At 31.5% G+C, this 72089-nt stretch overlaps 1 protein-coding gene across 1 annotated transcript; it reads right to left on the bottom strand.

The window, feature by feature from the left end:
- Positions 1 to 19820: 19820 nt before the first annotated feature.
- LOC110993276 (octopamine receptor) lies at positions 19821 to 49798 on the bottom strand. Its single transcript, XM_022259471.2, has 2 exons — positions 49583 to 49798; positions 19821 to 22045 (listed from the first exon to the last, which is right to left on the bottom strand). Exon 2 carries the CDS (start codon positions 21795 to 21797, stop codon positions 20361 to 20363), a length of 1437 nt encoding a protein of 478 aa, XP_022115163.1. The 5' UTR covers positions 21798 to 22045; positions 49583 to 49798; the 3' UTR covers positions 19821 to 20360.
- Between the last annotated feature and the right edge of the window lie 22291 nt (positions 49799 to 72089).

The following is a 72089-nucleotide window of genomic DNA, read 5'->3' as shown; positions in this document are numbered from 1 at the left end:
TCTTCTGTTTTTTGGGTGATTACTTATATAACAAATTTTATTTGTTATATAAGTAATCACCAAACAGTAAAGTGTAAATAATTAAATAAAATAAATAAATAACAAGGTCAACACTTCTCTCTCCATATATCCCCTAACAAAAAATGAGTGCAAGAAGACGGTTACACTGTGGCTATTGGACTTAAACTATGAGGTTACCGAGAAAATGCTTATCATAACTAAATAGTTGAGCATAAAGTTTGACACAAATTTTATGAAAATTTTAGTTAATAATTATTTGGAGTATGATTGTGCAATATTTTTACGTCAATTATTCAGAACACACACATACACAGACACACATACACAAACACACACATACACAAACACACACATACACAAACACACACGCATACACCATGTGGTTTCCTTATAATTATAATTAATATAATTGTCTATTCTTTACATATTACATATTACATATTTTGTCGATCCGAAGTGGTGGAGGCCTGATGACCTGTAACACAGGTGCAAAACCTTTAACAGGCATCAGTCTCACTTAAGCAATAGCAGTGGTCCAAAGAAGAATGACAATTATTGTATATGTTTTTGTGAGAAATAAAATAAATATATTATTATATAATTATTTACTTTCAAATTCAAACGAATTCGTAACCAGAATGTAGAATATAGAAACATTTGTAATGTTTTCAAGTAAGGACGGTCCAACGTTTAGTAGCTATAAATCCCAATAAACCAGTGTTGCTACAACCCTTGTTCATTGCCTCAGATTTCTTTCTTATCTTATCTATATTTTCTGTTTCGTTTTTGAAGGCAAGTGACCAAACTAGGTGTGACACAAACCGAAGATTTATTGGTACAAGACGTAGCATTGCGTTTCGATGTTCCTTGAAGGTAAGAGCGTATGTAGTAATAGCAATGGATGCTAAAGGATGATTTTGAAACATTACTTTCCGATAAGAATGTTTCATTATGCTTGAGTAACAAATATCATATATCTTTTCGAAATATTATAAAACCCAAGCCTGGACACTTCAATCCTTTGTTAATATATCCAGTATTAATGAAATTGCCATTCATATTACCTTTCTTCTTTATAAGCACTTCTTTCCATAATATGGTATTGTCTTTATGCTATGTATCTGAGATCTTTTATCTTATTACAGTGGGAGAAATAGTAATACTGTAGTGTGGACTCAGTTTCCGCATTTGGTCTGTCGTGCGTCCTGGCTAAAGCCAGCCTAGATTCCTTACAGAAGTTTCCTGGTCCCTTCGCAGGCTTCACTAGCAACAGCTCCGACACAGGATAGTTCGTTGGGAAGCCACAGGCATGCATTCTAGGACTACGTGGTGAGAGATACAAAGTAACCCGCAACGTGTCTTACCCCCAAAGCTTTTATTAATATATTTATTTATTCGTCATTTTATTAATATTTTATATAATTTTTTTTTTCCAAATTATATATATTACAATATGTTACATTAGAAAACCGCTTTGGTTAGAATATATAATACCTCCATGTATTGTGCTGTACATAGAGGCATACCTACAAGTCGTAATATTGGGATAATCCGACGTTAAAGAAAGTTACGATGGCAATTACGCAACAAACTAACGACTCGAATTTTTCTCTTGGCGCAGAAAATAAAGATTAGCCAGTGGAAATAACGATAACGATGCAACCAACTTAATTTATATGAGATTTTTATATAATCACACCATAAATAGGTTTGGATAGGATTTGGAATAAAAATGGTTATAAAATGTTACACATCATGCCATGATAATATAACTATAACCACAAGTATACTATGTAGGATGAATTTAAGGAACGAGACTATCAGCCAAGTTAGTCAAACTAGCACGTAAATTCCGGACTATAATCTAAATAAATTTAACTATTGTCAATAATTACGACTTATATATATACTTAAGTATATTCTGTATGTAAATATACATATGCAAAATATACTTAAGTACCTAGTACATACAAGTACAAATACATACAAGTATAATACTTAATATACTTTACTTTTTTTTATTATCAGATATTACGCACAGCGGAGATTATGATTGAATTTAAAGTTCTTTATTTATAAAACCAATGTAGTTTCATATCATACTAAATTAATAAACATTCAATTTACAATATACGAGCGATAATTTATATATTTTGTCACCGCTTATTATTTATGTATTTGAGTACTGGTAAAGCCAGTGCTCGGTCAGAATTAATAAATAGATCTATCATTCACGATAAATCATGGCCATAACTTACCAACAGTAATTGAATCATTAGTTAGTTGGGCAATGAGTTAAGAATGATGTGATAATGTTTAGCATCACGCCATCTTGCGTGTTGTGCTTTCCATAAGTTTATTTTGTTTTATTAACCGTATAACTAATCGTATAATAATTAATCCTTTTTTTTTCTGTTGACAACAATTTTTTTTATTTTTTTTTATTTACGCGAAAATCATATTAAATATGATTAGACAGAATTTAAGGCATTTAATGTTCCCATAATGTCAGAGGTTTTCAGTTTGACTTATGACTTGGACTTTTGTATGTATGTGATATCGTTCTAATTGGGCGTAATTGAGTATGATGATATATATATGTATATATATAAATTATTTATCATAGTTATAATAAATAAACAGTCAATCAAGCATTAAGATTTTAATTTAGATTGTTACTTAACCATTATAAAATCTATTCAAGTAATTAAAATAGACATATGACTCTTACAAATTTTTCAGAGTGTAGGTCAAGCTAATGAATCTTTTGAAAGAGATTTTTCCTAATGACGCAATTTGTTACATACTCGTAGAAAGATATTTAATTATTAAATCTACATATCACGGCAACCTTAAGGCGTTAGATAGCAAAAGAATATCGCTTTTTAAGCGTTCTAGTGACGAGGGCTGTCCCAAGGGCAAAGGCGAGTTCCCAGTTCCCAAAATTGGTTGATTGTTGAGTGCAACGCGACTACTAAATAGATCAAGAAAGTTTAATCTGAGAAGAAAAATAAATAGGATGTCACGGTCCATGCAAGGCAACCAATTATTGCAAGTAGATCTAAATGTATATATTTATTTATTTATACTTCGTTACATTTATAGAAAAACAAATAACATTATACATTAAATTAATAAGGAATGCAACGGGCGGCCTTATCGCTAACTTGAGATCTCTTCCAGCCAAGCTTAGTGACAAAAAAAAACTAAAAAAAGAAACAAATCCATTATAGAATCACCAACCTTAATCTTAAATAATACATAAACAATTTCATAAAATAATCTAAAAACTAAAAAGCTAATCTCACGGATACATAAACAAATAACACACAAAATAATAAGAAATACAAGAATTACAAAAGTCAAAAGATTAAGCAGGATAAGAGTGTTAAGTAAGTAAAGTTAAGAAATGTTTATCTAGAAGATTTTAAGGAGCCAATCGTTTGGAGTTGGGCAGCCTATTTCACAACTTAATGGCTTTATTTAATTGCACAATTTCATTACTAAGCCAGGCGACTTCTACCACAATTTCCACACATAAGCTTTTTATCGAGTATTATCAGATTTTTTGTTTGATCACAGAGTGCGAATTCAATTTTTCAAAGTAAAACCTTCATTTGCAGGTGTAAATAGTCTCAAACTCGTTACATTAAATTCTTATTTCGAGGCTCAGCACTTTAATTAAGAAATCCCGAATTGTAAGGCCGAATAATGCGACCATTTTCCATTATAAAAGAAGACATTATTACTCAGCGGCATTATTACTATAAATTTTCAGGCAACAATCGTTAGATGCTTACACAAGCGATGCAATTTAAACACCGTCACTATCTTTTTATATTTTTTGTAACCTTTTTTATACCAAGGTGATTGATATAAGAGGAAGACTCTGAACGTTAATTTTTGTTATTGTTGTTATTTTTAACCGTATACAGACTGAAAATATTTGAAGGATCTTTATCCTACATTTATGTTATCATAAATTGCCGAAGATTAAACAACACTCTTCTTCTCCACGTCTTTCCTTCACCTTTCTTTAGATTTACCGTTTTGTATGTTATCTCGCAAACTGATCTGATGCTGGCTTAAGTATTAAATGAAACAAAACCCTCTAAGTATTAGTCGCGTTAGTAGTCTTTAGGTAGGTAGGTAGGTGGGCTCAATTTCCGCAACTAGACTCAAATTTGGTCCGTTTTGCGTATAGCCCTGGCTACTTAAGCCAGCCCAGCTCCTTCCAGAAGCACAGAAGTCTCCTGGCACTTCATAGGCTAGTAGTCTCTATTTCCTCACAATGTAAATACATGTTACGACATTGCACATTGAATGATTCCATTAATTGGTGCTATTTAGGGCTCGAACTCTCAGGGATGTCCAGAGTCGCACGCTGTAGCCACTAGGGCAACATTTCTGTAGTCCCTACATAGAAGTAATTTAATTTCGTAAAATTAAAACGAATTGTACGAGACCTGTAACTTAAAATAAATAATAGATGAATGAATTGAATTAAAACGCCGTAGCTTTTAGAGTAGTTGTAGTATATTTGCTCAAGTCACAAGTAATTGTTCTCAGAAGCAAAGTGCATTAGTACACATTAACAACGCCTTACCAGGTTTCAATTTACTTATCAAGTTAGACATATATTGCTCTTAAAATAATAACGTGAAATATAAGCTACTTTTCAAGGAAAAATCGAATGCATTAATCTTCGCAAAAATCATCATTACAATTGGATAAAGTTATTTGGAATAATACTTTCTAGTAATGATTTGGTCCATAATTTAGTCAATATTTTTACACTGTGTTATAAACCCAGAATTAATAATATCTATTATTGATAGCTTTATAGATGTGCCCCAGGTCTGATCACGTTAAATTGAGGAAAAACTAAAACAACAACTAAACAAATTCACGATCCGACCATGTACACTACGAACATGGTCGGTTCATGAATTTGTGGGGCGATGGGCTATTACGGGGAAGTCCCCAAGTCGATAGACTGCCATCGATCGATTCTTCTTCATGTCCTATAACCCCTAGGTCGGGCAGAGGGCGTCCACAGCGAGTCTCCATTGCGAACCAACCAATAACTATATTTTATTATAGCCCTGGAAGTGGCCTATTGCTTTAGGCAATAGGCCACTTCCAGGGCTTTTCGGTAAATGGCTATCATTACTTTTACTATTTTACTTATATGTTTTTATATAAAATTTGAACCAGTAGTTTCTAATAATAACGCGTTCAACCATTTTCTTAAGGTTTTTAAATGTGGTATTTATTTTCTTTCGAATTTGTATGCTCTTTTATTGAACGACCCTAAATCAAATTGGTTTGGAAATACTTATAGTGGGCAGCTGGTTCCGCGCGGCAAAAACTGCCTTAAAAACCACTCAGTTATGGAACGCCGGACGTCGAGGTGATACGGATGGAATTTTATATTCTGCCTTGGGGTGATGATGAAACTGCAGAGCCACATCTCTCGCTACTAGTTAATTCAAAAGTAATTTAGAAAAAACAGAACCTGCTTCTTTCTGGAACTATGTGACTTTACTGACCTACTTTAAGCCAGTGACGTTACCTTATATGGACCTCAAATTGCATCCATTCATCATCATTTAATGACAAGTAAGTAATTCAAGACGCTGTCTGATTTGTTTGATTGCGAGTCGAACTGTGGACCGCAGCGTTTCGAGTCATGCTTAAGCCACTAAACCAACTACGACTCCACTTAGACTGATGACCGTTTTGTTCTCATTTTGCGATACAAATATATAATGTTACATACATTGTAGCAAAATGCCGTAGGCGTTAATTGGTAGTTACTTTTAATTAAGTGCAGTTTCAAAGTGTTATAACTAACATAAGTTGCGGTAAACTATAGGTCATTCACCCGAATTGCATGTTTGAAAGCATAAAGACTTATCATTTAATATATTTAAATACAGAAAAGCTTATTACTAATACTGCTTTATCTTCAGAAAGCTCATGTTGTTTTACTTCAAAGGAAAAAAAGGCGATGATAATAAACAGGAGGTTAATAAACAACCCCAACAAAATAAGGCAAAATATGTTCATGACGTCTCAAGCACAATAGCGCAGCTCTAATGAACAATTTACACTTTATTAATTTGGGGTTTGAAGCGGTAAATTAGCTTTAGTCATATTATTTTAAGCATTTTTGTTTTTTTTTTATGGTTGTTTGTATAATTTTTCCCCTTTATAGATTGCTTATGTTCTAATGTAATTGATGTTTTTTTATGTAATTAGAGACAAAGGATGCGGAAGGCTCGCAAGTGCGGTTTACCGGCCTTACAGAATTGATACGCTCTTTTATTGAAGGATCTGTGTGTATGTGTGTTAAATTTCATATGACATATTTTATTGTATTTAAGACATACAAATAGTTTAAGAATGTATAAATATAAAAATAATAACATTGTCGTACTGTTTGAATGAACACTCTCGCTGAGAATGGTTACTTATGGTATTTACTTGAAACTATAAACTTGCTGATTCTTACAAATATTATAGATGAAAAAGTTTTTTTGCGTGTTGTATAACAAATAAGTAACAAATTTTATCAAACTAAAATAAACATAAGCTATAGTCGATATAACCATCAATAGCACAAACAAAACAAATAAGAGTTCCAAATAACAGCATTATCGTAACAATCCCTTTCATTACGAAAGTAATGAAGAAAATCTGTTAAGACTGCCTTTTGTGTTATGATGATTGGTTCCGCTATATAATTTTCAGCAGCCTGCTATTTAGTGCGATTCTCAACCATTGCCTTTCGGATATCATCGGATATGTATCGATGTAAATGGGTTCTTACAAGAAAACTGGAGTTTTTGATCTAAGACCTACAAATTTACCTATATATAGACCTATGTAAGGCAGATCATTTACTTTTCGTATATAGAGCATGGGGCAAACTAGGATGTAGTTACGTGATTCCGCGGCTTAATGGCCAGAAGGCTCGCAAGGTTAGCCTTTAAAGAATTGCTACCCTTTTTTATTGAAGGATTCTAATACGAATTGGGTCGGAAATACTTCAGTTGGCAGCTGGTTCTACACAATGCAGGTGTGCGGTAAAAAGTGCCTTTGTTGTCAAGGTGATACGAGTGAATTTTCGTATTCTACCTCGACGATGGCCATCTGCTATTTATCACAATATTTCGAAATATAATTTAAAGGAATAATGATTTCCTGATACTGACCCTGTGATAGGCCACCAGTGCACAACGCATAAAATCCAACGTGATAATGTCCTAAATTTTTTACCGCGACTAACTCATCCTCACAAACAATGCGTCAATCCAAAGGTCGTTGGAAATCCCTAAGCTGTCGAAAAAACATTATTATTAAGGAACCCAAAGTGCCGTCGCGCCTACTGAATAATACCCGCTATTACTTGAAGGACGGACGTAACTCATACATAAATAATAAATTAAGAGGGAGTCACGCGAGTTAGCGGATATTTTTTAAGGTTTTAGAACTTGATATTTTTGTTTAAGCGCACTCTGTAACTTTAAATAGCGAATCCTGACGTTTCTGGAAGTTTTTCGCTGTAGGCCTGAGACTTGAGGGTATTTTTTATTACAGCTCAGAACGCGCATTGTGTAATGTAACCTGTTCCCTGTGCAGCTCTACAGCGTAGAATCTTGGTGACAAAGAATATTATTATGTCAAAAATTAATTGACCCTTTTCAATTTGGTTTATTTTAGTTCCAATTATATTGTAAAGTGAATTCGGTCGATTATATAATAAGTAAGCGAATATAGTTGCAATCTGTGTCAAAATTTGGAGCTACTTCATCTTTGTTGTTTACGCACTACATAAAGACAGCCACCACTCCCGATGGGAATTTATTCGCTAAGTTATATTTATTGATTTTGGCGAGAAATCACAGAAGATTTATCTTTAAAGAAATTCATCTGTCTAAGTAATACGTGATGGAGAGAATAGTCACACAAACGAGGAGTGAGTACGTCAATACGCTATAAAGGAAGATAGAAAGTCAGAGGTAGAAACTGACAATGAACGAAAGGAATAATCTTGCCTAGTAACAAGAAGGACGGAGAGACTGACAGGGATAAAGCAACAAACTAGAACATTGTCTCGAAATAATGACTTGAATTTTAACAAAAGCAGGACCTGGAGATAAATTGTTGAAGAAATTGACGTCAGGGATACTGACATCCTAAATTAATTTGAGAGCGATACCCGTTCAGCCCCAGCTCCCAGCGCGCGAGGAGACAGAGGCTCGACTCGCACCGCACAGCTGATGTCGTTGTTGCCGAGTGTTGTTGAGTGTGAGGGTCGACGGTGACACTCGACACGGCCCTGCCTTGAGGGCCCTCACTAGGTGCCCTAATGTTGTTTTTTTTCATGGCGTTGCGCTTCTTGGTGTAGGAGTACCGTTCTCCAAGTCCATTAAATTATAATGACACTGGCAGCTGATACCAATACAATATTCAACTGCCTAGATGTTGACTGCGATATAATTTGAATAATTTAATTCTTGTCCTTAGTCAGTGCTTAAGTGAGACTAATTTGAGCTAATGCTTGCGATTTTACATAATGTTACACTGGGGTAATATCATGCAATACTGTAGAATATTAAGCAGCTCTAGGGCTTGACATATTCACCTCATATCCATTGATCGTCAGGAGAGAGTCTGGTTGATTACAATTTCTCTTGTCCTATGTTGCAAGATTTTAGAATATACATGCCTTGCGATAGAGAGTGGGGAGGTAGAAAATTTCTGTCAGAATATACCTAATATAAATAAAATTATTATGTTTAAATTAAATATCAAGGCGTAACTTACTTAGGCGTACTTTAAGAGTGAATTGACTCTTGCAGGTGTCAAATGAAACATGACATCTGGAAGAGGGATTTTCAGATAGGAACGAAACTTCTCCTCTGAATATTATTTAATTGAAATAATCTAATTTCGTTTGATGATTTCTAGCTTTTATCGCTAGAGCTACATTTTAAGCCGATCGTAATTAAAAATTGATGAGTCGTAAAAAAGTTTATTTAAATTAACTGTCCTTTGAGTTCCCTTGCTCCGTTTGAAATAAATTAAAGTCTAAGATACTCTCAATTCTCTTGTTACAGTACTGGGTAATATATTTATTTTTTTGATTTTAATTATTTATATTATTACTTTGTAGGTTATGAAAATAGTATATACTGCATAGTTTATAGTAAATAGATTTCTACATAAAATACTTTTTCGAATTCTTGTCATTTAGGACCCAAAAAGCTATCAGTGGACACGTGGGCAGAATATGTTTGAGGTTTATTTACCAGAGATTGTATCAGATTACAAATGTCACGGTCTCTCCCTTGATAGTGGCAATTTTTAGATAGAATCTTAACGCAATTAAATAACTTAAACACATATTTTATTTTTATTGCTTGTTATTTTCGTATTAATATTGCCTTATTTAACTTTCTCATCATTAAATATATTTCAGATTTTATCGAGAAAGTTGCTATAATTTTTGAAACGGGATCATTGAAAGCGGACGCTTAATAGGGTGTTAATAGGTTTAGGTATAAATTATTACAAGGACTCTTAATACACCTATAACCTATAATGTTCGGAGCATTATTTTAAAGGGTCCTAAAACAAAAAATCTTCTGCTGAATCTGAAAGGGCGCGATGTCCTAATCACAATAATTATTTTATTAAATACTTGTAGCGCCACCTACATTCTACGAATACAATCACTGCGATGACGTCATTCCCTGAAACGGGCTATAGAAGTTATCCCGACCGCAAAGAATATATACATTGAGTCGCTGGAAGAGCAGCACCTCTACATACTTATACAAAACCTGCCCGCGGTATACTTTCAATTGGCAGAAACTATACATATAGAGTAATATAGTTTCAATGGTTGAATGAACTCATGACTTATGAATGTGATATTGTTTCGAAACGAATGAGGTCCGGTTTATAAGACCTTGCATTTGACATTTATATTTCCGGCTTAAACATAAATCAGGACCTACAAATCATATTTTGCAATTTTACAACATTTTATTGAAATTAATCACAGTGAATGTATGTCAAGTAATCTAGTCAAGTTAATAATATACTAAACAGAATATAAACTAATGACTGTTTTAATTTTCGCCTATGAATAGATACAAAATAAACTAATTATTTTACTAGTTTGTATAACAATTAATCAAAGGCATAAAAAACTTTAAAGGTATTAAGGTACATGTACACGGAAACTCATTTCGTATGGGGCAGACACATTTCTTCGTTTGTTTATTTTATTCCGTCATCCTGCGTTGTCGCACTCACTCCGTCTCCTGTGCCACCTCTCTCTAATTGCTGGCGAAAGCTACAGCAGATCATCCTCTACTCTGTTGATCCAGCGGTACCTAGTGGTACTGGTCTCAGACTAATAGGCAGGCAAGCTTCGGTTTCTCGGCGCAATCAAGCAATAATTTATTACAACTGATAAGTTGTTCCAAATAATTGGATCGCCAAGGGATGAAGCCCTGAACAAGGTTTATAAAAATTTAATTGAACTAATATATATAAAATAATTGCATCAAAACATAACTTGCAAAAAACAAGTTCCGCATCGAAGTTCTAGTACCGTAAAAGTTGTGAGATAAATGTTACACCACCTCACAACAGGACTATTTGATTATAATTGTCTATATAAGTGCTTTAGAGTTTAGATGATCTGTCAGTCAGTGAGTTAGGAACAAAATTATGAAATTTGACTAGTTATAATTCTTAAACTATTGGTTCAAATTCTATGAATTTTGAAATATAAAATGTGTAAACAATGCTTGCTTAGTAACTCAGGCTTTTAATTTTATCCACAACGAAATGATAGGAGGATCGACCGAGCCTCTTTTTTGCACAGCTTCGCGAGCGCACTAATAAATTTGTTGATGATTTGATTGATTATATCTTTTTGACAACCTGACTATTAAACAATGTAAGGAACTATATAGACCAGGGTAGAAGCCTTTAAAAATAATAAAAAGTGAAAAAAAAAATAGCAGGATGGGAAATTTACGGGCGATCTAAGGAATATATATGTCATTAAATGTTAAACGTCATCATCAATATAATAATGTAAATTACGAGGAAGCTTCTACATTACTGCATAAAATAAACACTTTTCAAGTATAATAAAGTTATTTCAAATAAGTGTTCGCGATACATTCAAATACAGTAACATTAATAAATTATTTTGTAAAGCTCTATTCATTTATAATAAATTTCAATGAAAACTTTATTATTAACGATAATATAAACGTTCATTGCAGATAACAACTACGTACTTTGACCTAAACGTATTACCTAAATGAGAATTGTTCTATTAAACACATAACTAGTTTATAAAGTTAATTATTGTAGAATTAATCTCTATGACATATGGACTAAAAGGGTCAGACGTTTTAGGTTGCTTTATTTAAGCTAATTCCTCAAAAAATTATTAACTATTTACGAGGCTTCTGTTACGGGATTTTATTTGTCTAGCCTCGTAAGTGTTGTATGTAGATTAACCGGTCCAGGGAAATAACCTCACTAGAACCTTATTCTGCAGCAATTATTTTCTTTAATATAGTTGGTAAATAATTATTTAGGATTAACGTAATCCACATTTGTAGTTTAAAAAAATATTGCTGCCTAATATTTTTACTTATATTTAAAGTTTTAGTAATATGTTAGCGGTCTGCTGGAAGTTAATAAATATTACATCCGACTGAAAACCATTGTCATGGCAACCAAAATTCACGATACATTTTATGACACGTTAAACATATTCTTTGAGAATAACCCAGTACTAAAGTGACGCTATAAAAGGCGTGGACAAGTCTTGCGCACATTTCGTCATCACATTCGCACATGATGGAAAGGTTGTCAGCACTCTTAATATTTTATTTATTAGTTGTTGTGAACACGCGTAACATTGCATACTATCCATTTTTCCACGACCCGGATGCTATAGTTTTCGAAGGACCAACTAATTATAATGAGACTCACGAGCGTAATAATCAAGAGGACAGTGATAATGTGAACAACATTTACGATATAGATGTAAGATTCGGCCAACCAGATGACTGTCCGGCGGGATACGAAAAAGTTGGTGATTTGTGTTTTCCCAATGATTGATTTGCCATTTTATAAATGTGCCTTAGTGAATTCGCCCTTAATTTGGACGTATGAAGATGGAAGTATAATCGGTTAGAAGTGAATAATGTGTTTAAGTACTCTCTAAAGGTATTGATACTGTTGTAATTATTAATATTATATGTTATTTAAATCATTGTATTTTTTATCTAAAACACCACTTTGCAATTTTAGTATGTTCGAGCAGCTATATTTATTGAACAAACATAATACAATTTACTATGCAAACTTGGCTCATCTTCGTAAATCAATGCGATGAAGGTCATTTTTTATACGTCATAAAATATTATACTAGTACCATGCTACATACGGTATTGTTTCTCAATTTGGTCGGCGCTAAATTCAAAACCTCAATTTCGGTCTAAGCTGTAACATAAATCATTGCTGCTTGGAAATTTTTAGATTAGTTTTTAGACTAGATTTATAGGAATTGGTTTTGTTGTGGTTCCATTAGTGAAACGAAAGGTTATTGAGAATCAAGTTTTTCGATGTCTACAATTTGTTGTTGCTTGTAATTTTACAAACATTTTTAAAAACATTTGTTCCTTTGATATTTTATCTTTAAGCAAGGTCAATTTCTAGGTCTTGCATTCGATGATTTCTCTTGACCGCACCGAGCCAGTGTTTGTTTGTGCACGTAAAATTGTGTCTACCAAAATTTAAACATATATCTTCAGTATTGAGAATTGTACGTTTAAACAGTCTACTGCAATGTTATAAATTATTTTATAATTTAAAAAAATGTGTGCGTGTACTAGTGTACATACGTAAGAAGTGAAACTTCATTGTTACCTTATTTTTCGGAAAATAATCTACTATATACAACTTTACAGAAATTGGTTAAATCAAGTTTAATTAGAGAGTTATTAAATAAAATAAAAAAAAACTAAATATAAATTCGTAAGTTTGTTAATTTTTTTTAAATTAATTAACTAATTTTTACAGAATTAGATTTTTTTAAATTTTAATACAATGATTACTATCGTTGTTATCGTTATTATATTTGTTATTAATGGCTTTTAATCTCTTCGAATCAATCTTGAATTAAAAAAAAAACAGAAAAAGAAGGCGCGTAACGAAAAAATGTGACGGTAAATTTGTTTCTAACTCTGATAAAGAAGTTTCACTTTAAAAATCACAGGGGTTTATTAAAGAAATATGTATTCACTAGTTTAAAGTAAAAGCAATTTAAAATGCGGCTGATAAGTTCGATTTAACTCCTAAACAGACTCATTGTAAATCCTGAGGCGAACGAATTTTTTTGCTTTCTCTGCAAGAGTGTGGTTAACGAGAAATAACATTAGTTATTGAAACTAGTTTACTCATAGTGAATAATAAAAAGTACCAGTTTGGATTCAGATCGTGATCATACATCAAAAATAGAATAGAAAAATAATGTGTGTACATATTATGTTATGTTTATGAACGAACGACCACACATGTCATCGTTAATATGTAAAAATTATTCTGCGAACTACGTAAAATCAAGTTAGTTTAAATTGCATGTAAGCCAAATGAGAGAATTATTCGGATATATTTCATTCGTGCAGTGTGGCTTAATGGCGTAAGCGTGCGAGTATGGACCTGCAGGTTGTGCCTTCGAGTCACTTTCCAGGTCCATTGTTCAGTAAAACATCGTACCGTAAAGACCATCAGACCGTAAAATCAACGGTGAGTGTCAAAAAAGACAGCCTATTTGCCTATTTAAAAAAATGTTGTGTGGTTTTATGAAACCACGGTAAAAGTAAAACTTTTTTTTCACATTATAGACATTTAACTAAAAATTTGTGGAATAATATTCCATTAAGCGTATAAAATCGCTTTATCAATCTTAATTTTATACTTGGAAAATTAGAATGATAATGGGACTAATCAAAGTAGACTAAGTCTGCAACTAATATTTTTATTGAATTCTGTGTCTTAGAGAGTACGACATACATTATACTTAACAATTATTTAGATTACGCTATTTTAATACACATATTAAAATAGCGTGGAGCACTGGCACAAATGAATAATAGTCTATACACTACACCGTCAGCTGCTGCGAACTATGTGCGCCATCATATTGGCCTTGGCTGCTATGACGAGCGCCTTTCACTTTATCCCTACTCCGCAGCCGACCGTCACGCAACATGCGCCACACAGACCAAAACTTTTGAGACGACGTAATAAAAGTTTCAAATTTTTCAAACTTTACAAATAATCAGCTTGAGATACATTACAGTTAATATGTCTCAAACGACAAATTAAAACAGCTAACTGAATAAAGTAATATAAAAAACAAACCTTACCTTAGAAATAATCTCACTTTATAATCACGAGCTTACAAAAACGCCGTGTTAATAATCTTGTTACCTGTATATTTGAATTAACGTCTCAAGATGTGAGACGTTGAGTGTTAGGCAAACATCATTAGTATTAATGTTCATTTAACTTTTTTTACGACCTTTGTACGTGTAGCTATTTATTTAAGTTAATCAGGATGTTTTATGTGATAGTTTGTGAGTTTATGTGGTATACTTAATAATATTTAAATGAAAAGACTAATATGAGACGTCCTGATAGCTTTCAAGAGATATATATATATACATATCTTGAAGGCTACCGGGTATAGACATTTCAATTCTGTTACGTCTTGTATATTTTGAAAATACCTTGTGTAGATACTAGCTTAAGAAAACAATCAAAATCATAAATACTTTATGTCTACCTACAAGTCAAAATAATGTAGTTTTATATATATATATTTATTTGCTATTAGCCTCCAGCAAGGACTTTGGTAATTGCCAGGGAGTAATTCAGTACCGGTGGGTCTAAAACATGCCAAACATGGGTTACTCATAAAGAAGTTGGTGAATAACTAGAACCCACGATGGTTGAAAGGATACGTTAGACTGACTGCTCTTTTTCTTTGTATAAAATAATTTATAATACTAAGTTAAAGTATATTATATCTACTACATGCAAATTTACTAAGTTTACCTATTCAAACACTTAGAATAAAGTTTTTCGAGCTTAAAGTAAAGGCTTCCATTAAAACAATCCCATCTGAAATTTAAAAGTTGACAAACATTGAGAGCTTTTGCAAATAACATTGAAAAAGGTTTTTAATCTAATCGAAATCCCTCGAAGCCTTTGATAGTGTGATGGTTACGGTGCCCAAAAAAGTTTTCGAATGCAGTCACGTTTTACAGCTCACAATATGCAAAAAGGAAGTGTCAATTTGCCGGAACTCTGAAATACTGAAACTCTCAAATCAAAATCTTCTAACAGCAATCATATGAAGTATGAAAATATTTAGATTTATTTAGAAGTAGAAGGTTACTTAAGGTATTTCTTGGTTCAGTCACCGTTAGTTTTTAATGACATTGGAAATACAGTTTTTGCTTTTCTCGATATTTCGTCAACAGTTATCATTTAATACTCGTATAAACAAACAAACAAACAAAACAAAATTTATTCATATAGGTAACATAATGTACACTTATGAACGTCAAAAAAAATATTTATTATATGATTTAATTTTTATTGATGATTAATAATTTTTATATGATTTGATTTTTCTAATTTTACATTTACTGCCAGTTCTCAAATCAAGGGCATAGAATGGAAGAGAAAAACTGGAAATAAACTCTCCGCCACTCTTTTTAATCGCCAAGGTTTTTTTACAAAATGTCTGTGAGGACCTGCAACCATTACACCATGTTCCATATGACACCTTGAGTAATAAAGAATAATTTTATATCGCTATAAAACGCAAATGCAAGTTTACAAATTGGTTGTAAATTGGTAAGGTTTTAAAAGAAAATTGAAATGTTATCATTACAAAATCATACCATATATATATATATATATATATATATAAATATGATTGGCATGAACCACTCAAACTCCACGAAAACTATACGTAGGGTAAAAGTTAATTAACTCAACGTTCTCCGGATATAGACAGGAACATTACGCCTATTTTACTAATTATTATTCTTGACAGGAAGTAATCATTCACGTGCCCGGAAAGTAGAAACAGTTGTTTTTCCTTTAGTTTGAGCATACATGCTTTAATATTGTCTTAAGTTAAGGCGAGTTCTTTACATTTAAATTAAACATTGACGAATATAAACGCAAATTAATTTACGATTATGATTACGATTGCAACACCGTTTAGCTGTCGCTTGAAATACTTGTTTTTAAATATTCAATATACAAACTTATTTTGCCTTTTATATAACTTCATCACTGGTGGCAGTGACCGAGGTTTGAGGCAACTGAATATTTCTATACGAATAATGACAGTAATGTTTATTCATTTATTTCAAAGTATTAAACCAAATTGGAAATTTTATTTAAAAGTAAAATTATTTGTTGAAATTTCGTGCTTAAAGCAACAATTTCTTCAATTTCAACAATTTTTTATGTTGAATTCCTTTTAAATAATTTGTTTTCAGAATCTCATTGTTTTAAATTTTCCGAACATTTTAGCTCGTTCCACACTATTTTTTAAGTCCGATAAATTATCTAAGTATATTTTACGGGACCGGGACCGGAGCGAGAACCAACCGTGAATAGCATCATACTGAGGATCCTTATTCGAGGGCATTTAGTTCGCTTTTTTATGGAGGTTCACTTCAATAGAATCTCAATTTAGGCTCAATTGTATATAGACTTATCTGTGTGTATTGTAAGAATCTGCTAGAAGGCTCGGGTGCGAGAACTCGTACTTTCTTTATTTGAAAAAATATCGTGAATTAAGATAATTTTAGTACGTGACCAAGAAAGCTAAAACTGTTATACCAAAGGCCTGCAAGTATTTGTTATAGAATCATCTGTTATCAGTGTTGTAAAGCCTCCAATAGTCATTAATCTTCACTTCGGAGACGGACCCGGCGTCACGTTGTGCCCCTATCAATCTCGCTGCCGTAAATTATGGCCACAATCTAACTTACACCGTTTTTTTAAATTTTTGACCATTTTTAAAATAAACAATTTGCAAATATTATAAAAAAATGATTTGCCTAAGTCCTATTATACCTCAAATTGTGCGGGAGACACATTTGTGAAACCATTTGTTGATAGTAGGGTATAGACATTTCAATTCTGTTACGTCTTGTAAATTTTGAAAATACCAAGGTATTTTCAAAATATAACTCTTCTATAACTAGATACTTTGTATCTTAAAAAAACAAACATAATCATAAATACTCTATGTCTACCTATAAGTCACAAATAAAGTACATAGTTATTTTATATCGTACTTATATATTGCGTTTCTAGTGTTATATGTATTTTTTGGCTTAGTGTTGTATATCATTCAAATCGTATATGTCCCTCAAAGGCCGATAAAGCACCCTCTAATATGATGCTGCCTTTTTGTGCGACCGTAGACTCGTTTGGTACCCCTATCGTAAAAGCGAAATAAATACGTAAAACGTGTTAAGTACAACACATTCAAAGTCATCGTCAATAATGTAATAAAACATACAAACCATTAGGGCTTTATTTAGAAATCATTTGTTATGAATACTATATTTAAAACTATACAAAACGGAGGTTCAGCTAATAACATACCTACTCAACCTCGAGAACCCGTCAATTTTTAAAAAAAGAACTTTTGTTTTCCTTTGTATTTAGTAATTGGTCTATGGTTGAACAATGGTTTATTTATTTTTTGAATACAAATTTGACTTTGCCGTTTTTGGCGAGAATTCACGAATAATTGGGATAACAACGGAAATAGACTTTTGTTATTATATATGAAATGAAAAATATTTTATAATTAATGAAAAATAAGCTGAATAAAATATTTTATTGTTTAAATGAAAAAAATTTATACAAGCAACTCATTTTTTAGTTTTGAAGGGATTATCTGATTTATTTATCATTTTTTTATAATATAAAATTATGAGGAAACACCAAATAAACAATGTTTATTAAGATTGCTATATTCAAACTAAACTTAAAATTATTTAACATCATTTTAATTTTATCTGACGTTTCGCGTGCTTTACATCGTGCGTGGTCACGGTGACTGAAGACAAAAGATGTTGAATGTCAAAAGTATCACAGCTGTAGAAAAAGTTGTATTATCTGTATTTATTTCCCCGGAGTTGCTATCGACTAAAAGATGAAGGGTTTCTGCAGAAATTGCTTATACTCAAAGATATTATAAGATCTATTGATCTCAGTCTTAGTAATGTAAATAAATCCCATAGTAAAGATCTTATTTAATTTTCTGGGTCTAAAAAACATTATATAAATGAACTTATATTTAGTAAACCAACTACCCTGAGTAAGGATTAGGATGAAAAGAAATGCATGTCTTGAGGTTCCTTCGCTCGTATAACTGATTAAATCGTGGACTTAAGACAAAGCCGCAGCAGAGCTTCATGGTTAATTCTGTCTTCTAAAGTGAATTACCTTTAGAATATAAATTAACTGCAACTTTATTTACGGGTTAAGTATATTGTTTTGTGTTTTTATATTACGCAATTTAACCCTGGAACTGAATCCCAACGGAGATATAGTATGTTAAGCGTCGGGTTTTTAGTAAATTAGAATAATAATGAAACAAAATTTTACTGTCTAAGCTTACACAATTATGAGCAATGTATGGAGTTGAGAAATTGGATTTTATTATTTCGTGTTAAAAAAAATTACACAAATATTTTTCATTCTATAATTCCCCAAATTCGTTAAGAAACGAATTTGGGGTTTAAGTGGTACACAGACAGATGAATTAATACTAATGTATACCACCGCTAACCATATAAACTAATTCTTAATAAAACTTTCTCACTAATCTTTTGCGAATTTATTCTACGAAAATCTTTTATATATAAAACAGCTCAAAATGAACAAGTTAATATAAAGCCGAATTTCATATTCGTTGCTAAAATGTTTCATGTGAGTTAATACACTGAACCAAAATTCAAAGCATACTTGGGCAAATTTAATTTCAAGTATTCTGCGGACAAACTTAGAGAATATTAGTTTTGTGGATGTCAGAATTCCTAGAAGAAAATAGAATACCTAGTAAGGTAAGTCTTTGTAAGACTTGCCTTATTCACAGAAAATGAGTCGGTCTCTTCTTAACAGCGTAAACACAATTGGACAGAAAGAGAAATAATAGTACTTATGTATATTTTAAATAATCATGGTTACCATGTATTTTGTATGGTTAAAGTGTATTTTTCTTCATATTAATACACACCCATGTAAATGAGTGTAATTACATTCTTTAACTTAGTAGTCAATTCTGATAAATCATGTTAAGATATGAAAGAAAGAGACTAATAATTGAGTTAAAACAGTATCATAATTATATAATTAGTATTTATGACAAAAATTTTAATTTTATATTTTATAACTATCACACGTGAAATTTTTTATGTTGAAAAAAAATGTATGGTTGATTAAAAAACGTCTAGGTAATTTCTTCATATCGTATTTTTCGAAAGCACTTTTGTCGGTCATTTATTTTTTTTGTACTTAGCACTACTATCGATATATTATGTATGGCTGTGTATATAGTGTATAGTATGTACATTTTCGAACCGCTCCTATTAGAAGCGGTTTATGAAACACTACTAGGTTACATTAAAAAAAGGCAAAAAAAATTTATATTTTATTATAACATAAGTCACAATAACAAACATAAACTTTGTAACTTTAATATCCCTTTTAAATAAGGGCTCACATTATTTGAAAGGGATATATATATATACATAAAAAATATACCTTACCATCATGTTCCGAGGAACTTAACGGCTTTACAAACTTTAAAAGTATCTATGTGAAATAATTTTGACTAGATAGACGTATACTACGTAATTAATACATAAGTCAAGATATGTACAGTTAAATACTGATATTTACATTTAATGTTTATCTTATATTTTAATCGTTGATATTCTTATGTAAAAGGAATTAACATTACAATCATCTAAGTTGCATTCTATGCATGACTAATATATACCTAATATAAGCCTATACAATGTATAACATACAGACTTAAATATAGAGGAAATTTAATGTCTACAAATGTATTATATTTGTTAAAATTAACATAGTAATCTTCTAGTAAACATTTAAACCACCTACAGTTGAAAACTCTTATTTTGAGCAAGTTACGAATTATTTACAATTGGCACAGCTTACGACTTTATACAAAGCAATTTTTTAAACGCCCGTCTAAAGTCCATATTAAATATCGTATATATAAGAGGGTTTAACGCTGAATTTACATATCCCAGCCAAGTTACAAAGTTCGTGAACTTGTTTGATAAACAACAGCTCGAACAAAACGGTATCACAAGATATAAGACGAAGAATGGAAGCCAACAGACAACGAAAACGCCCATTATAATACCAAGCGTTCTGGCAGCACGACGCTCTCGCGTTAATGAGATTCGTTGCTTCTCTTCAATGAACTGATATACAGTGTTTTGTTGATTTGGTCGTGTATGTTTCTGGGATTTAGTGGAACCAGCTTGCATGACTTCTAAGTCTTCATCGTGCGTCTCTTTAGAGTTGCTCTCTGAGGACGTATGGCGATTTTCAGGATTATCAATCATGTCGCTCACAGAGTTTTCGTTGGACAGAATCGGTACGATTAATTTATTTTGTGACTTGTCATCTTTACTCCAATACCTCCGTTTCGGTTTCTTTTTAGGTGTTGACTTTTTCGGCTTTTTCTTTTTTTCATTATCGGATACGAGCCGTGTTACACCTTGATGTTCGTTATGGTTAGCCTCTGAACTCACCGAGTCCTGGTCATGAGGGTCACTGTCCTTAGCCGCAAACTTATTTTTACCGGTAGATATGGTGCTTATCTTAGTAGCTTTAGCTCGGTCTCTAAGTCTCTTTTTAGTGGCTAAATAAATTTCAAAATACACAACCGTCATTATTACCAAAGGGATGTAGAAAGACCCGGAAGAAGAAAATATTACAAAACCCGGTTGAGATGTTAAACGACAGGGCGTGTCAGGCTCAAACACTTCGGGCCAATCGTTCCATCCTAATAACGGTGGAGAACTAATGATGAGGGACAAGATCCATACGACTCCGATCATTAGGAGCACTCTTTCCAACGTTCTCTTTTGGGCGTAATTTATAGGGTCAGTAATTGCCCAATATCTGTCCAACGCGATCGCACAAAGGTTCAAAATCGATGACGTGCAGCACATTATGTCGCAGGTCAACCACATTTTGCACACATAAATTCCAAACACCCATTGTCCTAAAATCGAGTAAGCGACATTAAGTGGTAGGACTAAAATTGCTACCGTTAAATCAGCTACGGCCAGCGATACAATGAAGAAATTTTGAACTATTCGGAGTGGCTTATAAGTGAACACGCTTAAAATTACGAGGATGTTTCCTACTATGGTTGAAATAATAATTAGTGTTAATACAATGGCCGTGCAAATAGCTTCCCATTCTGGCACAGCCAGCGTTATTCCGAGGCTACTAGGATATTTAGGGTCATCAGCGACTGCACAGTCATCTTTATCTAACTCAATTAGATCGTTGGCTTGAGTGGTATTTGATAAAGTGTAATTATTATAAACGTGCGTGTTCGTCAGACCCATTTTGTTAATTCACCTACTCCATTTCACGTAGCAGTATTTATGTTGTCTAAAAATGTTTTCGCATTTGTGTTTGTGCCCGAGTTTTTTCCTAGTGAGTGAGGCCACCGAATTGTGAATTCCATTTTCTTTACAGCCGATATAATCCAAGATAATTGTTGATGTCGTTTTAGTCGCAGCGTTTTCTTATCGCAGTTGAAATTACTTCGCTGAGTACTTTTCTGATGTCTCATATTCTTTGGAGGTCAGACCTGAAACAAAAAAAGGCGTAAGAAAATGCTCTGGGGGTGAAAACAATTTATTATTATAAACTATTATGTAAATGGTTAAGCGACAAGTGCGACAGAATTATGATTTAGGTCCCAATAGCGGTTCTTTTATCTAGATATTTTTGCTCGCATAATAATATCCTCAGTTTACCCGAGTCGTTTATAAAATATAAGAGGCATGTGTGAATTTGACAGCACCGGCTTGAGCTGCGAAACACCTAGCTAACATCTTTATATTCCTTGTTTTGTGGTCTTATATTAATTTGTTAAATAAAATATTAACTAGTTAATGTATAACTGACAGTAATAAATCAATATTTTTGAAAAAAAAATCTTTATATTTTTGGTACAAAGTAGGCCTAATACACACAGGATAATTTCGCTTTTTAATTATACTCTCTTATATTGTTTGTTGTAAAACTAAAAGAAATAAAAGACATGACAAAGTTTAGAAATCCTGTTATCCTGTTAAAAGATTGAAATGGAAATGAACAACATTATGAAATAGAAGACAAAGATAAATGGACGTAAAAAGCAACGGAATGCCTTCCTCGTTATGACAAAAGAAAACGATGAAGTCAAATAAAAATATGGTAAGATGATATAAATAGAGCAGCTTTAACTAGTGGCAACCTAAAGCTAGACACAGAGAAGAGTTGAATCTCTAAGAGAAGGCCGAAAGGCGGAAACTAACAGGCATGCCGATTAATTATTTGTGTTTATTCACATTGATGTACTAGGATAAGTATTTTACAGCAATAAAGGCTATTATTATTGTATATTGTCGATTGTGTGTAAAAGAAGCTTAGACACAAAAAGATAATAATGTACTTTGAAAGCGTCATTAAATTATTTTGTATTCATTTGTGAAGTCCAAAAACAATAATCAAGTTATATGTTTATATTGTAGCTGCATATATATAGTTCATTTATTCGGATTAGAGCAATACAATGTTAAAACATTTTGATATGTATTTCTTACATTCATGTGGCGGTTTGAGTAGGGCATTATATGCATATAGATAGTATGTACTAGAACGATAATCCGAAAATTCCGATGATCTTTAGTTATTATCGCATGATACGTATTTAAGCACCCTGTCTCATTCAATGTGTTCCCATTACTTTGTCGGAAACCAATAACCACGTACCGAGGTCAACGCGACTACGGAATTCCAAATTCGTTACAAGCAATTTCTTGTGCGTAGTCCATGTTCTCTTTTAAACATATTGCTCAAGTTATGTTATGTAACATTAGTTAAGTTTCATATATGTTAGTTATTAATTTGAAGCGGAACCAAATGTTAGCCATTATCGCAGACTTGAAGCAAAATAGTCCATTTAGTATCTTCCACATTCATAAATTGCAATAAAACATTCTTGTTTCTGATAATGTTCAAATGGTCGACTACACTTATATTGTCACTTAGATTGAAGAAAACTTTAGTTTTTTTTAGTAGTTAGTTTTTTGTTTTGTTTTTAAACAATGAAAACCAGTTGACACCAGCTTCATACAATTTCTTTTAACATATATTTGAACCTACAACGACTGCCTCCGAACATAATTCTCGACACAAACTTTTTATTTAGATCTAGAGGTAATTTATACATTTTTCGAAGCAAGTTAATAAATTTATGAAACATTTCTGTTTATGTTAACAAACTCTTTGCGCAACAACTTTATTATTGTTTATAAGAAAATCAATAGCTACACGCTTCAGCGTAGCTTGCCTAGAAACAAAAGAATTGGGTAAAATATTATTCATGTCAAATTTGGTTGAGTATAATTTAATAGTATGAGAGAACGTTCTTGCCATTGAGTAATAAAATATAATAGTCTTCATAGCCATTTCTATAATTTTACTCCACCGTATGGACAGATAATTAAATATTATTAACACATCTGCTGACCCTAAGCTTCGATCTTGGACCCTTACCTTTGATCTTTGGTAATATTTTCTCATCTACCCGTAACAATCTGTTTAAAAGGTAATTTATAATCATATAGTTCATTAAATATTAACTTGGAAAGTTAGTCTATTACATTTCTGTAATGAACTTTCCTATCTTAAGACGTTTATAATTAAGGTGGGTAGTTAAGTTTTTATATATTTTAGGTTATGTATCTTCTTTATTTTATACAATTATAATTTGATAAATATTTTATCAATACCTAACCCAGACATAAGTTATATTACAAATGATAATGCATTGATTGAATGAAGTAATGCTATTATAAAATTTATAACACGATATACATGTTCCAAATTCAAAATAATTAAAATTTAAAAAAAGAAAAAGTTTTAATGTAACAGTATTTATGGCCAGACTAGTTATTACTAGTGTTTCAATTTTTGTTATGGTTTCATATTTTTTTTGCGTAAATATATAAGTTTTATAAATACTGGAAAGCATATTTCATAACTTCTTTGATAGGATGAAAACGAAAAGCTCTCCGCCAATATCGAGTAAGATATATTGTAGTTTCTAAAAGTCAATTTTTCAATATCGTGTCGATGTGAGAAAATATATTTCTTTGTAAATGGACTTGTCTCTCACTTTGACATACACTCTTTGCCAGAAACTACAACATAAACATTTACTTATAATGACAGAAAAAATAAAGGAAAATTTTATTTTTATTATTCTTCTATATTATCATATTTAGTATATATAATTAAATACATCTAACTTAAACCGACGATAATATTAAGTTCACCAGCTTTAACTATTTTGTGTGATAAACACTTACGCTAAAAATCTAAGAAACTGCTAAATAGCTATTTAACACTTTTTAAAGTAGTTTACACTTTAAGTTATACAAAAACCTAATTTTTATCACTATGTAAATTTCATAAAACGATAAAGTACATGTAAAGACAAACAAACTTCTTATAAATAGTATCGAACAAGTTTGATAATATTTTACCTTAATAGTTGGAAAGATTAATTTTAAGTAGTATGCCTATAAACACTGAGGTAGATATAGATTCAAGAAAGCACTTTATATGTAACCACCAAGCGACCCAAATTCTACCTTAAAGAATGAAAAAACGTATGAATGGAGTTAAGAGCACAACCTTCATATTCAATACAGAATACTCCTACATTGGAACCGTGTTAGGGTAAATATTGGTTTTGAATACGTAAAAATATGTAAATGCACACGTAAGGTTTTCAAAGGAATTGTATTTATCCCTGTTAAGGGAAATTGAGGAAATCGTAAGAACTGTCGAGGTATTACTTAACTTTCTTTGTCAGCTGATCCTTGAAGATCGCTTCTTGGAAGAATTGTGTAACTTGATTTCATTCACAATTTCGCAAGTTAATCCGAGTGTTTCAAACTGTTTTAAATTTAATATGGAATTAATTCAAATTTAATCCAGTATTGCAAAATAGAATTTATAAAAAGAAAAGCAGCTATGGCTTCTGTTGTAATTGTATATTTAGACATCCGTGGATGTTACCAGGGCGAGTAAAACATTATATTTTATGCAAATAGGACAGGAATAAACTAATTTATCTGATTCACTATTTCAATTATATCGCGAGTCCGTTGCCGGAATACTGTATTTTCTATTTATTTGTATAAGTTATCAGTTTAATATAGATGATACCTAAATTAATTTTGTTACAATAGAATTATACTCATTTATTCTCAACATGCTACAGGATAGTCATGGGCTGTAAGGATAATTTTTTTCCGAAATAAATAAATGATTCGGAGAAAAATTATTTTTAAGAATTACATATTCACAATTTAACTGACTGTTTTAATCTTGGGTAATAGCCCCGTTAATAATAATAAATTTATTAATAATAAAAAAAATATGTATACAAGAATGTACGTGTATATTTACTAAAGCAGTTTTAATTTTAATAATGAAATGTTATTAAACGTAAAAATACCTCTCTTATTTCGTCTATATTCGTAAAATCTTTCACACGCAAATAACGAATTTCAAAAGTGAATCGTTTGACATCTGTCAACGTCTAGCCGACCTGCAAACATGTAACATACATGATTTTCAGGAGACAGTTCAATTTGAGACCAACTCCATAAGTGTTTTGGTAACTTAATTGGCTTTTTCATGTTTCATAATGTATTAGTTATTATAAAATGTAAACGTTTAATTTAAAATAGAATTTCTTCAGTTGGATAATTCAAAGCTTTTAGTAAAATCAATGTCATACGTTTAAATACGGTGATTTCATGAAGTTTAAGAAAAAGTGCTTAGATACTAGAAAAACAAGGAGTTATCAATGTATCTATGATTTATGCAGAGAATTCGTTATTACGTTTTAGTAAGAGTAACTAGTAGGCGAAAAGGGTTATATATGGTGTATTTGGGTATACTTTTACATTATGTTCACAAAACTTTTCCGTGGCAAAAATAATATACACAGAATACCAATGACGTATATTCTATTTAATTATCTATTAAACGACGTCAATAACTTTATGTAGATACGACATGGGAATAAATTTGGTTAATATGTCCCGTAGGTAGAAAGGTCACTTAAATTCAAGCGTTAAATCTCAATATAAGCTTTGGTCGATCAATAAAATCGGATGAATTAACAGCATCAAATAAATTGCATTTTAAGAGAAACAGACTATAAAACTCATTAAATTATCTCTATATAATAATTATGGTTGCCTGGAAGAAATCGCTCGAAAGCTATAAGGCCACCAGTTGCCCTCCTTTTCATTTAATTATATTCAATTTTTATTGTAATATAACGAAGTGTAAGGAAATAAATAATTGTATTATTGTTCTATATAATTATATATAACTTAAACGATCACGACTGATTATTTTAAGTGATGATATATCAGCCTTTATTATCTTTCTAAATACGATTTCCTTTTTTCACGCGCAGGCTAACCACTAGACAATAATAAAACCTACCTTTATTACCTGACCTAACCTAACTTATGTGGTAACAAAAGTTTCTCTAACAAAAACACCACGTTCATTTCCAAATCTCAAGGTGCTTGTTAGTTCCGAACATTGGATACCTTCGAGCAGAAATTAGAACTCGCCTTTACCTTTGTTGTAGAACTTTACACAATAGTTTTTACACTGTTTTACATTTAGTTCCTCTATTTGTGCAACCTCCTATGTAGTACCAACATATATAAACTGTATAAAAATAGAAATTTTACTAATATTACATTTATTTTTAACTATCCGTCTCCTGGCTCTAAGCTACCTCCATACCAATTTTCATCCAAATCTGTTCTGCCGTTCTTGAGTTATAAGTGGTGTAACTAACACGACTTTCTTTTATATATATAGATAATTCCCTTAATATTTTTTACGTGTTTACGTGTAAAATTAAATAAAACGCGAATATAAAATGTTATTTAAATAACTATGAATCTTTTACAGCCATCCCAAATTGTGACAAATACTAATTACATAAGGAGTTTTCTCAACTAAATGTTTCAATAATTGTTTTTCAATGTGTTCTAATAAAATGTATAAATTCCCACCAGCGTTCGTGTGACACCGAACGAGGGAACAATATCCCAGTGATTGATGTTCTCCCCGTTACAATACAATTCCATTTAAAAAAATAGTTTATCGTCTATGACAAATCTACCGAATGGATTTGTAGTTTAAAAGCATTCTGTAATCCGATACAGAACTTTCCCGACAACTTTATACGTACAAAAAAAGCTTCACTGAATTTACGTATGCAGTATAATTTTTGTTTTCTTTTTTTTACAAAAGAATATAATATACCACAGTATGTTACCTTGGAAAACCGCTGTAGTTTGTATTATTGTAATCATAGCAGTCTTATTCAGGAGCGCGACAAATGCATATAAAAGTAGTTTTTTAATTTAGAGTTTATGTTAGTTAGCGTTAGGCTAATCTAATCGATCTATATATCTAATTCTAATATCTGCTTGGGTAGACTATTTTTTAGCCGCGGTAGCAAATACCTTAACGTTCTCTAGCCATATACGTTGTTTGCTCTCGATGTACAGAGCCAAACTAAATAATAATAAATAATATGGCAGGTTACGAATATCATTTATAGTGCAATACATACGGATTTTATTTAATACACAACGCCCTAGGATTAGGTTCGTGACACTGCGGTGTAATTATTTTACTGTTGCTCATACCGTTGATGTAAATATAGCATCTCACGTCGCAAATAATCGATGACTAGTTGTCACAGATCGCTTATTATTATATTCTTCAGTAAGTTAAATCTAGGAATCTCATACAAAAATGTGAGGTCTAGAGGAGTTTATGTATGGTATGTTTAAACACTCAATACAAAATATATATGGTTACTTCGATAATAAATAACTATTACGCACATAAAAAATTCGGCTGGATTGTACACGCAACTCCGTTTAAATGAAAATAAAACGAAAAGAATAATTGCGGTAGCATGTTGTTCGTTATTTAGATGTTGCTTTTAGCTTTTATTCGCCTTTTCACTTTAGTTTTCTTATAAATAAACATTTCCAAAATGAAAACATACGGCGAACCGTATTTTGACTGAATTAATTAAGATATAAGAAAACAATACTACCTATAAGATACAGTATTAGGATAAATGTCGCACCCTTTCGTTATTTATATCAATGGAGATAACATTAGTAGTAGTAATAGTTGCTTATAAGTAAGAATAACAAAAAATATACAGTATATACAATTTCCTTAATAAATAAAGTAATAATAAAAACAATTAAAATCAATAGAAAGACAATTTAAACAATTTTAAAATTTTTAGTCCCTGTGGCTGTCTACCTTTAATGCTGGCAACATTTCCTCGCTGTTTTTATAAAATATTATGTAAGCGCCAGGTCTAATAATAATATTAATTCATCTCGTCTTATAATCAGCATTATGATTTTCCTCATATTTATAATGATTTTGTGATCTTAAAGACATTGGGGGCTAAGTTACACATAAAGTTGCTTCTTATTAAAAAAAATAATTGGAATATAAAATACTAATTAAATAAGTACTTGTTGCAGTTTAATTAAATTACAAATTAGAAAGTAAAACAAAGTACAATAAAGTTTCGATATTGAAATTGTAAAATTTGTTTACAATGAAGATTGTTTTGAATTTATTTCTTGTCCACTGAGTGCTATTTACTTTTTGTTTCAAGAGCTTACTTTTTTATGAGAAAGAGCTTTCTTTGGCAATATCTACGTGGTACTTTATATGCACGATACACTTTGTATTTTGTTATAGAATTTTACAAGCATTTGAAAGAGGATACAATCGATTTAATAGAGTATACAATCCTAACATATTGAATCTTATTACACCATTAAATACGTACATTATACGTAAGTATAAGCGTTCATATTTCATTGAATAACCTGCGCCATAGCTCACCGTTGCTTATAGATACTACTAGAATAAATTGTTGATTAGTGAATGTAGCTAAACGAGTATGCTTAAATTGATTGGTTTTAAATACATGTGTTTCTATGTGTATATTATTAAATTTTTAATTATTATCAAAATATATGAAGGCCAATTTTTATCTTATAAGACATAGGTTTTGATGAAGAAAAGGTTTATTTATTTGTTATTATTTATATAACTCCCATGCAAGATGACTTAGGTTGGGTGCCATATACAAGAAAACATACACAAGACAACCTTTCTAGGTTTAGACACGTCATTTGTTTCTGTAATTGTTCATGTATTTTTATATGGAAGTGAGTGACTGAATGAGACAGAAGACTGTGAGAGATCTTCTTTGATTTGATTATACATTTAAGGAAAGGTAAGGACTAAGAAGGGTGCATCAAACCCCGGCTGAATTAACGCGGGTAAAATCAGAGTTCAAAGCTAAGCTAAAGATGGTCCTAAATTGTCTCCCAGATAGCAAACACAAAATAAAAGAACGTCTCAAAGAGATCTTAATATTACTTTTGCCTAAAAAACCTATTAAATTGAACTCTTGCAATTATTCAAATTTCACTTGAAATATTTTTGACAAATCATCTGTATTCTGCGAAGTGAAATAAGTGTCGTGAACTTTGAGATCCTAATGCTTCGGTATTTCCATTTATTACTTGTCAAAGTCAAATGTTAAATTAAATATGTCACCCAGTAGTTGGGAATACGGTTTATTTGATGTTAGAAACATTGTGGAGACAAACAATAAGTCAATCCTAATAGGCAGATATATTTGTAACGTTTCTATTCGCACCAATTTTGTAGAACATTTGAGTCTCCTACGGCTAAGAGGTGGTGTATTTCGCAGTTTATTTGTTACAATTACATTTTCTAATTTAAAATGAACTACTTCTGTATCCGTACGCAAGTTATTACAATTTATCGTTTCAATTAAACATAACAATTAGCAGTTCGTGTGTGTGGCTATAGTCATAAACAAATGAAATTTTATCTCTGTAGAACTTTTGTTACGTCTGTCTACGTAAAATGTTTTATGTTAAATGGCATTCGTTATTCGGATATACCTTAACAAATGTTTAATAAAATCCGTCTTTAAATGTGACAAATTATACAAGAAGAGTTTGTATTGAGATAAATCAATCGAATTGAACTTTGTAAATTTGTGTGTGTTCTCACGCTCTTTGTGCCTTTGTGAAATCAGCAGCTGTCCACTAAGGCATTTGAAGTGGAAACTAACCTTGGATTTTTTTAAAGTGAACACGAAAAAGGCGAATTAACTGGCGCAGTTTACTCGTCTTTTGCATTGTTTTTACCTCTTACTACAGACGTTAATATCTAATTAGTTAAGACGCTTCATTTAGTAAATTTAGTTTATTTATTAAAGAAATACATACAATGTCCTTTCAGACTATGCCAATGCGATAATGTCGAGAAACATTTAATAAAATATAATAAAGTACATATATAATATTAAACACATACACAATATCGCTACTGTGAATTCACTCTGCGAACATACAAATATGTCGATAGTGTCGGAGACAGCATTCAGTAGGCGCAACGTCCTGGATAACGGGGATCTGTGCAATAGACTGGTTCTTGCCCTTGATATCGCAAATAACCTAGGCCTTTCCTATTTTGTTAATTGTAAAAAAATAAATGGACTCTTTTTGTAATATTTTTGTTAATTTTTGACTTATTTATGCCTTATATAAATATGAAGCTAATTATATATGATATATGGGCACATCATAACGGCGTTACTAACATCTTGATGAGAATGTAACTGGGAAAATTAAAGAGTTAATTGACAGAATTCTTGCTATACTTATAATTGAAACGACAAAAATTTGCGTAAAAATGAAGTCGTTTAATGTTTTTGTTTTTAAATTTATCAACTTCATAATCACACCCTCCGTGCCAATTTAACGGTACAAATGAATGAGTATTCTGTGACTCTTTATAGCTGAAAGCCTTCCAATAATTTATTTTCATTTCAGTTTAGTATAAATTGTGCAGTTTAAAATAAAAAGTAATTAACCCTGACGAGTCGGGACCGCGATTTAGCTCAAAAAGCAACTGTTCACGCTCTAATAATTTTAATTCACATTTTCATAATATTATAATTATTAATTTCTGTAGCACTGGAAAAACTGAATAAAAGTAAGGCAGTTAAATTGCTTTCTTTTGAATGTATCGGAAGAAATGAAAGGCTTTAGGAATTTTATAAATATCTTTTATTTTTAGAAACCGTTTTCAAAGATTTTCTTGAATAAAAAAAATCACCAAAATTAATAAAAAATTAATAATAGCAACGCACTGGTGACCCCTCTGGCCGATCCAATTCGAGTTAGGGGCCTTCAAGAAAAGAGCGAACCAATTCTCAAAGGCTGGCAACGCACTCGCGAGCCCTCTGGCGTTGAGAGTGTCCATGGCCGGCCATATCACTTAACATCAGGTGAGCCTCCTGCCCGTTTGCCCCCTGTTCTATAAAATAAATCACGATTCATATCATACCATAATCGATATACATCTTCTACCTAACATACATGTTTTTAGGCACTAAAGCATTTACTAAAATGTATATATAGTTTAACTTCGCGTTAAGATTTATCTTTATAATAAACTTAAGATGACACAACGACAGTACTGATATGAATTATAATAATAATATTTATCTCTGGTATATTTCAAAGATGCAACTACTGAACTACTAGATTTCTAGTGCAAGTGTGGAAATGAAGGAATTTATTAGATTTCAAGGCTCAATCTGACGGATAATACCCCCTCCCGTTAAATCGACGCTCGAGTTGATTGGCTAATTTGATTTTCCAGTGTTCCGATGGTGACGTGATTGCTATTCCATTATTCATTTGCATCATTATTTAAGTCCAAAGTCTATTTTGTATGCTATTAACAAAATCAATTCTTCTGGTTCATTGAATTATCAATGAAGACAAGTGGACCCAGCTAATATCGCTAAATAGTATATCGACTAACAATTATTACACATTGAATTGAATTTGTGTCCGTAAACCAATAAAGAAAAGAGCGTACCAATTCTTAAAAGGCCGGCAACGCACTCGCGAGCCCTCTGGCATTGAGGGTGTCCATGGGCGGCGGTATCACTTAACATCAGGTGAGCTTCTGCCCGTTTGCCCCCTGTTCTATAAAAAAAAAAAAACCACGTAGACAATGTGTAACACATTAGTATTATTTCTATAAATTCTTTTTTAATCCATCCAACTTAAGGAAGTTACGCACTCCCGGCTGATTTGTTCGAATTTCGAAACCAGGCAAATATTATTCGCTGAATAATACGCGTGTATTGAATTTGACTATTATGATATGACCAGAATTCGATGAATGAAGATAATTTTTAAGTACTATTAACTTGTATATTTTAAAATTTTATAAATTTGTTTAACCCCCAAATGCACGTAGGTCAGCTACATGTAAAAAGTAAGTATATTACTGTGTGTAAAATAGTTTTATTCCACTTCTCATTGGGGTCCCTAAACACAGTTATATATTCAGTCATCAAAATAATTAAGTCATTATTAATTTTAATAGTTAACTATTATTAGTATTGGCTTAGTTTTAACAGAGTATTTATTAATAAATAAAACTAAAGTCTAAATATTTGATTTACCTTAATTTAGCTTTACTGTCAATTATCTAATCGAGGGCGTAGACGAACCTTATTTAATGTTGAATTGTCCTACCCAAACATAACAAACAAACTGACATCAGTCATCATCATTCCGTAACTTTTTATTAAGTGGCATTTAATGAGGAATATGCGTTGTCACGAATTTAAATCACTCTACCCATATAAACCCTCTCAAAGATCCGGGTGAGAAATACCGAAAAAAGTCGCTTTGCCGTCTTCAGAGGCTCTCGAATGTATTTCATAGCTAATAATAACATGATATGTAATAAAGCCTACATTAAATACAAAAAATCTACCGACTCAAAACTTTTTCCGTGGAATTTAACCTACGAACGTGTGATGAGTATTCGACCCGCGAATCGATAAATTCATAATGGAATTGCAAATTTCACTTGAGGTATATAATCAAAACTTTAAAATGAAACCTTTTAAAGATACAAATTTTAAAAAGTTAGAACAAACGGAGAAACCTTACATTCGTAGCAAAAACCCAACAGCACAGCCCTGTAAAAAATTTACTATCGCGTTTTCTGAATGTCGCTATGACATTCGGAAAACGCTATATGGAATGAAACCCGAAGCCAATTAAAATACTCGTAACAAAAAAAATCTCTTATCATTAAAGCAAACGATATTTATCAGTCAACATTCATCAGGTTGTGTTTACTTGAGTTATCACAGCTCAGCAAATTACACATTTTTTCTCTGCTCCGTCTGTCACAGTCGTTTGTGTATTTAATTGCGCTAGAATAAATCTGTACCATTAATTATAGCACTGCTGCGACGCGATACTTTGTCACTCGACAACTGATTCTGCGTTGGAAGTGTTTCGAAAAACACTATTATCGAATAGTTTTACACCGCTTACGGCACTTAAGAGAAATTATTTACGTAAGTATAACACATTAACATGCCTTCAATTTCGAAGCTGAGTTCCGGTAATATAAAACTAGTTAGTGTGCTAGTATAGATATTGAAATGGATGAGTATTATTCAATAATTCACCAAAATAATTTTAATAATTGCGCTCGATACAGGTCGTATTTGCATGCACATTTTTAAGACGATAGACGAGTGACGATCACGATTTCTTTATATATGAAAGTAATATTACCTTGTGGCGATACGGATGAGGAGACGGTGTTATATATTATTACCTCCGACGACTACATAGTCGGGGAATTATCAAAAAAAATATTTATAAAAAAGAAATATTACCTTACACATTAACTAGAAGATGCTTGGTTGTAGAAAATGGTTACAAGTGTTTCTTTTACAAAAAATTCGGCAGTATATTAATAAAGTTACGTTATTAGTAAGAAAAAGTTATATAGAGATTCACTGTTAAATGATTGATTTTTGTTAAGTCAATGTTTGCTATATCATGTAATTACATCAGTGTAATATTATCAGTGTAAAAGCATTTTAAAATGAATCTCAGATTTATAATTGACTTGCAGAATCACATTACAATGTATACTTGCATTTCTTTTAGCATTCTTTCGAGCATTAAGTTTTGTTTACGAAGTGAGAACTTTAGATCGACGGAATGGCATCTAAAAGTTATTGCACTGACCTTTGAATGGAATTCGATAAGTGATCAATTGTGCAGGCTATCCAGTGAATTTTTAAGTAGTTTTCAGTTTATTCTAGGTAATTGACATCTTGGTCAAATTACTTTAATGCATTGTTGTAATGTAGTTACAATTACAGTCTAAGACTTAAGAATATTTTTAGAAAAAAATAAAAATTTGATTGAAACCTTTAACAGCGCTAATTATACCTGGTTTTGTACAGCTTTGTAATGGTAGATCAAAAATAGTCAAGATGAAAACATTCCAATTATTAATTATTATAATATTAATAATTACACTTCATGGCAAATTTTAGACTCGTAACGTAAGAATTAGGTAGAGTAGTGTCATTTGCCTTAAATTTTGTCTTATTTTATAGTCATGAACAAGAACTCCCCCATATATTAGTCAGAAAACGCAGGAAAATGTTGCGACTAGGACTATGAAATGTATTAAATTTTTTTCCTAATATTTTAAAACCAAATACTGAGATTTGTTAACAGATTTGATTATAAACAATAACTTAAAATGGTCCCAGTGAGACTATGTCAAACAAAATCGAGTTATTTTTCAAACGGGAATCTGCCAATTAATCGATTTAACGAATTATTTAGTTATAAGTACAAGTGCCGTCATTGTTCTCCATTCGCAATTTGAATTGGCAGAATACCAAAGTGAGTTAAGTGGAATTGAATAGACGTTCAATTTCTCATGCTTCTCTCGTAAGTCATAAACAATTGGTTTTAGGATAGCTTTCTAAAATATTTTAACGGACACATCCGTTCTTCCCTTCCACTGTTTAGTTTTTAATTAATATGTTTTATATATTTTATGTAATGAAAACCTTTTTTTATCCATCTGCAATCAGCCTCTTTGCTTGCTTTTATCAGATTTTATCAAATGATGGCAATTAGGGAACGCAAATCCAATTTTTTTTCCCTCCGTAATTTGTAAACTAACATACTGTAGTAAGCTTCGCCCTTCTTCTTCTTCTTTCTTCTTTCAGCAGCTAAGAACTTTTCATAATTTTAGTTAACATATTTTTGTAAATATAGTCCTAATAAAATGTCGTTTGCATTTGTTTATATAAAGATAATGGTTAAAAATATGTATTTTTTTAATTAATAAACTCTGAGTACGCGTGGTGGTCGAATGATGACCAGAATGTTACGACTTACGTCATGGTGCAAAAACATAACAAGTCATCGTTCATTAGTAATCATAACAACCAATACTATGCATAATTTTCTTTATAAGTTAGTAACTGACAAAAATTTTTAACTTGTAACATGTAAGACACCAAGTGAAAAAAATATAAAAACTACTGAGTTCCATAAAAAAAATATTGAACTTAATCGAGGTCAAATAGGACGTTTATTGTCTACATGTAAGTCAAGATTGATGTCTAGATTTCGTAATTAAGAGCACTGTCACAAATCCGAAACTAATCTCAGAAATATCGTAGATAGAATCTTAGACGCAATATTTCACGAGAATGATCTACAATGCGAATAGATTTTTTCTCAGCGTATATTTTTTTAATATTTCCCACAAAATTATTATATCTTATAACAGACACTACTAATATGATAGAACTATAAAATAATATCTAAATCGATAATTTTACACTAAAGATAGCTGGAATGTGCGCGCGGTATATCCTACAGTTCCCCACCAGGTTTTTTTTATAGAACAGGAGGCAAACGGGCAGGAGGCTCATCTGATGTTAAGTGATACCGCCGCCCATGGACACTCTCAATACCAGAGGGCTCGCGAGTGCGTCGCTGGATTTTAAGAATTGGTACACTCTTTCTGACCAAAACCAAACCGAAAGGTTATTTCTCTTCGGAACAAATTAATTATTTACACTTATATAATAAATCACGTTATAAATAGCTACAGTCGTTACGCCAGTAAGAATCGCCAGGGACCTACAGTCGTTAAGGCTGTTTAAAAAAACATTTACCACAGTGCCATACCATCATAAAATAATCAACTATGTTTGATCAAATCATATAAAATAAACTATGCCAATAAAAAATATTTATTTACATAAATGAATGAAATCACTTGGGCCTAAGATTAAATTGGTTGCCGCAAGAAAGGATTGCTTTTATGTTTGTTTAATAAATTATTTGTTGTTCAATGTTTACATCAATGATAGGACAATAGTTATTCAAATGAATCATGTTTTAGTAAATAAACATTTGAGAATGAAATTCGAACATAAATTATTACTCGTATTATAGTTTTCAAGGTAACTTGTGATATAATTGTGGTGTCGATACTGATGAATATACTAAAGCGTTTATGGTACAGCACACTCAATAAAGTCTGATGAGATATGATGTATCGATTATTCAAAATAATTAACGGCTTTTAATTCAAATTAATGCGCATATGTGATAGACGAGTCACTAACCTCTCACATAAGCGGCCTATAAAATATAACGAAGTCTCAATAAGTAAAATTAACGGCGACACTGTCTCTAATACATGCCTCACCACAATTTTATTTTTGGCTTCATTAACTAGAATTATTGTGTATGGAAACGCGAAAGAAGCCACAGTTTAAATAATGTTGCACTTCAATTTTTCACTTATTTATTCAGCAACATCAGAAAAAAGGGAAAATAAAATTGATCTTCAGATAAATAAAATCTGTGCATTAGAATTAAACACAGCAGTTGGTCAAATAAAATGGTTGTATTTTTTTTGTAATGGATAAAAGCTTGCCAACGTTCGTTACACTGTAACATCTGTAAAATAATCACAAAATACTATTTGTGATATTTATTAATGTGACAAGTACTTATAGGCTAGCATGACATATGCGAAGAGATCATTTTAATACAAATAAATCACGTGTCACGTTGTTTGTCCGCGATGGACTCCTAACATACTGAACCGATATCAATCAAATTTGCACACCGTGTGCAGTTTTTATATCTCAATTTAAACCCGCAAAATTATTTTCTTGAAAATATTTATTTATTATTTGATACAATTCTAACAGATGGCGCTGTGTTACAAGTACCAACGTTTCACATAAGTTCTCCTATCGTTTCCCTTGAATAGTTTACTACTATGTAAAATAAAAAAAGGTTAGCCGAAGCAACGCTTGGCCGTGTCTGCTAGTACAAATATTAAAAAACAATTATTTAACAAAACAAACATTAAACAAAACAAAAAATTACTAAAAAAAAACGACGGCTTGCACTCCGGGTGTGCCGGCAGAAGTGAAAACTTGAATATTAACGTTGTGCATTCTTGATAGTTTGGAATGGTTAAGGAATTTTGCACGAATTTCTTTAATTATCAGTACAAAAGTACTATCATTTATGTGGTAGAATACAATATTTATTTATTGCGCTAATATATGTATACAAATATGACTATTTATATTACATTAAATACGCCGCGCCAGCTGTCTACTCGTCTCACGAATTTTCTATCAGGTCACGTGTCTTGACGCGAGTTTAACATTTTTAACCTATTCCAAAAAAGTGTACAACGCTGCTAAAGAAGTTTTCACTTCAAAAATAAAATGACAAAAATCTAAACAAATATACCTAATCCAATTCTTATCTAACTATATCAAAACTGTCTGATATAGTTATTATTTAGAAAAATAATGTCAACCTATCATTTTCAAACCTGTAATTGTGTATCGTAATTACTTTTTTGCCCTGTATTTGATTGTGATCTCTTTTACCGTTGGAACAATTTAATTATACCTTTTCCATACAGAATTTTCGTCGCAATTGTTTATTCCCAGTAGAAAGCTTACTTTTAATTACATTCAGTATATTAAATATTTCCCTTACTCGTTAGGAATGAGGATTGTTACTGGTTATATTTGTCTTACTTACTTGCCTTCTTTTATATAAAATTATGTTATAAGACAATAAAGGCTGAAAATACCTTAGGAACACTTTAATAATAAATAATATTACAAAAGTTTTTCTGATAATATTTGTTGAATCCCATATTTTTGAAAAAAGAAGTATTAAAATAGAAAAGACGAAATTTCATAATGTATATTTATTTAGTGTATTAAAGTGTATTCATTAATGTGATCGTTTGGTACTTATCATTTTCAAGTGCAACAACTATACAGTTAGAAAGTAAAAATAACATGATATAGGCAAAAGCAGTATAAACTCATCCACTATAAAATTAAACACAATTAATTTAAATTAAGAATATTTGACAAAGTACGCATAAATTAATTATTAAAAAAAAACTATAAAATGGAACGTTAAATTCTTGTATAACCATTTACGTGAAGATTAAATTTACAACATAGCGTAACAATGATTAATCTATCTATAGTACGAGCTCTCGAAACTAGAATCTACACACAACTTTCTCAGCACCAGTAAACAATTAATAACTCGAGGAGTCTCTTGACCCTAATGTCGAACAAGACTGCAATTGATTTCGTTAGAACGTTAAAATAAATATAGAAAATGATTTTATACTGCTTTTTTCCTTCTTTAAGGATAAAATTTAGAGATGAGACTTAACGCTAAGTATATAACTTAGATTTGTCTTAAACTCTCCGCCAGACTTTTTAATCGCCAAGTTTTTGTTTTAGTGTTTAAGTACGGAGCTGCAACCATTACAACATGTTCCACATGACATCGGAAGTAATGAATAGTTAATTAATAATAATAAATCTATAAAAAACAAAGATTAGTCCTCTATCAGCAGGAGGCATGGTGAAATTGGCACGCATTTACATTCTCGAGGGAACGACATACACAAATTCAAGTCCGACCAGTCCACCATGACCTGCGATAAGTAGCACCCGTTCACGAGTATAACGCATGGCAATCGGCCCCCTTGCCATATTAGAGGGAGAGAGACTACTCGACGCATGGACGCCGAAGTATTGAATAAGGAAGACTTTGAAAACAAGTATAGATTATTTATTGAATTTGATAATCTCACAGAAATTTTGAATTTTCATAATAATTTTATTTAACCTATTAAATAAATCCACTTCATATGTTATTCATACCGAAATTTAACCCGCCCTGATTATCCTGAGCGCTCTGATGACGCCCGCTATTACACGCCTGATGCCTCACGATATTACGATCGTGGAGCGTAAAACGAGCACAATTACAGGAGAAAGCTAATTAACATTGTACGTAGCTTCGTTGCAAAGGCGTAGCGACGTAGCACACTACCAACTAGTAGATATGTAAAGCTACGAAGAAAGGGAGTGTCTAAATCTATATATTATTAAGTGCGAAAAAGGTTTCTTCCTCAAAAACAACTCACAACGTACGTATACATTGATTATATTGTCAATAGACATTGATAAGCTATCAACAAAGGCAGTTTTAATAACTAAAGGTATGTTTTTAAATTTAAGACGTTGGCTAAAACAAGCTATGAGCTTAGATCAAAACGTTCTGAAATCCTTTGACAGTGGAACTATTTCTGTGTTATAATTACAAAAAATACCCATTCGTAATGGCAAATCTATTTCGTGGAATACAGTATTAATCCGTACCAAATTAATTAAAATCGATACAAATTTTCGACGGCTACATGTCGATATAATAAACGAATGAAATCCTAGGTAATATGTTGTTATATATATTTTTAATTGTAATGTTATTTTCCAATACGTATACCTAAAATTTATGTAATAATTTCAAAACTTGAAACAACTGCATTTAGTGCAAAAATGAGATCAATGATTCATATATATAATTTTTTAATATTATTTTAAAATGCCTGTCTAATTTTAAATATGCGTTACAAACGTAAAAACATGAGAATTTTACATACATATATTTCTTTGCATAAGTCGAATATAAAGAACACGTATAGCACAAGAACACCATATAGAACTATTGTACAGTGACGAATTTCCTACTTTAGCGGTAAAGCCTTTTATTTATCTAGCGCAAAAATATTTGGGTGCCATTTTCTGAATGAATTCACAAACTGATTGGTTCTGTGTAAATAAGAGAGTGAGGAAATGGTTTATCGAGTTGTGGCTCGCGAACAAATTAAGACTTGGGGAAGCCAAGGGCACATAATTTTCTTACAATACATTCCACTATTTTCGCTTAGGTTCGTCCCTATATCATCAATCTATCTTTATCGGCTAGTTTTATCACGCGAGACGGATGACTTTGTCATATATTTTTCCCCTAAAATTGTCTAGCTTAATATCTGCTAGTAGAAAGTTGTAGTTTACTTGAAGTAGTTCGAAGGTAAAAAAGAATCATGTATCGTATTAGCTGAAAAAATATATTTTTGACAGGTTTTAATAACGACAAAGTCTAAAAAGAATGTCACACAATACTTTTTAGACATCACAAAGTCCTGTCAACGTCCTTAGATTTTATTTTATTAGAATTTATCAGAATTACTACCTTGCTTGTTAGTTTTCAGCCATAGGTATCATTTTATTATACAACTTGAACAGTTGTTAATATCCATTGCCATTTGTAGTAAGTACTTAATTAACTTAATAATAATAAGACTGAAAATAAATTGCTACACAAAAAACAGCTTTTTGAAAAATGAACGAGTGGTTTAATTAGCTAACCAAAAGGTTTAGGGTCTACAAAACAGGAACTTTTAGTGTTAAAGAATTTTCTTACATTTCGCTACCTTGACATTCTAACCTAGTACTATTCCTTTCTTCCATATTTTCTGCTCTCGACGGAAGCTTAGAAGTTGAATTGTACCAATTATACAATATTTTAATTGCTGCACTACTTTAAGATAAATATTAACGGATCAGGTAAATTTATTTCATTAGTAAAATCGACTTTTCTTATATAAAATACCTTGTACTATAATAATAAGGCACTATAAAATCTCTAATGTATTTAAAGTTTTAACTCACGAAAGAAAAATAAAATACAAAAGTACACAATCTTAATATATATAAATTACGTGTCACGTTGTTTGTTGGCTATGGACCCCTAAACTACCAAACCGATATCATTCATATTTGATCTAACATAAAAGATTACATCTCAATTTATACCCGCAATATTGTATTGCAAATATATGTTTATTATTTTATACAAAACTAACAGATGGCGCTGTGTTAAAAGTACCAAAGTTTCACATAAGCTATCGACCTTTCAAATAAGTTCTCCTACCGTTTCCCTTGAATAGATCACTAATATGTAATATAACAAAAACCTTAGCCACAGCAACGCTTGGACGAGTCTGCTAGTAATATATAACAATGTTGTTCGCAGAGTAAAAGCGGTGTCGACGTTCCATTTTTAAAACGTTTCTACATAAACTATAAAACAGATACAAAACTTCACGCACAGCTTGAGAGTTGTTTGTTTTTCAAAACAAAAGAGAATAATTACAGAAAAACTTCTACAACACGCCGATGGCAAATTATACACCGCGGGCAGTTTAATAGACTCGTTTGTTCCAGAAACGTAAAACGGTTTTAATGAAATAAAACATCATTATCATCTATACTTGATATGACTCTTATATAATTTCCATATAAAAAAAGCAATATAAATGAAAGAGGAGTCCTTCACGAGTCATCTTGAAGTCATCGATAATCTTATTATTCTAATTATTTTTCTATAATCGGTAAAACTCAGCATTATCTGAGAGCAGTGTATTCTAGTGTTAAAATACTTGCACGAGAGATTGGACATATTTCTGCGTTTTATATAGCTTTTTTACGACTGGCTTCACAGCCTTTCTCCCTACCTACCGAAACAATTGTGTTTTTGCCAGAAACTGAACCCATATACGATATTCACTATGCCATAGATAATATACAGGTTATACACCTAAAACATAAATATTTTCGTTCGTGGTAAAATCTAATATGTAGAGTAATTTCTAATCCGTTATAAATAACCACCAGAAATACCCATCGATGCAAAACCCAAATCCGAATTCGACCCGTATCTTTGATTTAAATTTAAATAATTCAAACGAATTCTCCGTTATTACCTGACCACTTCATCTAAATTATACACGCTTGGTTAATCGTACGTATTATACGTATAATAAGTAATTTCGTTCGCTTTGAAATGGACCACATATCTTATCCTAATTCATTACGGGCTACAAAAGCTTGGTTATTTTGCTTTGTGATTATCCTCCTATTATTCAAGCAGATATGAGTATTATGTCGCAACAGTGAGTTGCAAACATTGTTACAGCTATCTGTGACGGCTATTCAAACGTAAAACATATTTATGTTTTAGCCTTTTTTTGTGATGTACCAAAACGTTTGAAAAAGAAAGTTTTAAATATAGTATTGTGTTTAAAAAATAAAATTATCAAACACCTGGGATCCAATAATATCCAAATTAAAATCACAACATTTTCTACAGCTGTGATACTTTTTTGACATTTAACACCTTTTGCCTTCAGTCACCGTAACCACGCACGCTGTAAAGCACGCGAAACGTCGGTTTAATTTAAAATTATGTATAAATAATTATAAGTTTACAATAATACATAACTTCGTTTAAAAAGTGTTTTTCTTTAAGTTTTCTATAATGACTTTCGCCGTGTTAGTATCCTATCTAGTGTTTTAACCAGAGATCTTTACGTTAAGTCTCATAATGGGCAATATAAATTTAAGTTTCAGGGCAAGGTCAAATACCGCAAGTTTGTGGGAAAATCTAAGAAGGGTTTAGTGACTTTGTTAGCGCTTGTTTTGCTGTTAAAACGTAGGTTATACCGATATCTTGCCATTTAAGAAGTGAATTCCTTCTAAGATTACATAAACAATAAAAAGTTAAACTTCTCTATATATTCTAAAAGAACTCTCATAAAGTCATCGATACCTAAACGAAATCCTTATGGGTTTTACTTTATGCGAAATGTTCCATAAAATGTTCATGCTTCACGGGATAAACTCGTATTATATTACTACCATAAAATGGTTTCGCGAATTACATAAGATATGTGAGTAATTTTTTTTTAAAAAGCTTAAAATGCCAGAGGCCTTGCGAGTCAAATTGGTTTGGAAATACCGCCGCTGGTGTTCTGCCTCGATGGCCGATGATGACTCAATTTCCGGTAATAATCCGAACAATCTCCGTCGTAAATGCTGTAGAAGAAGCAAAGTGACCCCACATTTTTATGCAAAGCCAAAGAATCAAGCAGCTCGGAGAGGGATTGGTCGTTAACGATTTGAACTGCTCTCCGTTGAATACGGTCAAGTGGAAGGAACCCCCGCCCATAGGTGAGAACAGTACTCCATGTAAGACCAAATATGCGCCATATTTAGTTGCAATCGGTAGCCCTGGGTAAAGTACCGTCTTACCTTGCTGAGCACAATAAGCTTTTTAGAGGCTCATTTAGTCATTCAACGCCAAGTATTCAGATGGTGGTTGTGGCTTTTAGCAGAGTGTCTACGAAAAGAGGAGTAGCATCAAAGGGTGTGTTTTTAGCGGAAAACGCGCAAACTTTTGTCTTCTCGGAGGGGCAGAGTTTCAACTTCAGACACAGAGAAATCAGAAGAAGAAACAGAAAGTATCTCTTGTGCTTTCATCATAGCATACCATTCGATGCTGTTAAATTGGGACCCCAGTGTTCACATAAAATTTATCGGAAGCCCATACCGATTTACACCCGATTTATATCCTAACTCGTCGCTAGCTTCTACGTCTGTATCAATTGTCTTTGCTCATCTCTGTGTAAGGTATACAAGAAGGTCATCAGGTGAGCAGCACTTGATACCGTCACCCAAAGTCAACTAAGAGGCGAGTCAAGGTTTCAAACCAGGGCTGTTTAAATTACCAATAACAAAGCTTATATATTGTAAGTTTAGATTCTATGTAGTTTGTTTTCACCATGTAAAATGCGTACTGTGGTTGTTAAACACAAAGAGTTGAACAATACATTAAAAATATAGAAAATTGGTTATAAAAACCGTTAATTAAGTAGTACAAAGAAAGCTTTATTTTACTGTAAAATAAGGTGACCTTAAAAATATATAACAATAAAATAAAAGTAATCCGAAATTCTTTCCTAAAGGCTCTAAAAGGATAATGACGTTCTTTCCCTAGGCAACACGAAATATATTGTTGTCCCAAGAAGACTGATTTGTAGATTTGTAACGAAAAAACATATAAAAATCTGGCGGCTCAACATTTCCTTGGACCGGATTCAAATAATATAACATATGTAATTCATAATGTATATAAATAATAAAAACCGTTAATTAAGTAGTACAAAGAAAGCTTTATTTTACTGTAAAATAAGGTGACCTTAAAAATATATTACAATAAAATAAAAGTAATCCGAAATTCTTCCCTAAAGGCTCTAAAAGGATAATGACGTTCTTTCCCTAGGCAACACGAAATATATTGTTGTCCCAAGAAGACTGATTTGTAGATTTGAAACGAAAAAACATATAAAAACCTGGCGGCTCAACATTTCCTTGAACCGGATTCAAATAATATAACATATGTAATTCATGTATATAGAATATGATTATGATTCTGACCCTGATTGTGGGTTACAACGCTGGATATAACAATAATTTCTTGTGTAAGTTTGTTCATTTCACTCACACACCGAAATATCGTAGATACAAAAATTTACACGTTAGACAATTGACTCCCTATTATAAAGAATACATTCTGAAATTGAAGCCATGACACATAGCCATTTTGTAATATTTGTAAGCTATTAATTAACTTAATGTACATCTAACATTGTATATGTTACGTGTCAAATAGCAGATTATACCTATGATTCCCAATGGAATCTGCATCGATCTGCAATCCCAGATCGACTTGCATACTTGATTCAGATATAAATATTCAAATAAAATGTCATTTTAACTTGAATATCCAGTTTTATAATACATATTAACGACAACATATGATAAAAAATATACATTGTTTTATTACAAAAATTGGTGTTTTCTAAATCTATTATTTGTAGTTCATAGATTTAGAAAAACACCAATTTTATACTTTTTCTGAAAAGATTCATATTGGTATTTAATCATAGCATTATATACTTTTACTTCAAGCACAAAACATAGTTATAGAAAGGCGGAATTCGCTCGTAATGTTCTGGTTTCATTGCCAAAGGGCACAAAAGGACTTTTTCCCACGTTTCATAGATATTTTTACTTTATCCTAAAATATAAATGGACTGCACGAATTCAATAAATTAAAGTTAGATATTCTTTTTTGAGTTTACAAGAACAGTTTTATACTTCTAGTTTCAATAATTTCAAACGCGCCCCAACATTATGCATAATTTCAAAGGCTTACATAAGGGTGTAGACACTTTCTAAGCCACTTACTGAGTAATGTGAGATCCCACTATAAAAGCTACTAATAGCTTGTTATATTTCACTTACTAAATGTAGCTTAATATTTGAAGCATCCTTGATGAAATTTTAATGGGATACTTAATGATTCAAAGCTTCATCATCCAATTATGAATGGGTTTAGGCCATGTGATTTTTGTACAAGGTTTCATTGATGAATTATGTTTACAGACAAGTTAACCATTGTATACGTATTTTATGATTATGGCGTATTAGACAAACTTGTTTAATTTTTAAATAATATTTTCCTCAACCGTAGGAACATGAGAATATTGCACACATAGGTTGTAATGAAACCGTGTAATCACGTCATTAATATGGATAGAGATACAAGGCATATTTGTTTACAAACATAAAATATACTCTTTGTACACATTTCTATTAATAACGTAATGATATTGCTAGCTTCCACCTCATGCTTAAGACAAATTAATCCTCTTATATATAGGTTTAGGAAATATTATTAATATTATTAGTTTGCTTATAAAGTTTGATTTTGCATGTATTTACTTGCTTTTGCACCGACATAACCCGCGTGTCATTCGTGTATTTTGGCAATTCGAACTCTTGAGAAATAATATTTATATTTCAGACAATTTACATAAGACTGTTACGATAGACTAAAAACTTAAATTATTTCGGTTGTATTTGACTTTATGACGCACATAAAGGCGTGGTTGAGGTTTATTACATAATATTTAAGGATATTCAACTTTGTACAAATCAGTATTTTACATGAAAGGAATATGGGTAGATAAATTTGATTTACTCCATAAAAAAGTTTTAAGTCGCATTAAAATGTCGTTTTCTGATGGTTTGATGTCGCATCAAGGCAAGCAAAAGATCTACTCAAATGCATAATATTAACTTCTTTCGAGGAGTTCAAGTTGAAGAGGATAAAAATTAGCGGAAAAGTTTAGGTACCCTAGACTAGCACACATGTGGTTTAAAGCATTACTGTATCGAAGCTTCTGTGTTAGTTGAGGAAATTTCGTTGAAGGTTATTATTATTGGTAGCCATAACGTTCAGCATAATTTGGTATTTCAAAATAAAAAACACTTATTAGTAAGTAGTAAGTTATTCACTGAAGAATATTTTTATTCAAAAATTTTAATGACATCTAAGTAATATTTTTGTTATGTACGGACTTTTGTATACAATTTCTAAAATTTGTGTCCACGTGATTATTGAATAAAATTGTAATAAACGACAATTTTTTTTTTGCAGCAATGCAAAATATTTTGTGGGTATTATTTACGGTATTAAATAAACATTTATAGAAAAAGGAACAAAGATAAATAATCTTTTTGTCTAAACTTGTATATGCAAACATTGTTGTATTGTTATAATTAATATTAACCATACACTAGTTTAAACTTATATCAACTAGCGCAATGTTTAAATTAGTTCTTAAAAAAGGTGGCATGCGTTTTTGTTTTATTTTGTTTCGCATGTAATGCCGTATAAGTTTGTAACACGCTAAAATTATGCAATTTTTAATTAACAAACATCCTAAAAGTATTTTATAAACAGATGCCAACTAAAAAATGTATTTAATACATTTTATTGTTTATTTTTATAAGATAACATTAAAAATAGCCTTCTTTTATACATTAAATGTTTTTTTTAATTCCACATTAACAAGAGGAGCTTTGTTTCATTGAAAACTATACTATGATTTGATGATCGGTGCGCATTCGTACAATGATTTATTACTATTCATTATGACTAAAGCAAATAAATTATGTTCGAGGCTGAGACCAGGAATATTGTAGCTGAATTGTTATAAAGTATAATTTTGTTATATTTTTTAAATAAAATAATGTTTTATAAGTAAAAGTTTAAAAATAAAATGTTTCTGGTTACTTGTGAAAAACTTACTTGAATGAAGTAAACAAAGATTTTTTTCACAAATGATTTATGTGTAATTTTCATATACAAGAGAAGCAGATATTTGTTGTTTGATAGAAAAATTGTTTTTATTACTCAAACCAGAAACAGTGACGACTATCTGTCCTAATAATTCAAATACATTTTGTAATACATGTAAAAAAACACCTCCTTCGAATACTGCTTTGACAGAAAGTCCATGAAGATTCTGCGAATTTCTTAATAGAGCGATTCATTTTTAATGAGACATTTACCGGTGAAATCACAATCGCAGATCGTTATCTAAAAAGTTCCCTAAAGTCTCATTTCATTTCACTGTGTTAGGAGTCTTTATGAAGTTGGCGTGGCATGGGGTTATAGTAAATTAAGTTCTAAAAATGTAATATTTCTTTAAGAATTAAAAACTGAATAAATGTCTATAGGGAACCTAATTTTTTATCTTACCTACAAGAAGTACTGCTTATTCATGAAGAAATCTAGTTTTCATTAATCATCAACACAAAAGATTATGATAAATATCTGTTTTTCAATTAGAACCAGATAACTATAAAGAAAACGTAAATTATATCAAACCATTGAGAAATTATATCATTAACAACGAATTATAAATTTACACAAAGACGGTCTCACAATTTTAGTACAGAACAAATCTGAGTAATATTTTATTTAAAAGATTCCCAAACGATTGTGAATAAAAGCATTTTACGCAAGTTTTATCAGATCAAAGGAATTTCTTAGGGTGAGGAATTGCTTGACAGTTGAGAGTAAAGTAACTCTGCTGCTACTAGATTGTCAAATTATTTGCGTCATATAATGACATTTAAATGACTTTTAAACTTAGCTGTACTTATTCTTATTTTTAAAATTTTTAAACATACACAAAATGTTTATATTTTTTTTATCTCTATAATATTATCATGAAGCATTACTTCTACATATACAAGTACAATAGGTTTCTGTATATAAAATTACTTTTCAAATACGTAAACACTCAAAAGACTTCTAACTAACCTATGCATGTACCAAATATTTTGGTACACAGTGGCACTTTGTATAATCCTTTGTTAGCGATTCTAGTTATTTTGTAATAAAAATTCACTGTCTCGTAAAATTGCAAAAGTAAATGAGAATGGCCACTGAAATAATAAAGAAAATAAACTATATTTTCTTTAATTAACGGTACCACAAACAATAAATTTCTAATATCTATCATCGGGATAATGAGGTGATGCGATGTGCAATTTCCTTCAGCTGTTCCACTCGTTTCAGTGTTAATTAAGAAAATGAAATTTTTCTCTAAATGAAGATTATTTTTCCATATAAATTGTTTTTTTTAACGATTGATTTTTTTTGTTACCACGTCGAATGAACGTATAGAAATAGTACTAAATTTATAAATATTTTAATTTCAAAGATTATCATAATGATAGTAACGAAAACTAAACATTTAGATTACAAAAAAATCAAAAACAAAATATTCAACGGCACACTTCGTTTGAAGAAATGTATAAAATTGTTATTTTTAAGTTAACAACATCTTAAACCATTAAAAGAACAATGAATGTGTTCGATCTACAAGATCATAAAACTGCTGATACTATATTTTTTTTAATATTGTTTAACTATTTTTAAATTAGACTTACCAGTTTTATTTCCACTGTTTGATTTATGCGCCCCATCTTATTTATTCACACAACAAGAGAATACATGAACTAGTCATAAGAATTTTCGTTATTTAGAGTGCGTCTGAATTATATTAAGAAGTTCATAAATAAAAGCATCAAACATTATATTAAATAGTTCTCCTTGAAACGAAAAAGCGAACTTCAAAAGTTTATAGTCCGTGACAGCTCGCGTGTGTTCGTCGAAGCACTACGTTATCAACTGAAGCTACGAGCAGTGCTACGAGAGCTCTACGCCCGTAGATCCTTCGCCTTTCAGCGAGGTGATTGAAAGTTCTTTAGAAATTAATCGATTCTGATTTTTGTGATAATTGCTTCTAAATTGGATAACGTATTTGAACAATATCTTTTATTCTGAACGTGAGTTAAGTTCGGTGGAGTTTGTGAGATGTTCAGATAAATAAAAAGGAAACTCTTTGTTTGAAATTGGGTGTGAACTGACTTATAACTAAGATAAAATTAAGGGCTGCGACGCTTGATTATCCTTAAACTAAGGGTTCTTAAATCTAAATGATACAGCTATTACTTATAAAGAATATAAGTCTAGTCGAACTATTAAATATCGGTAACGGGAATGTCACATTACAATTCATGACTGTGAAAAAAACTAATGGGCTCATATTGGTTTCATATGTGCGATGATTATTTTTGTTGTTTATTATTTAAATATTTGGTTCGGGCTTCTTATTATTAACTAACATAATATATGCAGAGCAGTATTGGTGGTTAAAAGTGTTACGATTTCGGTGGCCTCTTGTATAAAGTATCTTGGTGTTGTTCTGGATGGTGGCTGGAATTTCGAGCCCCATTTTTAATCTCTCGGTGGGAGACTTGTGATGGTGGCAGGAGCCCTTGGCAGGCAGATGAACTGTATGCTTTTATGGAGGCGAGTGATTCTGGTTCAGGCAGTTCGCTGCGTTCTTGGTGGCCTGTGTATTAGCTGGCACTCCTCCCTGTGAACGGGTGGTGGAACTTTTACGACGTGGTTAGCGGGAACCACTCGTGCGGGGAAATAGAGAGGCATGTGAGGCGTCAAGTAAGATGGTTTGACCTGGATCCACTTTGCACTGTTTCATCGACAGGAATGCATTGCAATAATTATAAGGATGTTTCTGTTTGGTTTCCGAATAAATAAATAAATAAATAGACAGTGGGGGCAATTCGAAATACACGGTGGGTGCTGTGACGTTTCGGCTTTCGCAGGTACTGTCTGGACATGGATGCTTTTCGTGGTACATCCGTTGTGCCACCACTGCAGCACTCTGAATAAAACAGAAAATACTCTGGCTGTGTATGTGTGTATCGGCCATAGGGACGGACCTAATGCTGCTGATCAATTGAAGGCGAGGTCCGGTGTTCACAGTCTTGAATGGCCGAAAACCACAGATCGTGATTAAACTCTGTCGGATATAATCCCGAGTCGAATTATCGATCAATTACATAACTTAATATCCGTTACCCTTGTTAAAATGTAAGTCGTATTGAGATTGTTTTAAGAAAGTTGTTTATATACTAATACCAAGTTTGATACGCTTTCAAATGTGTTGCATACTGAAAATCCACATTTATATACTAAGGCAATTTGGGTGAGTACTTGATGTTGACTTGATTGTAATTTATATAATTACTAGCGGATCCGACAGACGTTGTCCTGTCTATACGTCTTTAATTTTTAGTCTTTAATATCTATATATATATATATCCCTGAAATTTCAAATTTTCAATTATAAAAATTATATTTTAAAATGTTGCGGATGATTTTTACCGAATCCATAAGACGTATAAATTTTTCTTTCTCTAAAATAAGATGGGCCTAAGACCTCATCGAGTATCTTTTATAGCCCACACCTTATACAGCCATATAAAGATATGGGTACAAATACCTAACGTTCTTAAATGACAGTCACAAAGGGTTATAAAAGTATAACCTTTACTGTTATTGTCAAAATTTGAATAAATTATAAAAGGTACATTTAAAAAAGGCGTGTTTAGTCAATTATTACGCCAAGTTACTAATTGTATGAAAACATTTGACGAGTGCAATAAAATGTTTGCGTGTCACATAAAATATTAAAATACTCGTGAGCCCAACCTACGTTTTTACAAAAGTACTTTACATTCAAACTGTATTGTACAAACGTAGGTCAACGTTTTTTTTTTGACAAAATTTCAATTTACGATAAACATTTGAGTAGTATAGTCATACAAGTTTGGATGATTTATTTTCTTTCTAAATGAAAACCTTAAAATGATTTAATGCCCAGTTATAATAGTTAAATCTTTTTCTTGAAATATTACGTGATAATTTATGTGATTTTTTTATTAAAAGTTCGGAATGATTTTTCAGTATTGTATATTGGATGGATTGTGGTGTTTCGGTGACAAGAATACAATAATAACGCACATGTGCAGCTGCTAATCACAATGCTTAGGCAATAAAAAGTATAATAAAATATATATATACTAACATAATTTAAAGTATTGGACTCCCAATAAAAGGTTGTATTAACCTCTGAGAAATGTTTCATCACAATATCTTATGAATTATACCTAATACTAATTCAATGGCTACCAAAATTTCTTTCGAAGATTCGTGTGGCAACTCTTTATATTCAGGGTAAAATGTTATGACACTAATACCCTATGTAAATAATACAAACGTCTTCCTACGGTATATTGTCTTTCGTAAAATCGGATTCATAAGAAAATTGGCAGTACCGTGGCTCGTCGAGGCGAAGCAGTATTATATTATATGCTCCGACTCTCACTTCAATTGAAAATCATATCGGGTCGAGGCAGCAGATGCTATTTTCTCCATGCAGGCGAATACTTTTGAATTAATAAAATTTTAAGCTTGATTTTAAGGCGTGTTCACATAAAGCTATGCATAGTAAATTAAGCTGAATATATAGTAAGTTTTTATTTTATTGCATTTCTTTTATTGCTTATCACTTTTATATTCATGTTAGTTGATAATAAGATACGATTATTATTCATATTTTTTTAAAGAACAGAGGTGAAACGGACAGTTCAAACTTGGTGTTAAGAGATATCGCCCGCCGCCCATGGACACTCTTAAATTAAGTGGGCTCGCGACTGCGTCAGCGATGACTCAGCAGGTAATTAAAAATATAATAAATACATATAAATATCATCATTTTATGCGTCCCTTAGTCCGTTGATCCGTTATTAAATAACGGCAAGTAGAAAAAAAATATTTCGTTACGCACAGTATTTAATTGAAAAAAAAGTTTATTGAGCAGACACACATTATTTGTTATATCTGATCCGAATTTCGTTCTTTTATAATTACACAAAACATGAAATATGGTAATAAATTTACATTCAATATTTTGTCGCGAACTCGGAAACTTATAAGCTAGTATTAAACTTAAAAACAAAATAAATTATTCATGAAATAACTCCCCTCCCAGCAATCATTTCGATCTCTGAATCATTTATATATTTGCTGAGAGAAAACTCGCGGTTACCCTAGAGGCGCAGAGCTTCAAATATGTTATTATTTCAGAATTAAGAAGTGAATAGTAAGTGTATTAATCTAACAGTAAATTTATATAATACCTTAAAATATTAGTCTTATACCTACCTACCTACCTTATAATAATGTATTTAAATTTTTTAATCATATTGGCAATCGAAGCTTATGGATAAAGTTATTTAAGTTTATAAAAATATAATAAAAAATTTGCGTCTTGGTCAATGGTGCATTGAAAAACATATGTATTATTCTATATTAACATGAAACAATGACGTATTTTATTAAATTAAGTACTTTCTAAAAGTCTACATTAATAGGTAGTTTATACCCATAGTTTTTAATTTTAATGTGCTAGTAATCATTAATAAAGTATAGATACAAATAAAATTAAACACAAATACTTAGCGAAGTTTACGAAACAATTAGTATTGAGACTTAGATAATCTATTTTACTTAATGTATCAGAGTAATTTATACATGTACAATGTATCTATACCGTGGCAAAATAATGAAAACTAGTTACCACTAATAATAATCCAAGGAAGCAGCTTTTCATAGTGCGAAGTAACTAAAACTTTCGGTCATCGTAAATCATTCAGAACGCATCCTGTTCTATTTGTCTTCAATAAATCGGAGAAAATATCATTAAAAAATGAATGCTAATGAATCAGAGAAAGGAAATTACGGAAATTTCTTTAAAAAATACGATTAAAGTTTTCGCCATTAATACAGTGCAAGACTTGTTCCTAGATATTTATATTCTATGATCATCAGAGGCTCTTATTTACTAACACATTTTCTGTAATGTAAAATTATTTTGTGATGAGGTAAAATTGGTTATACTGCAATGTAATTAGAACTATACAATTCAGTGGAGCGAAATAGTGGGTCTGTCATTTTAATTGACTTTCAAAAAGGGCCTCCAATTGGATAAGAATGGTCTTTGATTAATTCTATCTCAATTTTACGAAAAGAAAGTTTACTTTATATTATTAGAAATAGACATATTGTGACGATGATAAAGGTCCATAAACGCTAATGAGCCTCATTACACTTTATACTATTATAAATTAAGGAACAAACTATTAAATAAGTTGTATTACAAACAAAAATAAATATATAATAAAAATAGATTAGTTTGACATCTATTAAAGCAGCAAGTTTTATAATAAATAAAGATACGTATATTGTATATTGTTTTAGCCAATTTCCATTCTAATTACATACTTGCTTCATTGCTTCATACTGTCACAAAACCATAATAAGTTGTTTTTGAGTAGAAAATTGGCTTCTATTTGTCAAAGGATCTGAGTTTACTCCATTGTATAGTGTACTCTTACTATACTGTCATATCGGTCATATGACAGATTACTTAGAGTTAAAAGTGAGCAGAAAATATTTATTTTGCGCTCAGTTTATTTAAACTGTAGGGACTAGATTTCGGTTGATCCATGTTTTCTATTACGTTCGCTTAAACCTTTTTAATATAATTATAATCGAATAATTAATGACTACCGTTCATATAATATTTGTAAATTATTGTTAGATTTTTTTTCTTTATTAAAGGTATACAAGCATAAAGGTTTCGCCCCTGTTTTACATATGGTGTTGAAATATTATATAAAAAAAAAACTAAATTAATTAAAGATAGATAAAATATATTATATTCGTATCATAGAAGACACGATTGTCGAATTGTTTCTGGAAATATAAATAAAATAAATGGTAGCAAGTCGTAAAATATATTCTATGCATGAAGACGAGTATAATCACTACAAAGTTACTCGTCACGGCTAGTAATATGTACTGAGGAAGTTGTTAAGTTCCATTATACGAATTGCTTAGGATGTAAATTGGTAATAACGCTATCATGTATTCCTTATGATATAGTACTGTTTACTTTACATATATGTTAAATGTTCTTGTACATTTATAAGCAGTGTACTTCTACTTTTGTGTTTAAACGAGCATAGCGCGTGAGTCAATAGTTATACATTCGAATGCACTAAATTAGGTGCGGAAGTTTAAGGTAAATTAAGCTAAATGTTATCGAGGGCTGCCTATTGGCAATAAGATAACGGTGGATCTTTTGGAGAATTTTGAAATGAATCCAAATACTGTCAAAAACAAGTCTTCAACGTGGTATAAACTAGTACAAAGAAGTCAGACTACTTAGCTTTTAATCACAATTACGAAACTATATTAATGGTTGTCAAGGGTATCTAGCGGAGTCAATGAAAAGGGAGTCTTTAATCCTTCTGAATCCAATTTTTACTTATTAAAAGAAAGGAGGTATTCTTTAAAGTTCCTTGCAAATCATATGTCCTTTATTCGTAAAACATATCTAACCCTTATTATTACATGCAAAGGCTTCCTTGAATGAATTCACCCCATTTTGTACATTTATTATTTGTTGGCGAGCTAAAATATTTTTGTTTTGTTATATCGCTACATGTTTGAAGTAATAAGGCGCGTAATAGAATACATTCCGGTAAATTATTACGTAGGAAAGAGACATATTTCCTTAAATTTAGCGTGAAACAAGTCGCCGGTTGAGCATTCTGAAACTGTATTTCAGGCAGACAATTAACTTTTTTCCTTATGATGTCATTTTGGAAGCAATTGTAATAATTACTCTTAAAAGTGACAACCTTTTTAAGATCTTTGAAACTGTTTGATGTTTCATTGCTTTTAAGGTTACAAAATTAATTCTTCAATATCCTCCGATGGGGTGTAGCACAAAGGACTTTTTTCACAGCTAACAATCTATGAGCTCCCCGATAATTTATGCAACTAAATTGCAGCTTTGTCTCTGATCGAAACATCAAGGTCAACATCTATGGAGCATGTGCGTGAACGCTAGAGTCCTACAAGGTTATGGTCTTATCCCGACCCTATTTCTTCTGCATATGAATGATATATTACTATGCGGACGACAGGAATGAGCACATTGGCCGTCTACCTGCACAGTGAATCTCGTTAACAGTTGTCGATCAGTGCCAGAACAAACTCGTGTCCAAAGTCGAAACTCTGCTACGTTAAGTCATGTATAAATAGAGGTTGATACGGCCATTCCCACCGAGCTAAGTTCGCAACAACAACCTGAGCGAAGCTGTCAATGATCTTTTCCTTATTACACAATATGTAATATGGAACATGGTGTAGTGGTTGCAGCTCCTTTCAAACATTCTGTAAAAATAACTTGGCGATTAAAAAGAGTGGCGGAGAGTTTACTACCAGTTCTTCTCTTCCGTTCTACGCCCTTGATTTGAGAACTGGCAGGAAATGTAAAATTAGATTCATTTAATATTTATTTATTTTTTGACGTTCATGAATAAATTAATGTTACTATGAATAAATGAATTTTGACTTTGACTTTAAGTTAATAGCGAGATTCATACGGCCGGTACGGAAAAATACGAATTGAACGTTCGAAACAAGCAGGAGCCTTTACTAAGTCGAATGTCGAAATTAAGCGGGTGATGCTGACAAACTAATTTATGACTGCGCTGACTATCATTAATCTGCCATTCATATTTTTGTTAAAATTTTAGTCATGCTTTCTCGTTATTATTTTAGTTAGCATTGACAATTTTACCCTATTCCCGTCAATAGACATCTCCTACATCGGTGTTTTTCTCTCTCCGTCTACTTATTGCTTCGCCGCAAATCTGGCTAAATGCCATGTACATAAATTGAGCCACGGAGACGGTTGAACTTGTGAAAATCGCTTTCATAAAAATGTATTTAATTTTTTAACTAGCATTAGTTTAAAATAATTATGACTGCTACGAGTCGTGCACGTGCATGCAAATGAACAATTCATTTAAGCGACGTATACTTTGAATAATAAATCAGTAAGATTTCAATATATTTTATGAATCTTCTGTAGGTAAAATTGTATCATATGATACACTATTATTAGCAAGAGTATCAAAGAAAGTAATAAAAGCTTAGTTTTTGTAATTCAAAATATTTTATTACTGTCGAGAGTGGCAGAATACAAATAAATGAAACAAGAAAATAAAACTTTTAGAGGTATACGAAAATCATAATGCAAAGGTTAGACCAATTCCTGCGTCTGTTTTCTGACCCAAATTCTAGATTTTTGGTATCAGACATGTCAGTTCTATTTGCTTTACAGGACGAGTTAGCAAGATGCGTTCTTCAACGTTCAAATACATGCCTGAGTATTAGAGTCACTTACTAAGCTATGGTTAACACGTCTAACTCGAAAATATTTATTTACATACAAACTTTATGTGCCTTGGTTAACACTTTTTTTTAAAAAAAAGCTCGGTTGATTAATTACTTTCTCCATTAATTATTTTTTATTTGTCATAGCAACCCCTGTTATTCAGCAATATCTCATAATATTATATTTATGAAAGCAATATCTAATGAATTTCTTTGTCCTTCCTTTCTAGGAAAATATAACATCTGATAAGAGAAATATTAAGGATCGATATATTATTAGATCACTACCAGGACCTTATTTAGTTCAAAATTATAAGACATGAAATTCCAGGCGAAATTTGTCAAAAATATCCCTTTGAAAACAGAATTATCTGAATTCAGATTCTGAATTTTAAATCATAAGATATCATATTTGTCACAAGCAATTCATATTATTTATATGTATTTGTAGTTTGTAATAAGAAATTGAAAATCATATCCCAATGCTTAAACATAAGGCGTACAAATAAAAAGTTGGCGAAGCAAATATTTCATACAAAACTTTAAACATTAAAGGCAAGAGAATTTCTATAATCACTAAACAATGCAAATAAGCAGTGCTTATGTCGCAAATACAACCCACAAAATTAATTGCGTTTAGCTTTATGGCGACCATAAATTTTTATAATAGCCTTGTATGAATTTAAAAGGGAAAGAAAATTAAAATATATTCTTTATAAATTGCCGAGAAAATGTTATTCTAACAATACGTTCGAAAATTGACGCAAACCTAATTATAATTTACATTAACAAAATGTTCAAGTTAATTTGATTCGGTGTTATTTTCGTAATTTATAAGTATAAATTCGATCCAAAAATAGAGAATACATGTTAATCATCATCAGTTGTACATTACTGAGTTTGTTTCTCCAATACAGACATCTGTCAGAATCGATAACAAATGACAGATGGGAATATAAGCTTCCATTATAGCTAGTCTATGAGTCGTCTTAATACAGAACTATATATATTCTAAAGATTCTCACTGACCACTTTATTATATATAGATAATATGATAATTATTGTAGTATTATGTATCAATCAATATTTATGTAAATTTCTAGTATTCGCCATAAGACAATATATTAGGTTCTAAGTTTTAATAATTATTTAAATCGAATTATATATTTATATAATTCGATTTTAATTGATCCAGCCGTGCTTATTTTAATTAAGGTTTTAGAATTCAGATAACAGATAACTGCTTTACTTGTTGTTAGGATTTCAGTGATCTAATTGAATCGTTCTTAGTTGAGGGTTTGCTAATTACGGACCGTTTCATAATTTTAACTAGAGTTTTAAAGTGGACGTTAATATATTTAACGAGTTTACTAATGTGCCTAAGGTTAGCCTATTTTTTTGTTGACTCTATGTTAGGTTATTTAATGAAAGATAACTAAGTCTGCAAAAAAATTAATTATGTAAAATAAAAGTATAAATTATCGTGATTCATGTGTTTTTCAATTGTCCTGTTCCCGTTTACATATGTTTTACTTACTTTGGTCGGTTCCCTTTTGTTTTGTCAATATGTATCATGTATTTTGGTGCATTCATTATACTTTTTTTTCTTACATTGGTTGCCTGGAAGATCGCTCGAAAGCGATAAGGCAACCATAATTAAATGAAACGGAGGGCTCATTTTCATTTAATTATGGCAATTCTTTTATATTTATATATGCAACGAAGTGATAAAAAAATAAATAAAATATAAAATATTGTACAGCCGTGCTCAGAATTGTTTATTCCTTATCTTAAATTTAATGCTTTTATTTAAAAATTCTTCACAGCGTAACTTCATTAATAGCCTTCATTATAATTAGTATTAATTAACTTCTTGTGATTTATCGGGATCTCCTGAGGCCATACTTTGCGAAGAAGCTAATTATTAAATATTAAGAAGCTCACATTTCAAACTGTGTATTTTTTAAATGTTTCTTAGCCCAGTCATATTAGGGGTTTCACCTCGGAATGAAAGATAATAAGCTGCAAATTGGTATGAACCTTTGTTTTGTCATTCTAAATGTTGTCTCAAAAGTCACAATCGTTATCGTGTCCGCGTCTCAAGATATTCAAGGTCAAAGGTCACAAAAATCGGTTTTTCGCGAATATCTGGCTTCCTATCGGTTAAATGAGATTTGCATTTATTATAAAAGTTGTAGGCTATAAAATTCCCTACAACTTTTGTTTAAACTTTTTTTTCATACGACCAACCGTTTTGAAGGTAGAGCGCGAAGTGCACATCGTACAGTCATATACGGCCTAATGCAAGGTCAAGCGTGAGTTATGGTTATCAGTACGTTATAAAGTCAATTATTTACAATAATTATAATTATTAAACAATGCCTATTATTTATGTTCTAACTATTAATTATTTATATTTAATTAAAGTAAGTAACTTGATTATTTATATATAATTATTCATATTTAACTATTTAAGTATAAAATATTATTAATTCTGGATTATATATTTTAGTTTTATTTTAAGTTAAAATGATAGTAAGAGTATATATTTTACACATATTTTTATTTATTATTAAATACGGCATAATATACATTTATCAAAATGTGAGTTCAAATATCAAAAGTATCTTTGTTGATTTTAATTGTAATGAAATTGGAAATGGAAGCTAATTATCTTCTTCTTCTTCGTCTTCTTCTTCTTCTTGTCGCTCAAAAATGTTCGATTCATTGTCATCATCCTCATTATCTGTCATGTTCATCTCCAAACCTTCCAGAATATCGGGATCATATGTATTTTCTTCATCGGGATTACTTGGATACAGTGAAGCGTTGAGGCAAGCTTGTCCGTTGCACTGGCCGCAAGCTAAAGAACATTGTAGCCCTGATTTTCTGCATCCACAGCGGGAACCACAACCATTTTTGCAATTGCAAAATATTACGTTTAGTAGTTCGGCTGGTGCTGGAGGTAATAACGTTCGTATGGGCTCCAGGATTTCATTTTCAAGCATCCAGCCCCATTCTTGAGGTTCTAAGTCCTTCCCTAACCACGTTTGAATCTGGTAGTAGACACGTTTTATGTGTTGATGAGCTGCTACACTTGTTGGTGGAAGTGTTGACAGTTGTACAGGTTTATGTCTGTACGATGTGCACTTCGCGCTCTACCTTCAAAACGGTTGGTCGTATGAAAAAAAAGTTTAAACAAAAGTTGTAGGGAATTTTATAGCCTACAACTTTTATAATAAATGCAAATCTCATTTAACCGATAGGAAGCCAGATATTCGCGAAAAACCGATTTTTGTGACCTTTGACCTTGAATATCTTGAGACGCGGACACGATAACGATTGTGACTTTTGAGACAACATTTAGAATGACAAAACAAAGGTTCATACCAATTTGCAGCTTATTATCTTTCATTCCGAGGTTGACCCCTTTTCTTACCTAATATGACTGGGCTATCTGCTAAATATTCCTTAAATGAATAATGAAATATTTAAGATGTAGAATTCATTTAACGATTTACATTAATTCGATTGTATAAAAGTGGTTATAGGTACATATGTTGGTCAAATTCTAAACGTAATTTTTGTTTGTCTGTCCGCTGCTTTGTATGTTGGGTTCATCATGTTCCTTTTAGTAACTATCTTACTACCTCACAACTGAACTAGTTTCAACAAATCAACGAAATTGGATCCAACGAGGAAATTGTTTCGCCTAATAAATTACCCTATTACTAAGCTTTATATCTAAATTCCAACTAAAAGGTAAGTGATAACAGTGGCCAATAGTAACCATTTAATCTTTCCCGTTAAACCCAGCGACCCGTACTAGGGCGGGGTAAATCGTCGGCAATTTCATAATTTATTAAAGATTACCGAGATTTGACTCTTATTAATCGTTGCGGAAAGGTAATTTTTTCTAGTGTTTCCAGATTGCCATAGTTGAATAGATATTCTAATCGTATTTTTGAATAATATCTGAATTCTATCGATGGTTAAACGTATGTTTTCATGTAAACCTACTAGCGGATCTGACAGATATTGTCCTATACACACGTTTTACATACAAAAAAAAATCTAATGATGTTAATCATTCTCGACTCCACTTGATTACACAAAAAAAATCATCAAAATATGTCCAGCCGTTTAAGAATTTCATTACGAATAAATGCATAGAAGATTTATATATAATATATATACCGGCTCTTTATTTTCTTTATAAATAAATTACCTGATTCCGACACTGCAGCGATATCTACCGGTATGATTTATGAATCCACCTAACGCATACAGAAAAATTAATTTAAATCGGCCCAGACGTTACAGTAGAATTATATTAGTAAAGAGATTATATTACTTATATTAAAATCACAAATACACCGTGAATCTTTGGCTATGATTTCTTGGAAAATCTAGTAGTCATTATTCAAGTTAAGCACATAAAACACAGATGAATAAAGCAGACAACATTTCCAAAATGTAATAAAAAAAATGTGTTCCTAGTAAAAAACCTTAATATTTTAAAGGTGCAAAAGCCAACCTGCAAAAGCTCGAAACCGAAACATTTTTATATAATGTCCTTCTCTCCGGGAAAAGTATAAAGGATATCCATTAAAACAGTCCATCCATTTCACATAACACGCCGTAAACGTCAAAACATCGGCTCTAAAATGTAATTAAAAGGGAAAATGTTGTTTTCGGAAAAAAATTCGTAAACATTAAGAGCCGGTCGTGACCGATTAGCATCTTTTGCTGAAAAATACAATGTGCTTTTTAATAATGACCCAAGGGCCTAATCGCTTTGAAAAAATGAATTCCAATTTGAAAGAGGGTTCGATAGGAGAAATAATGACGCACCGGATGGGCCAGTTCTAAAGTGACGTCGAAGATTGATTGTTTCTTGCCCCCTCGGACTTAACAAACAAGCGTGAACGCTGTAAAAAAGGCCGCAATTTACTTAAACCCATCATAAGAAAGGCCGTATCTTTGTATGTATACTAGCTTAACACGCCCAAAGATGTTTCGCCGTGTATATTATTTCTAGAAAACAATTTTTTAGTTCAATAAAAAAACGTATCTATATTTATAAAAATAGGGTTTGAGTGTAAAGGGATGAAAATAAAGTGGTTGTATGTATTTTTGTATGTTGTATCATAAAAAACAAAAACAAAAAAAATAATGAAAAACAAAGATAGATAGTAGCCGATTTTCAGACTTACAGAATATGCATTAAAAAAATATAAGAATCGGTCAACTCGGAGGAGTATGGGATCGAACATTGTGACACGAGATTTTAGTTATTACATTTTAAGGTTAGTTACTGTCTTTATTTTTGTTTTTTTTTTGTCTTTATTACATAAGCATTATATTATATAATTGAATTATTACGTATTATAAATTAATATTTGCATATTTAGTTTTAATAATGATATGTGACGAATGAATGAAGACAATGTACTTCTAGAATTTTATATATATATATATATATATATATATATATAGAGATTATCAATTTCCCGATTACAAATACTAAATCGAAGCGAAAATATATAATTCAATTACTTTGCATACACACCAAAAATATCTTTTAAGACAAGGCATCTGATTACTTAAACCTCCTATGTTACTAGTATGTATCACTGTACGTCGTTTTACTTTGCTGACATAGCAACCCTTCGCTGACATAGTCTTACGATTTGCGAAACACATCGTAGAATCATCGGTCAGAAGCTATTTGGTATTCCGAGATATATACGCTCCTAATACTCTATACTTCTCATATTACGTACTATATCAATTTGATAAAATTAACGTTATATAACGAAGCACGATCTAATCCAATCAATATCATTGCTAACGTGGTTTGCGATCAATGAATTGCATGGTCCATTCGTCGTTGAGTCTTTTGAAAAAGTCGAATATTGCCTTTCCATTTGACGTTTGCTTCAAATAAAGCCCGCAGTTCAGTCGTTTTGAATACATTGCTTTTTCAATATCTCTTCAATCTCTGTTGAAAATATACAGGGCGTCCCACGGCGATGCCACACGGAGGGAAAGTACCTTAAATATTAATGATAGGATATTTTACTGAAAGAAGACATCGTTTAATTTTTAATAATAAGTAGAACTGCATTCACAGATTTTTTAAAAATTTCCTACCTCAACCGGGAATCGAACCCGCCAAATGTGACAGTAAAATTACATGTATTTTATAATAGCGTTTGAATGGGCTACTCATAAGCATTATTTTTTCCTTTGTAACCTAGCATATTAAATGAAACTGAAAACATAAAATTTTACATTTTATTAAAAAAAAAATTATCAAATGCTCAAAATGTGATCCTTTCTGTTGTATACAAATTCTCACTCTTTTAATAATTTCTCTCCCTCTCGATTTACTTATTTTTGCATGGTGGATGTTTGAAATAATACGTCTAAGTTCATTTTGTAACTCCTGCACACTGTTGTACCGGTTCCTGTAAACTAATTTTTTTTTTTAATGAACATTTTCCTTCCTGGATCGGCACTTTTGGACAAATTAGATGGCCACCGAGATCCCCAGATCTAACCCCACTTGATTTTTTTTATGGGGTTATGTAAAATATTTAGTTTACAGGAACCGGTACAACAGTGTGCAGGTGCAAAATGAACTTAGACGTATTATTTCAAACATCCACCATGCAAAAATAAGTAATTCGACAGGGAGAGAAATTATTAAGAGTGAGAATTTGTATACAACAGAACGGATCACATTTTGAGCATTTGATAATTTTTTTTTTTTAATAAAATGTAAAATTTTATGTTTTTAGTTTCATTTAATATGCTAGGTTACTAAGGAAAAAATAATGCTTATGAGTAGCCCATTCAAACGCTATTATAAAATACATGTAATTTTACTGTCACATTTGGCGGGTTCGATTCCCGGTTGAGGTAGAATTTTTTTTAAAAATCTGTGAATGCAGTTCTACTTATTATTAAAAATTAAACGATGTCTTCTTTCAGTAAAATATCCTATCATTAATATTTAAGGTACTTTCCCTCCGTGTGGCATCGCCGTGGGACGCCCTGTATACATTGTTTATTCATTTTCGTCACTGTTTGCCTTTAGAAGTGCCTCAAAATTGTGAACACTATAAATTACAGTGTTGGGTAAACACCAGTAGCTCATCTTTCATGCTCCGTTGAGGTTTGGGACTGAGAATTTTTGCACTTCTAGAGATTAGAATTAATCTCTGAATAAGGTGGTAATTTTCATGCCATTAACAATATCAACAAAAATCTTTTCTGTTAATGTATATACACCTTTTTTACTATATATTTATTGATATTTTATATTTTAGTTTCAGCAAAAAATGAAATAGAAATAACAGACGTTACACGGTAAAGGTATTGAACCCTTGAATATTTTAGAATTAGAAGAAAAACAGACGCTTGTCGAAAATTTTGATAAATGGCAAATGCAGAGAAAATTGTACTTTGGCGTTGAACTAATATCATTATAAAAAGTGTACGTTTGCCCGGCGGTCACGATTGCAATAAATCTCAGCTAGTCTGACAGTAGCTCTACACAAATGTGGCCGAAATCTTGGCTAAGGGGGAGTCGAAAGTAATAATATTGCCTTGTACATATATTTAACATCGGTGGTCTTAAACTTCGAAATAAACTTAATTTTAAAAATTAATTTAATACCGACATTGATTTAATTATTTAAATAGAACTTTAACGAACAGAAGACATATAGACAGAGCCTCTGGATAACACGTTAAAATATTATAGATGAATAATCAAATACAACTACATATAATCAATTAAATCAGTAATATATTGTTACTAATTTAGACAATTATTCACTGTATGATTACAACGCCTTTTTTATAAATTAATAAATAAATGTGCACTATAAAATATGATTAAACTAAAGTTAATAATATTTTTTTAAGTCTATTATAACATTATATGAATGAAAACTCAGCGACAGCGCGATAGATATGCTATGCTCTGACGCAAAATTACAATACATCATTTATTCATTGTCAAATTGTCGTTTGTATATTCCAAGGATCAGTTTATAAAAACCCAGTAGCGAAAATTATAAGTAAAATCGAATACACGTCGTAGTAGACTATTAACTCGAGCAGTGAATGAGCGATGACTAATTGGAAGGACAAACTTAAATTGCTTCAATTACCTAAATTTGTGTAATAAACGAATTTACTAGTACAGGTTACTTAACAATATACAAGTCAAAAAGATACGTATATGTATTATTTTGAAAGTTGAAAGGTCAAATATAAACCCTATATTTTCTCATCACTAAAATATCACTGTCCCTTGTTTGCACATTCTGCGGGTACATAAATAGACGTAAAGAAGACAGATGTCTTACAATATTTTCAAATATACACAATAGCTATTTGACAAAGAAGTATCGCCGCTACAGTCAATAAAGGACAATGGAATTTTGCAGACGCCTCCCTTGATGTGTTTTCTATACCATACGTATTTTATCTTTATTTGGGAAGTCTGTTTATTTAGAAATCTGTGTTTATATAAGCCCATGACCAATGAATACAAATAACTATTCTTAAGTGAAACAAAAGCGAATGTGGGTTAATCCTAATATGCTTATGTTCACGGTTTCTAAGCAAGAAACGCTGTTTTGAAATTCGTACCACAACGTTTGACGTAGTTTAATAATTATATTCATACTTAAATTGTATAGTATTTAATGTTAGAGTAATTTATGTATTTATATTAATATATATTTTAACGAGATGAAAAACGGTTAGTAGTTAACGCTTACTATTTTCTTACCCTACTAGAAATATTGTTATAAATAAAATCATAACTGATATAAATTGATATTAATATTGTAAGTATAAATATATATTAAAGTAATACAGTAAAGTAGAAAGGGCGTCAAGTAAAAAGATGGTCTGCCGAAGAGTTGGAGCAGGCTATCCCAGATTAGAGCTAAAATATGATAATGCCTATGTCAGAATACCATATGACCTTAAAACTGGTTGCAATTAAAATGAAAGTTTTTCTAAATTTTGTTATTTATTATTTTTGAGTAATTTTTTGAAATGTGCGAATATTTTAATCTATTTATATTTTTAGAGTACCATTAGCCTAGTGGCTTTAGCGTGCGACTCTCATCACTGATGGACTTTCTTCTATATGCGCATTTAACATTCGCTCGAACGGTGAAGGAAAACATCGTGAGGAAACCGACATGTCTATGTTTTTTTAAACATTTTAAAACAAATATTTTTCACGCTTTATTAAAAAAAATGTAGATGTAGATGATAATTTCTGTATAGTTTTCTCCTATTCCTAGTGAATACCAGCCTTAACAGCGACGAAAAATATATCAAGGAAATTGGCAAGACGATATACGACGTAAGTAATCCGCCAATCCAAACTTAGCTTATCATTCTCTTTGATCATTAGTTGTAACTATAATAATATTACTAAGCTGAGTTTATTTTTTGTTTGACCACGCTAAGGCAAGAAAACAGGTTTGTCTCTGATTGTCCATGTATTGACGTCACCCAGTCATTTATAAAATAAACGAAATAACCTTTAGGTATTTAATGATAATTTCAAATTACAATACTATTTTATGTTTATCAGAATAAAAGTCAATAAATGTAACGATAAATTTAACTAGCAAAGGCCATTAGCATAATATAAGCTTATTCGTGCGATACATGTTTTCCAATACACAAATGAGAATGAAAACTCATATCAGCCGAGAACACGACTCAATTGGTACCCTTTGAAATCACTCTACCCGGCATTTTAATTACGTTAATTTATTACACCAGGCAGATGCAATTGTTAAATTGTTTTGTCTTTTTTCTACTTGAAACATAAAAACAGTAATTTCATAAATTTTGTATTAAATTTGTTTACCTAAAAATTTATACGAATATAAAACAAAGTCGGGTTTGTTCTAAACCTTATAACTCGAGAAAGAATGAACCGATTGCAATTTAGAATAACTGTCAAACATTTAATGTACATACCGTCGTTACTATAAAATTTGAGTGGAGACTCAAATTTAAGAACGTGTTTAAACAAGCTAAAAAAGGATTGACATATTGCTTGTCAAATATTTACGCGTGCCTTTAGGAAGTCATTTTTTATAAACTAACAAAAAAATATCAAGCCACTAAAATATACAAAAGCCGGGGCACATTGAAATTTTTAAAGAAATTCTGAATTCTGAAAAATGATAAATTAAGTTATACAACATTGATTGACTGATTAGTGGTAGGAAATTCGCAGCTGGTATAAATTATATTCGCAGCTGGTATAAGTCTAAGTATACTAGGATAAAGTTATCCTACTTGTAATTATTGTTATTTAATATGCCTTTTCTGAAATACTAACGATTAAAAACTATGGTAAAACGTTCTTACCGTGAAATAAAAACTAAATTTGTTTTCACGCTTTAGTAAAAACCATTCTGGTTCTCTATCAAATGCTCTTTACGCTGTGATGAAAAGAGACACTGATTTATGTAAAGCCGATCAAAACCGATTCATTGAACCGATTATATCTTTATGAATGCGATGATTAACAAGGCGAATTAATTATAAACAAATCTTTACCATTTTAAAACCTATACATCTATCTATCAAATATATATCTTATGAACTTATTATAGAGATTTGCTTGAATCGATTTCGGAGTGCATGTTTTGTAATTATTTCGTAAGTAAAACAAAGTTGAAGAGCATCGGATTTTAAACTAAAACTGACAAGAACTATTTTTATAGATTAGATCTGTAGAATAAGAGAATAGAATCCATAGTTATAGGGATAACATAGTCATTATTATTGTTAAAAGTTTTTTATTATGTCAGAGCAATGGCGTTAGTGTCATCAAAGTCAAATTTGTTAATAACCTTAATTACCAGTGGTTTATTTGTTTTGCCAATTTTGCCAGATCTATATACTTACCATTATTCAACGGTTACAATATTCATTATTACTATTAAAGGGAATTTATTTTCACTTTAAACGTTTGAAACTTATAGACAGTCAATATTAAAGTAATAATTGGACCTTCGTTCTTATATCGACTGTAGTTTGAGTCTGTAGTTGATTTAGGTTCGGTCGTGGAGCGAGTACACGCATTTCACGAAACTTGTTAATCACAAATTCGGGATGCCATATGTACAGGCATCGGTTGGTATGCCTTGACGCTGGTCTCCTTTCTGAACCAGCCCAGCGTACCGGTTCTGCCTGCTGCTACCGATTGCATCACCAAGGCCAAGTCGAGAATACTCCTTGGCCCCTTACCACCGGGCACGACCCTAGGACGAGTCGAGCGTCAACACACCAGGACACCGGCTGCGCGCTGCTGCTCATATATGCCCCAAACGGGCCTAAACACGCAGTTGTGCCCCTTATCTCTTTTAACCAGTCGAACTACTGCTTAGCTTACTACTATATCAACATTTAACGGCTGATTACAAGAAATTAATGACAACGATGGTGACGTCATTATCTTCAATAATTTATCCGTATGTCCTGTTTTTGTTAAAATACTGATCGTGCTTTCTCGTTATTGTGTTTTTTTTTCTGTACCTCTTCCTATTTTCCAGTATAACCCTCTTTGTCATTCGTTTTGCATTAAATTAATCACTCTGTTATATCAATTCAATTTAAACTTGTTATAAACCTACGCAATTATAATCAACATCGAAAAGTTTCAATCAATTCACAATTATTGAAACAATAACTCTGTCATAATTTTTATTTCATTGCCTCTCTTCAAAAGAAAACCAATCAATCATCCAATTAGAAAGTTTTGTCTCTTAAGCGCTGTTGGTGAGACATTGGATGATAACTTCATTTATAGCATCTCCTGGCCAATTTATTATTTAAAATGTGGCTTAAAATATCAGAGAACTTAAATTACGATACGATTTTTAACACGAACTTGGATTAAGGTGACAAAAAGATATTTGAATAGGGTTATTGTTTACTGTGAATGTTTAATTTAAATGTAAATAAAAGTCGACACGGCATATTGTTTAATTAACACTGGCGTAATGTATACAACAAAATATTATATAATAAAATCGTTTCAAGTATGCATGTGATCCTGGTGTCACTATGCAAGTAATCAACACAATATATATAAAGTGGGTAAAGCTCGCGACGTAAGATTCATAATCGAAACTTAACGTGAACTATGTAATGGCCTGTACCTCAAAACTCCAATGTGTTTTGTTCATACACAAGGGTCATAGTGAGCACTTAGTTCCAAATAGAGACTTGGGGAAAGTATATGTTTATAAATAATATTTCAGAAACGTAAGAGAAAAAGAGAGAGTTCATCGGATGTCGAAGCAGAATATGTCAATCCACCCGCATCACCTCCACTTCCATCGTTTCACAACTAAAGATTTTTAAGGCAGTGTTTACCGTGATCGACTAGTATCTCCGACCCAATTCAACAAGAAATGAGCGTGTCAATACCAATCAAACCAAAAAAGCTGGAAAAAGCTTTTTTTTGTAGAACAGGGGGCAAACGGGCAGGAAGCTCAGCTGATGCTAAGAGACACCACCGCCCATGGACAGTCTCAATGCCAGAGGGCTCGCGAGGACGTTGCCGGCCTTTTAATAATTGGTACGCTCTTTTCTTGAAGGACCGTAAGTCGATGGACAATATCGATACGATTTATGGAGTGTCCATGGGCGACGGTATAACCTAAACCCAGGTTCAGCCTGCCTGTTTCCTCCAGGAAGCCCAATTAAAAATGGATGCTAACGTTTTCGATTTCTGTTGAGGAAAACATAAATAAAAAAACTTCAAGAGAATCATTAATTGTATTTATTCCTGGTATGAAGAAAATCCCTCCTGCAAATGTCTAGTTAATTTACATTTTGCGATACGTTAAAGTTGCAAACTAGTTGTAAATATAGCCGAAAGTTCAACTTTACACAAATTTTGCGCAAGAAACTGAACCGGGTCGAATTGAACAAAGATTTATTTTTATTAAGTTTTAATTGCTGTAACAAAGTACAGTAGAGCTAGTCGAACTTGGGTCGTTAATTTTGTTATACACAAATTCCTGATTTTTCTAGTACATATCTTGTTACTCTGATATGACCATATGCTACTTTAACGGTAGCTAAGATACTAAGTCGAATTAGGTACAGAAACAGAATCCAAGAAAGAGTTTCTTAATTATGATTTTGAAATCAACCGTAACAGACTGATGAGGCCCCGGTAGTCCAGTTGAAAACCAGATGGCTTTCAGACAACTCTAGTAATTGTAGGCCTAAATACTTTCCTACATACACCCTCTACGTAATATTAATTTGGCCGGTTGCGGAATACACTTTATTCGTTATATTATATATTATTTATAAAGTTACTTTTAAAGTTGCATATGTCTTTTGCTTCTCTCTGGTTCTATTGCGCATTTTTTAAATTTACTTAGTCACATGTGCTACCACGTAAGTCGTGAAGCAGATAAGCTCACCTATTTCCTCGGCGTATGGTTTAGCTGATCGCGGAAAATATATATTTTTTGATATTATATAGCAGTTATACTTGGCCTCGTAAAACTACAACAGATTTATAATATAACCATGACATAACGATATTGTAGTACACATAACACATTCTTTTTGGTATTCTAGCACTATTCAAATCGCAAAAGCGTGGCCACCACGGAATCTCCAACTCAATAGGTCCAGGACGTTGAACTAGTGCTTCATAACTCCCTTGTCTTAGATGAGGTCGTAAAGCTAGTACTGCTGTCTTCGCTATATTTGGTTCGTGTTAGATCTTTGTCGTTAGGTATCGAAATGAGTCAAATTTTTCGCAGAAAAAACGTAAAATAAAATCATTCTCTATTTGGAGAGATATAGCCAACGATTTTAAAAAAAATATTGTAGGTGAAAAAAGTGCAACGTTATTGTATATTAAAAACATGTAACTTTGCATCTTTAAATTGTGCAAAGTAAAAATATTCACGTTGTATTTTCGTTCGTAAATTCAGATTGAAAATGTTCGCAACAAAATGTTTTTGCATTTCTATTACAAAGCAAGGGAACGTGACAACGGGCGAGATTTGTAATTTAATTGTATTAAAATAATTAAATTGTTACTTGATGAATCTTTTAGCAGTAACACAATAAACGTTGTGTTTTTAGTAGATGTTCTACGTTTGAGAACGGTAGGACAACTATATGAATAATTATTTATACCTGACATTAATGACTTTAATATTAATGTCAGGTAATAATTAATTAATTAATTTTAAAACGATTAAATTCCGAAAATGGCATCATTTATAACTTACTTTTCTTTAATAAACACTAAATAAGTTGCAAGTCTGGCCCATAAGGGGCTGTTCCAGATGTACTGGTTTATGTCTAAAAGCCTACAGGGTGTAAAGTATTTTCCTGAGTCTATAGTCTTCCTTATTATAGGTTCTATAGAAGTGTTATATTGTTTGATGAAAACAGATAAAAATTCTAGAAATAATATATATTATGTTCAATCTCGAAAGCTTTTACTTCTGTAAACTTCTGCAATATCTCTTGAAACAAGATGTAATCACAAGCGAAAATTATACATACAACTTAGACAACAATGGATCTGTTTTCCGCACAATAGAATATTCGAACTACAATAGATCTTTTCTTGATTTAGATTTAATAAATCTTAAGCATTATCAAAATAAAAACATAATGGCCTTTGTTTATTAGATTCTTTGAAAAGAAAAGATAAGTTTCCATATA

Source organism: Pieris rapae, chromosome 3 (genome assembly GCF_905147795.1).
Source record: "Pieris rapae chromosome 3, ilPieRapa1.1, whole genome shotgun sequence".
Classification (NCBI taxonomy): Eukaryota; Metazoa; Arthropoda; class Insecta; order Lepidoptera; family Pieridae; genus Pieris; species Pieris rapae.
The sequence above is the reverse complement of the archived record's forward strand: the minus strand, read 5'-3'. Positions and strand labels throughout refer to the sequence as shown.

What these genes read in the sequence shown, in the direction of transcription:
- LOC110993276 (XM_022259471.2), bottom strand. Translation starts at nt 21,797, where the DNA reads ATGGGTCTGACGAACACGCACGTTTATAATAATTACACTTTATCAAAT.